We start from the raw sequence: 72089 nt of genomic DNA, 5'->3' as shown, positions 1-72089 counted from the left end.
GTGTATATCCTACCTTGAATAAATCAGACATAGCACCAAGTTTTGACTCGAAAATTGGTTTACATATTTCACCCTTTGCATTTTGTAGGGCTAAGTACCCTGTAGCCTCCACATGGCAGTGTACAGCTTCTGCATGAGGTTACAAAAAAAAAAAAAAAAAAAAAAAAAAACAAAAAAGCACTTTTCCATCTGGAAAATGAAGTGTTAATGAATCTCTCTGGGAATGCACCGCAAAAACATCCCTTCATGAGGGAAACTAAATTGCCCTTTAAAGGTTTTGTGCACACTTGAAATTGCTTTGTCTGGCCATGCTCCAGTAATGAGGGTTCGAGGGGTTCTTCTCCAAAATAAAGCACGCACCCGATGACCTGACAATTCTGTTCCAACTCCGGCTGGATTCCCCACTAGTTTTTGTGCTTCTGTGTCGCCCTGGACAAGCCAGGGGACACGAGTAACAACACCACCACACCCCACACTCCAGGTAGGCACACCTGCTAACCCAAAAATCCTTGTTGCCTTCCTCCAGAGGTTGATGATGCACACCAGGGGGTGGGCCAGGCGGTTGGCTCCGCCCACCAAGGAGCTCACAACTCTGGAGGCAGGAAGTAACCAGGCAGTCAGCTCAGGGACGAGCTTGAGTGAGGAGTCTAGTCAGGGAGGAGGAAGTGGAAGGAGTGAGGAGTAGCCCAGGCAGGGGCTAGAGTAAAACAACTAGAAGGGAAAGTGAAGGAAAGGAAAGTGGAAAAGGAGGAAAGCAAGAAGTGGAGACAGCGCAGAGAGTGTGCAAAGCCTGAGAGCCCAGCTGTGTGTAGGGCTAGAACAGCAAGGTCAGCGACGGCGGTGACTGTCCGGAGTGGGACAGTTCGGAAGTTCCTGGAAGGACCCCGTTGGCTGTGTGCCCGGTGGTCTGGAGCAGTGTTCCGAAGGACAGTCAGCACCAGGGCAGGGGCCTCTCGGACCCCGGCAAGGCTAGGAGTCGCCCAATTTGCCGAATCCGTCAGTGACGGGGACGCAGATCCCCCAACAGCAAAGTCCCGATTGACGGCAACAGCCCGACCATTAACGGGGAGACACCGCCACCGCCAAGGCACCAGTTTCTCCAGGGCTAGCGCCTGCGGGCAAAGTGTAGAGCTCCTCCGGCCCAGATTGCAGTCGGGGAGCGGGTAACCGGAGGGAATCCACCGATACCATCAAACCACAAAGGTGCAAGGAAGAGAGAAGTCACCGTCACCTACCGGGAGTGCAGGTGCAGCCGTCTGTGGGACCGTCCTACCAGCCGTTGGTTTACCGTACAAACTGTGTCCGTGTCAGGCTGAGTGAGTACCATAGTGCCGCAAGGCACAGCGCTGCCCCCGCGTCCCTGCGCCCTCCGGGCCCTACACTTTACATCTCTCCACCGGGCCCCGGGATCACCAACCCCTACCCACGGAGGGGCAACACAACACCTGGCTGCTCCCATCACCATCCCCGGGACCCCCACACTGAGCAGCGGTGGTGCAATCACCACAACCGTGGGTGGCGTCACGAACTATAACCCCAACAAACACCCCCCTTTTCACTCACGGGCGAGGAGTGCCGCTCGAGACACCCCGGGATCCGGCCCGCAGCTCGAGCCACCAGGAGCAACTGCCGGACCCGAGCAGAAGGGGTGAGCGCGGTGTGCTGACACCCTCCTCCCCGCCCGCGACACTTCCTCCTCCAGGTATGGAACCGCTGCAGTCAGTCACTGCTTGTCGTGATGGCCAACGCAAAGAGCTGTATACCGTACATTGTGCAATATTTAAATGGAGGCCATAAGAGTAATCAGGCTAAGCATCTGTAGTCTGGATGCATCTACTCAGTTCATAGAGTATAATAAAAAACAAGAGCACTAGGAGTACTGGTGCAAATAGTATAAATTTTATATTTATAAACAAGTAGAAAATAGAAAGACGTTTACAAGCAGAAGTTACGGGGAATAACAATCTGGATCCCATGGACCACAATGAAAAACTCAGTGGTAGGCAAGTATAATAGGGCTTAAGCTCAGGCCATTCACAGATAGTATGAATATAGCAGATCAGACAGAGCCCTATAAAATCACATATGAGCACCCCTGGTCAAGATTGAAATGTAGCAATAAATAATTTTGCCCATTCACGGTGGTAGTGCAGGGGAGCCAGGCACAAGGGACAATCACCAGGAGCCAGAGTCCAGTGGACCACAACCGTGATCTCTGTAGTTCATATATAGGTACCGTATTATTTACAAAGAGATGCCCGTGTGGATACACAAGAAAAATTGTTATTTGAATGTCAGATTAGGGACTGGTATGCAAAAAGGGTCTGAAACCCTTAGGCTATGTGCCCACGCTGTGGAAAATGCGCGGATTTTGCCGCGGATTTCTCGCGGATTTTCCAGAAATCTGCAGCACAGCTACTCCCCAGCCATTTCTATGGCATTTGGGAAATGCTGTGCCCACACTGCGGATTTTTCCGCAGCGGAAATCGTGCGGATTTTCGTGCGGAAAAATCTGCAGCATGTCAATTATTGTTGCGGATTTCTCCGCAGGGTCCCATATACTTACCTGCCTTGATAGAGACCCGAGTCACTTTCTCCGTCCGGTGTAGCGGCAGCGGCAGCAGCGCGGTGGATCCAGCCAGGTACAGGAAGGAAGAGGTGGGCGGGGCCTGCACGAGCTCCGGTCATGTGACAGCAGGAGCTAGTTCAGGCCCGCCCACCTCCAGCACAGTGAACCAGACGCTGCCTGACAGTGACCCGGCCGCCGGAAAGCGAGGTGCTGCATGATGGAGGTAAGTATGAGCACCCCGATAACTGCAGCACCACTTCTGCATTGAGGATGCAGTGCCGAAGCCATGGTACTGTATCCTCAATGCAGAATTCCCGCACCATATCCGCACGACATTCCGCTGTATATCCGCAGCATTGAAACAGAAAGTTCTGTTGCGGATTTCTGGGAGCACCTGCGGAATGTCTTGCGGATATATCCGCAGGACAATGTCCCCGTGGGCACATAGCCTTACATCAGTGGAAAAGGGCTATGTATAAACAATATCACAACAGTATCACAGCAAATAGTAGCAAGTCAAACATAGCCCATATCCACAATTGGACATAACGCTTACCTAATCAAAGGTGGTGCAGGGGGACCAGGCCAACCCAGAGGGGACCTCCGACAGCCGTTTCGCGGGATATACCAGCTTCTTCCGATACGGATACAGTTGTGATATTATTTATACATAGCCCTTTTCCACTGATATTATAAGGGTTTCAGACCCTTTTTGCATACCAGTCCCTAATCTGACATTCAAATAACCATTTTTCTTGTGTATCCACACGGGCATCTTTGTAAATACCCATATATGAACTACAGAGATCACGGTTGTGGTCCACGGGACTCAGGCTCCTGGTGACTGTCCCTTGTGCCTGGCTCCCCTGCACTACCACCGTGAATAGGCAAAATTATTTATTGCTACATTGCAATCTTGACCAGGGGTGCTCATATGTGATTTTATAGGGCTCTGTCTGATCTGCTATATTCATACTGTGACTGGCCTGAGCTTAAGCCCTATTATACTTATCTACCACTGAGTTTTTCATTGTGGTCCAAGGGATCCAGATTTTTATTCCCCGTAACTTCTGCTTGTAAACGTCCTTCTATTTTCTACTTGTTATTTATAAATATAAAATAAAATTTATACTATTTGCACCAGTACTCCTAGTGCTCGTTTTATTATATGCTTGTTGGAGTGTGCCGTCTCGGGGTCACACTGGGAGGCTCTAATCATGCCCTATCCGGAGTGACCCATATGAGACTCCAAGCTATGACCATGTGGCTCTTTGTTTGGACTCCGTTCATAGAGTGCCTACCACTGTCTTCAATCGTGATCCTCACAAAAAAACAGACATTTTAGGTGGAGACCCTACTTTTTATGACGTCGTACTTCATAGACTCTGTACAGCAGTGCATTCCATAAGAAAGAATTCTGACTGGCAAAAGGTAAATTTAAAAAGGAGAATTTCTGGATCTAAGACTGAACCCAAGACCAATGCTTAGGATGGACATTACGGTACCACACTGATTAGATTGATCCTAAATCTTAAAAAGGTTTTCTACTGCTTTTGAAGAGCTATGATATATGGCAAGGGGCTGAAAAATACTGTTTTGCTATATACTTATATTGGATGTATAGCTTCTATAAGAGCATCTCAGCGGGGAGCACATACCGTGTTTCCCCGAAAATAAGACCTACCCCAAAAATAAGTCCTAGCAGGAGTTTTCAGCAAGGCTCAAATATAAGACCTACCCTGAGAATAAACCTTAGTCGCGGTTCAATGATGAAGTGCCCAGGCAGCTAAAAAAATTAAAGAATTCTGCAGGACACTTCATTATAGAGAGCAGACATCCCCAAAAGAGAAAAAAAAAAAAAAAGGAGGACCCTGTGATCATACTCACCAGATGCCGACTGGGAGCAGTGGAGCGCATCAAGGACATGCGGCGGAACGCACATACACACAATCACACAGATTGCTCACCACATTCGGCGATATCGCTTTTCGACGGCATAAGGACCTGTGACACTGTGCAGTGGAGTGCCAGGACCTGCGGGTAGAACACATGGAGGACCCAGCAGTGGAATGCATCAGAGACAAGAGAGCAGAGAGTCCCCTCCTGGATGGAAGCAAGTGGCATCACCGGATGTGGTATGAATGTGTGCAAGAGACTATGTGCAAATTCATGTGTGGGTTTGTATGCGATCTGATATGTATCGGCCAGAAGGACGGGATAACCGTGCAGCATACCTGCAAAGAGGACCTGGGAGCCATGCAGTACGCCCAGGGTCTGGCAACTATGATGATAGATAGGGACTGTCTCAGATGGGTACACCTTGACGAGGTGAGACAGCTTTTTACCTTTTTGCAAAAATGTATATACTAAGTACCCTGTTATTAAGCACTTGCAATTTATTTATTTATAGTCAGTATTTTTCATGCAATTTTCTCCTTGGTTTTTTTCTAGTCTTAAGGCTGCAATTCACATGCTTAATGTTGCATGTTTACTGAACATTGTTTCAGCTCAGGTTTTTTGTGTTTTTAACTATGATGATAGATACATAGAGTATAATAAAATAATATTATAAATAATATCACAGTGTCTTATTCTCGGGGAAACAGGGTAGTACTGGAGTGTTATGCAGATTCTTCTTCCTCCTCTGTTAATGTCTGAAACTCCCTTTTCTGGCACAGAAATCAGACCATATGGAGAAGGGGGGGGGGGGGGGGGGGTCACTGGGTGCCTGATTGTGGGTGTAGATGTTTTGGAGTGAAGGAAAATAAGTCTTCCTCACAAACTGAGCTAACAGTTTCATTCAGCAGTAACAGCAGGGGCAGAGACTTTTGCTTTTGAAATGTAGATTGCAGCACTTCACTAGCAAAGGGTTTAGGTAATTCAATAACTGACATGGACAGCTGAAAAGCGCCAAAAATTGCATAACAAACACTGACAGGGCTGTATTGGCTATCTGGCAGTCGCCAGATGGGCTGTTATCTACCCTGGGCTGCTCTGACACTTTGTATCACCCAATATCTTCAGCAGCACAGGGTAGAGAATGGAGGGAGGGTGGGGATGCCAGGTGCTGGATCACAGGCCACTGAATTGCATGATAGAAACTTGCAGTAATAGCACAGCAAGCCTCTGGGGAGGAAGCAATGACAGACATCAAGTGATGCGGTCTGCATGATTAAAGATTATATTACTACTATAAAAAGTATGGATGCAATGAGTGGCACATAATAGCACAGATTGATGAATAAAAAAATGAAATGAGTTAAGGTTCTCTGTCATATTGTGGACTGTTGTGAATGTCATCCGAGTGACTGCTGGTGTGGAGCTCCCTCTGGTGGCCAGGAATGGTAAAGCTGAGTCTGAATCTGAGACTCAGACAGGTTTTGGAGTTAATTGGGAATTCAAGAAGTCCTATTACAGATCAGCCTAGTGTATTTACAAGAGCATTTTCTGCCTGGCGGCCCTGATGCTAGATGTTTTCCTGCTGCTTTGGAAGATTGAAGGGAAAGCTCCCAGCAGTTTCTTCCATTTATTCTGCGCCTGAATCTACTCCAGATAAGTTTGCTAGTTTCTGCTTAATTGCTGAAATTGCACTTAAGGGTGTTTCTGCTTATTCCATTTGGATTTCTTGTATGTGAGAATCTGTCTCTGCTTTTGTGAGCAGGGAAGTTCCTCCAGCAAGAAATGGAGCTTGCTCCCTGTTCATATTTAGATTATTTGCACTTTAGAATATTATTTGTTCTGTGATTTTGTTTCTTCCCATTATATCTGCAGTTCTGTTTAAAGTGCCTGGCACAAGAGTACCTGATATAGTGGGGGAGAGACAGTGTGGTCTCAGATCTTTTTTCTAATCAGGAGTATGGTATTTTTTTGCAGGGTTTTTTTGCTGGCCGCAATCAGATATCTTTCCTGTCCTGTTGTATCTAGTAAGTCGTGCCTCACCTTTGCTAATCTACATTTTCTGTGTATTGTGTTTTTTACATCACCGTCGTTTACATGTTGGGGGCTTGCTATTTCTTTGGCAACTGCGCCGAGGCAAGTTAAGATTCCTCATTTCTATCTTTGAGGTGTAGCAAGTTTCTCCGGCAGTGACGAGGTGTGTTAGGAACATCCCACTGCTACTTCTAGAGTTGTCCGATAGATAGGGAATTGCGGTCATCTTAATTTACAACTACTCTAGTGGTTTTGTTTTTTTCCTGATTAATGGGATTTTTTGTGATCGTCCACGGTTACCAGTTCATAACAGCGGACTGTACAATAAAGATCACGTAGACTTAGAAATCAAGAAATTGTCAAGAAATTGTCAGACAAGTTTATTGAAACGTTTGTGTGACAAGTACAAGTATATTAGATTAAATTATTGGACACATTATACAGTTCTTGTCCCTGCCGTAAATCACAGTTCCCAACCACTATGTACCTACATGAACTGAATAGCAGGTGTAAGAATATTTGTTCCTTCATCTGCCGAACTACAACTCAAAAGCATTTCTTCAATAATTTACCCATGACCATTATTTTACAGTTATAAATTATTAATAGAAGCTTGGTCAATAAAATGCTGAGTCACTTTGTAAATATTGCATGGATTCTTAGTTATATTCTGTACAATACTTCAGAGCTGCACTCACTATTCTACTGGTTTTCAGAGATTACATTAAGATATAACCCAGGATAAGTAAATCCTGTGTTAAAGGGAACCTGTCATCAGAAATTTAGCTTGAAACCTAAAAGTTTCCCCCTCTGCAGCTCGTGGGCTGTATTCTAGCAAGGTTCCTGTACTTTTTGTGGCCCCTTTTAAACCAAATTAAATACTTTATAAACTTGTACCTTTTGCTATGTTAATTTTGTAAATCGTCCATGGGGGCGGGCTCTCTGCTGACCGTTGCTGTTCCCCCAGCAGATTTACGCCGCCCCCCAACGCTGAATTTCATATCTCAGGACGCCGCCCCTGGGCGACCGTGGTCTTGCGCATGCACTGTGCGACTGTAGCGGGACTGTGCACTGTGTGCACGTGTGACCGCTGGTGACGTTTTGCGCAGGCACGAGGTTATGGGCGGCACTGTGAGAGTGTCATCAGCAAGTGCCGCCCATAACCTCGTGACCGCACTTTCCCCTCTTCCTCCAGCGTTCTGCGCAAGCGCTTGCTGGCTAGATGACCCGACGTCACCTCTTTCCCTGCTGCAGGGTAAGATGGGAAGGAGGTGACGTCGGGTCATTTGGCCGGCGAGCACTTGCGCAGAACGCTGGAGGCAGTGGGGGAAAGCGCGTCCACGAGATTATGGGCAGGCACTTGCGATGCAATCACAGCGCCGCCCATAATCTCGTGCTTGTAACACACGTCACCAGCGATCCTGGCGTGGGCGGCACCTCGGGCGCAGTGGGCGGCGTCCTGATGGATGAAATGGAGTGTGGGGGGGGGGGCGGCGTCAATGTGCTGGAGGAACACCAACGGTCAGCAGAGAGCCCGCCCCCATGGACGATTTACAAAATAGCAAAAAGGTACAAGTTTATAAAGTATTTAATTTGGTTTAAAAGGGGCCACAAAGTACAGGAACCTTGCTAGAATGCAGCCCAGGAGCTGCAGAGGGGGAAACTTTTAGGTTTCAAGCTAAATTTCTGATGACAGGTTCCCTTTAACCTCCAGAGCTGCACTCACTGTTCTACATGCCTCAGAGCTGAAATCTAAAAAATCACTCTGCTTTCACGGTGTGTTCTGCTGACTGGCACCACACCGTGGCCTCATGTAAAAGAAATGAGCTCTCAGCTCTACTAAGAAGTAAGAAGTGTGTCTGATGATTGCTGATTGTTTCTAATTACAACCAGAACTGTAAATGCAGCTCCAGGCTATGAAAGTGGAAAACAAAGCGATGTATTATGCAACTTTTAATGCAGATCTCACTGTACAGTTTATATATTCATTCTCTTAAAACATAACTTTTAATATCATAAATAGAATTAGAATTATTAGAATGGAGTCTAGAAAAAAAAAAAAAAAAAAAAAAAAAGTTTTCTTCTGTCGCTAAAATGGTTTTTTAATATAACAAAAAGGTTAAAGTTTCCCTAAATCTTTTTTTATCAAGGCATTTTTTTTTTTTAGATATAGGCGTTTAACAACTGCGGCTCTGCAGCCACGTGGAGTATTTAGAGGGACTGCACACTATTCTTGCGAGCGATCATTGCCTGATGTTCCTCACATCCTTTATGCCTGATGTAAAATGAGCATAGCCCTTTAAGTATACAGGTATTAATGCCTGCCACTTGTAAGGGAAATTGTTCTCACTGGTTATATTCTATTTTACTACCAGCCTAATTTAAGACCTTCACCCAAGCATTCGCCCACACGACAATCACTGGGTATAGCGCCTCTGTGAAGGTGGCATTGTAAGTATATAAATGTCTCATCATGGAGTCACCCAGCTCATAAAAAGAAAGCAGCCCAGCCGTATAATCCAGATGTATCCTCACTTTGTAGCACGAAGGTCGACACGCTAATGGAATTTCTTTCTGGTCATGTTTTACAGAATAGTGTTTATTGAAGCTGCGCAGACCCCACGACTTCTTATTATTGCCAATGAGAGAATACTTTCCTTTTCTGCTTATGCTGGCATAGGCCATCCCAACTCTCCATCCTCCCTCCTTACTGACTTCTACGTTCCAGTAAAGTCTTGTTTTAGAAAATCCACTTGTGCCTAAAACTCCAAAAATGGCAAATCTCTGGGGGTTTTCCAGACGACACTGATTTACGTTTGACCAGGTGGCGGTTGTCAGGTCATCCGAGATGTGCACGTCGTTCGCAGCAGTGTTGACATCCAACGTTATGCCAGATGCCTCCTGAACGCAATAACCTTTCTGTAGGTCTGACATTATGGTCACGATATCAGAGTTCACGGTGCCGATGAGCTCTTCAGACAGATCTTCAGACAGAACTTCATACAGATCTTCATACAGACTAGCTTCCGTCTCGTTTAGGTTTTGATCGCTAACCCCCATCAAATCATCTTTGTGTGCCTGTAGGTAAAGTAGAGGATCTAGCATCTGTTCAAGCTCTTGTATAGTGGCTAGTTTCTTGGACAGACTGTCCTTTTTAATATCTAGTTGGTTGATCAGATTGATGACCGGCATTGACACCTGCTCTTGTTTCTTACCGATCTCGTTCAGGACACTGCTCTCCACACAATCCTGCTTCATCCTTAGGTCTTTAAACTGGAGACTGACTTTGTCCACAATACTTGCTGCCTTTTCCGTTATGCACTTAAGAAGGGCCTGGAGATACTGGATTCGCTTTTCAATCTCCTCTTCTCGGATGGCATGTCCTTGAATAGTCTTCAGATTTTCTTTTTGCTGCCTATAGGCCACATACAGTAAGTGAATTTGATGTCCATGGTGCTTCTCCGCCAGCATGCAAGAAGCACATAAACACTCGGCATCCTCAGTACAGTAATATAAGAAGGTCTTGTTATGGCGAGAACATGTTCTCTTACTGAAGGAGATTGTTGGTTCGATTAAAATATGCTCTGGGGACGTGCTGTGTACGGCGACGTGATTGTCACATAGGGAAACTTCACATAAAAGACATCTTTTAGAAGCCACCATCGATGTTTCAATACAGTACATGCAAAGTATCTCACTCCCTTCCCGAGAGCGGAGATGATCCGCTATGTTATTCAGCGTAATGTTCCTCTGCAGCACGGGACGTTGCCCAAAGTTTGCTCTGCATTGAGGACACCTGTAATCAGCATTGAGCACATTAGCGATACACTCCCGGCAGAAGTTGTGTCCACAAATTAATGTTACAGGATCGGTGTACAGGTTCAGGCAGATGCAACAAATCATTTCGTTTCTCACATTGGTAGAAGCCATTGTTGTATGGTGATGGGAGGGCGCAGACTGAAAGCTTCCGTGGAGGAGGGTGCTCTATGGTTTTTTTGTCCGTGACTCTAGAAGTAGAATAAACAAAATTGTTCTATTATCAGATACGAAGACAGGTAAAAACACTGAAAAACAAGCAAGCTGGTTATCACAGTAGTGGTCTCCAATCTGCAGTTACTCAGCTGTTGCAATACTATCACCAGCATACTCTGGAGCCCAATAGACTGGTTGTTCCACTGTTGCAGCAGGTTGAAGAACAATCACAACTGATTATTCTGCTAACCCAGTGGTTCCCAAATTCCAATCCTGATGGTTCCCCCAACAGGTCATTTTCAGGATTTTCTTAGTATTGGACAGGTGATTCCTTGAATTATTCCATCACCTCTGTAATCCTAAGGAGAGCCAGAAAACAACCTGTTCGGTACCATGAGGATTGGAGTTTGGGAAACTGCTAAACCATAACGCTCATTATGGCATCAGACCTGGTGATTAAGTCTAACCCTTGTAGCAGGGTATTTGTCCTTTTCATCCGCTTCCAGTATGGTATATGGCAGTCAGGCATCTGTTCTATATTGACTGTGTATCCTGCTCTCTCCTTTCTGCATTTATCCTTGGCTGGTATTTTTTCCATACACTTTTCTACTTGGTACTTCTTTTTTGGACAGGATTATTTCTTTATGAATTGTGTTATCACTACCCTCTTATTTATATATCCCCTTTGGGCATTCTTATCTTTGTTTATGTGGGCAAGTGAACTATGATCCTTATAATTTCTGTTCATAAAGGAAGTTACATCGGAAATGATAATATGCACTGGTTTGTGAATTTTTGCTGTATTGATGGGAGAGTGCAATATTAATTCATTTATTGTCATTCTGAGGTTATTTAAACCACTGTTATTCACGTTTCCTGGGGCTGTGCAATAACTTTCTCTGGGATAGTGCAATACATTATGGGAGATTTTCTTGCGTGGAGCATGTTATTTAATTCCCCTCTTTTTTGATGCACATTTATAAGTGAATATCAGTGGTTCATCTGTGTTACACACATACGTAAAGTGAAGCAGTGATTGGATTGGTTGTTTTTTGGCAGACATCCCCTGTATTGTTCTATATATTCATAATGTTTTTTTTAAAAAATTTTTTTTAAAAATAATGTTCTCAATAAAATTAGGATTTTATTCTTGCTATTTACTCTGGTTATTTCATTGGTTTTTCTGGATTCTAGAGTTAGCACTACTGTGATTGGGCCAATAATTTGGTGTTCTTAACCCTTGTAGCAGTAGCATAGCTAGCGGGGGGGGGGGCCCTTTCGGAGCTACAATACAGCTAACTATATCAGTGACACTGCACCTTTAAATGTATCGGCTTGGCCGAGTCACGAGGTTTGGGTCCTATCCAGGGCTGTATTTTGCCTTCGTGCTGCCCTAGGCACTTTAAGTGGTCGCGCCCCTTAGTGACAATGTAACACTGAGTTTTCGCACACGACATCTGTTTAAGGCAGATCTACTCTGTAAAACACTTGAAAAAGTATCAATGAGAAACGAAGGGCACTAACCCCCCCCCCCAATGGAGATCACCACAGGCACATCAAAAGATAGCATGAGTATAAAATATTCCCACCACACCGTCCCCACTTATATACTGTGACTGTCACACTGCCCCCCCTTATAAATTATACCCACCACACCTTCCTCAATTATGAAATATGATCTGTACATTGACCTCACATGTTGCCCCCTCCTCACAATGTCCCATGCATGCTGCCCCCTCCTCACAATGTCCCATGCATGCTGCCCCCTCCTCACAATGTCCCATGCATGCTGCCCCATGCATGCTGCCCCCTCCTCACAATGTCCCATGCATGCTGCCCCTCTCCATGAGCTCCCAATGCTGCCCCCCCTCTCATTCTGAGTCCTTACACTCCCCCCATCGATTGTCATTGCACTATCCCTAAACCCTTGTCCTCTGTCTCTAGCATTGGCCCCTCTCTCCCATTCCCCCAGCAGCAGCCTCTCCCCCCCGCCTTCAGCAGCATCAACCTCTTCCCCAGCCCCCCCAGCAGCATCAACCTCTTCCCCAGCCCCCCCAGCAGCATCAACCTCTTCCCCAGCCCCCCAGCAGCATCAACCTCTTCCCCAGCCCCCCCAGCAGCATCAACCTCTTCCCCCAGCATCAGCCTCCCTCCTCCCAGCCTCCCCCAGCATCAGCCTCTCTCCTCCCAGCCTCCCCCAGCATCAGCCTCTCTCCTCCCAGCCTCCCCCAGCATCAGCCTCTCTCCTCCCAGCCTCCCCCAGCATCAGCCTCCCTCCTCCCAGCCTCTCCCAGCATCAGCCTCCCTCCTCCCAGCATCAGCCTCCCTCCTCCCAGCATCAGCCTCCCTCCTCCCAGCATCAGCCTCCCTCCTCCCAGCATCAGCCTCCCTCCTCCCAGCATCAGCCTCCCTCCTCCCAGCATCAGCCTCCCTCCTCCCAGCATCAGCCTCTCTGCTCCAGGGCCCGCTGTCATCTTCCTGGCTCACGTGAGTATCCTCTTCTGACACCGGCTTCCATCGCGGCGTCCTCTGCGGCGTCCTGCTGTGAGCTCTGCATGTGAAATCCACACAACATTGGACGCAGCACAGAGGAAGGAGCTGATAGGCGCCGGCAGTTCCGGCGCCTGCACTTCCGGGGTCGCAGGCGCGCCAATCAGCTCTCTGTGCCCGGCCGCCGCAGTTTGTCTGCATTCACGTCTTAATTGATGCGGATACAAATAAATGGAGGTGCGCCTCTCCCCCCTCGGAAAATGCAGCGGATTTAATGGTTATGTAAAAAAAAAAAAAAAAAATAAATAAATTTTTTTTTACTGCTAGAAGGTGCCGCCCCAGGCACGGGACCATGGGTGCCTAATGGTAAATACGGCCCTGGTCCCATCATACAGCAGCACACTGTGTGCAGAGGATTCCCTGCTGCCCTTCCAGGACCTGTGCCGGCTCCGCCTCCCTCTTCCTCTTCTGCACACTGAACTCTGGGCTGATGTTAAGACGCAGGGAAGATCTATGATTGTGTGCAGTGAGGAAGGGACGTAAGTTACCGTGGTGACAGGTGGCAGAGAGTTCATTACTGTGCAGTGTTTGGGCCCGATACCATATATGTAATGAGGGGATGTGTGTGTGTGTGTGTGTGTGTTACACTGCAATGTAGGGGCCTGATGCTATGCATATAATAAGGGGATGTGTGTGTGTGTGTGTGTGTGTGTGTGTGTGTGTGTGTGTGTGTGTGTGTGTGGGGGGGGGGGGGGCTATTGCATTGTGCAGTGTGGGAGCCTGCTAGCGTGTATGTAATGAGGTGATGTGTGTGTGGGAGGGGGTTATATATTATAAGGGCCTGATAACATGAGCTGTGGGCTCATCATACAGTGTATAGGGAGCTGTGGGCTCATCATACCGTGTATAGGGAGCTGTGGGCTCATCATACCGTGTATAGGGAGCTGTGGGCTCATCATACCGTGTATAGGGAGCTGTGGGCTCATCATACAGTGTATAGGGAGCTGTGGGCTCATCATACAGTGTATAGGGAGCTGTGGGCTCATCATACAGTGTATAGGGAGCTGTGGGCTCATCATACAGTGTATAGGGAGCTGTGGGCTCATCATACAGTGTATAGGGAGCTGTGGGCTCATCATACAGTGTATAGGGAGCTGTGGGCTCATCATACAGTGTATAGGGAGCTGTGGGCTCATCATACAGTGTATAGGGAGCTGTGGGCTCATCATACAGTGTATAGGGAGCTGTGGGCTCATCATACAGTGTATAGGGAGCTGTGGGCTCATCATACAGTGTATAGGGAGCTGTGGGCTCATCATACAGTGTATAGGGAGCTGTGGGCTCATCATACAGTGTATAGGGAGCTGTGGGCTCATCATACAGTGTATAGGGAGCAGTGGGCTCATCATACAGTGTATAGGGAGCAGTGGGCTCATCATACAGTGTATAGGGAGCAGTGGGCTCATCATACAGTGTATAGGGAGCAGTGGGCTCATCATACAGTGTATAGGGAGCTGTGGGCTCATCATACAGTGTATAGGGAGCTGTGGGCTCATCATACAGTGTATAGGGAGCTGTGGGCTCATCATACCGTGTATAGGGAGCTGTGGGCTCATCATACAGTGTATAGGGAGCTGTGGGCTCATCATACAGTGTATAGGGAGCTGTGGGCTCATCATACAGTGTATAGGGAGCTGTGGGCTCATCATACAGTGTATAGGGAGCTGTGGGCTCATCATACAGTGTATAGGGAGCTGTGGGCTCATCATACAGTGTATAGGGAGCTGTGGGCTCATCATACAGTGTATAGGGAGCTGTGGGCTCATCATACAGTGTATAGGGAGCTGTGGGCTCATCATACAGTGTATAGGGAGCTGTGGGCTCATCATACAGTGTATAGGGAGCTGTGGGCTCATCATACAGTGTATAGGGAGCTGTGGGCTCATCATACAGTGTATAGGGAGCTGTGGGCTCATCATACAGTGTATAGGGAGCTGTGGGCTCATCATACAGTGTATAGGGAGCTGTGGGCTCATCATACAGTGTATAGGGAGCTGTGGGCTCATCATACAGTGTATAGGGAGCAGTGGGCTCATCATACAGTGTATAGGGAGCAGTGGGCTCATCATACAGTGTATAGGGAGCAGTGGGCTCATCATACAGTGTATAGGGAGCAGTGGGCTCATCATACAGTGTATAGGGAGCTGTGGGCTCATCATACAGTGTATAGGGAGCTGTGGGCTCATCATACAGTGTATAGGGAGCTGTGGGCTCATCATACAGTGTATAGGGAGCTGTGGGCTCATCATACAGTGTATAGGGAGCTGTGGGCTCATCATACAGTGTATAGGGAGCTGTGGGCTCATCATACAGTGTATAGGGAGCTGTGGGCTCATCATACAGTGTATAGGGAGCTGTGGGCTCATCATACAGTGTATAGGGAGCTGTGGGCTCATCATACAGTGTATAGGGAGCAGTGGGCTCATCATACAGTGTATAGGGAGCAGTGGGCTCATCATACAGTGTATAGGGAGCAGTGGGCTCATCATACAGTGTATAGGGAGCAGTGGGCTCATCATACAGTGTATAGGGAGCTGTGGGCTCATCATACAGTGTATAGGGAGCTGTGGGCTCATCATACAGTGTATAGGGAGCTGTGGGCTCATCATACAGTGTATAGGGAGCTGTGGGCTCATCATACAGTGTATAGGGAGCTGTGGGCTCATCATACAGTGTATAGGGAGCTGTGGGCTCATCATACCGTGTATAGGGAGCTGTGGGCTCATCATACCGTGTATAGGGAGCTGTGGGCTCATCATACCGTGTATAGGGAGCTGTGGGCTCATCATACCGTGTATAGGGAGCTGTGGGCTCATCATACCGTGTATAGGGAGCTGTGGGCTCATCATACCGTGTATAGGGAGCTGTGGGCTCATCATACCGTGTATAGGGAGCTGTGGGCTCATCATACAGTGTATAGGGAGCTGTGGGCTCATCATACCGTGTATAGGGAGCTGTGGGCTCATCAGTGTATAGGGAGCTGTGGACCCATCATACTGTGTATAGGAGATCTATGGGCCCATTATACAGTGTATAGGGAAGTTGTGGGTCCATTATACTTTATAGGGAGCTGTATAGAGAACTGTGGGGACATCACACTTTGTATAGATAGCTATGGGGACCATCATGTGTACCTAGGAGAGTGACTCAGGAGACATTTTTCAATGTTAAGTAGTGGACACTTAAGCATTATTGTTATAGGGGCACTCAGGGTATTGTGACCATCACAGGCACACTGGGGGCATTATTACATTATAGGGGCAAAATGTGGACACTTTTCTAGGGCACTTTCCAAGGGCAATAATAATTTTGAGGGTGCAATTTTACCATCTAGAGGGCACAAATGAGGCATTACTATGTGGGGGTACAGTGGGGGCATTAGTATGTGAGTTGGTAAGAGGAGCACTGTTATTGTACTACACAGCAGGTGCAGTAATAGGGTCACATGGCAGCAGTGGCTCAGTATTGGGGTATCAGGAGGATGAGGGGTTTGTGCGGGTCGGGAATAGATGGGGGTCGGGGCTGGAAATGTGAGAAGTCAGATGAGTGTTGTAATTTCTGCAGATGAGCCCTGGCTGGAGAAGTCGTCATGTCTGGGCCAGAAAGAAAAGACGAGAAAAGTGAATGACTCCATCAAAAAGATCAGCTTTAAGTCACCACCTATAACTGTACTATAATCTCTCACATGTACTGCAGGACTGATATCTACCACTATATGGTCACCATATGGCGGTAATATCAGTGTTGGCCTTTGTGTATATTTATTTTCAGTAACAGCTCGGTCATCTGCTGAGGTTTCTCTATACCCATTATTAAAGGTGTGATACTATAGTTGTTACCAGGTTAGGGGGCCCATTCAGATCTTTCGCCCCCGAGCTGAACCACTAGCTACGCCACTGCCTGGTAGTCCACATCCAATTTTTTTTTTTTTTACCACTTGTATCTGACATACCAGGAAACGATTTTGACTTTAAGGGAACTAAATCACCAGGATTTTCATATATAACCTAAATAGCCAGTGCTATAGTAGCACTATCAGGCTGATTCTGTATGTAGCGCCCCCTGAAGCCATCAGGGAGCTACAAGATTCTGCATCCCCACCAGGATGTAGGGCCTACCCCTTGGGCCTGGAAGGCCAATGTCTCACAAAAAAATCCAGGTAATCCCAGTTTTCCCCAACAATCCCCCATATAATAGTACAGGGCTAGGGTCGGACCCATGGATGGCCGCCTAGAGGTGGAGCCAGTCCAGTCCACTAGTTGACAGGGGAGGGGCGGACTGAGGACAGAGTCAGATAGTCTGAGTGTTGAGTAGTTAAAAAGTTGACAGGAGGAGACGCACTGACACGGGGTTGACCGTAACCTCGTACCCATGAGGGTAGTTGCTGGGGGAGTACTCTCGGAACTACGCACCGACGGGGTACAGGACCCTAGGACAGGCAGAAGCTGTTAACACCTGCACCGCGAGGGGACCATCAAGGACCTCGCTGACCCTATAAATCCGTAACTCAGTAGCAAAGAGCCGGGGACAGGACCAGAGACTCCCACCCCACAGGGTTCACGCTACCGTCATACGGACAGAAGTGGAAAGAAACACCGGACGGGGACCCCCAGTTGCTTTAGGCCACGGGGACCCATTAACCAGAGACAGGTGCAGGGAAAGAAGGTACCAGATTACTACACTGGCACAAAGGGGACCTGAAGGTGAAACCAGCCGGCCTCAGGTGACCAGTTACCACCAGCAAAAGTGAGTAGAGACCAGTTGCACTGAACCTTTGTGTGGACTACCTTCTTCCGGCACCAATCATTACACCTACCCTCTGGGGCCCGGCCCTGCATGTGGTGGGCCTACCATCCAAGCTGCCATGAACACCAGCCCCAGTAGTGGACATTGTGCAGCGGCGGCTCCATCTACATAGCCGCAACACCGCAAGTGGTGTCACGTGTGAACACTACTCTATTCCCCTTTACAAAAAAGGGCCCAGGGCACTGAACCAGGCAACGGCCACCAGAGTGACATTCTCAAGATATACACTGCCCGGAACGGAGTACCCCATATCCCTGGGTGCGACATATACATACCTTTAGTGGTCAGATCGGATGTTTAGGTTATGAAATCCAAGAAAGTAAAGTTTATAAAATCATCAGCTTCTTGAGTGACAGCAGCTGAGGATCAGATAATATCAGGGATGGGGGGGGGGGGTATGCATAGTTATCCCCCCCCTCCTCCTATTAGAATCAGCATAAGTATTATACAATTGATTTACTTTGACTTGCAGGACCTGTGGTGAGGTCATGCCCATGTGACCAGAAGGGGCAGGGCCTCAACCAACAGAAAATGTTGCTTCCTGGTATCAGCTTTGATATATACAAAAATCTTTGTGATTGGTTCCCTTTATAGGGGGTTGTCTCTTTAAAAGGGGTTGTTTGCCCTCAGTTAAAATAAAAACCCCTCCCGTGCCAGCGCTGTTCCAGTGGTGTCAGCACTTGCTCTCCCAGGGCTCATGTGAGGTGGTGTCACGCGAATCCTGTGCCCACTCAGAGCTGGCTTCACTGTCCCCGCCTTCTGGAACATCCTATTCATGTTTGATACGTCCGGAGTGTCACATCGTTGGTGCTCCCAGCCCAGGAGCGCCAACGCTCTTCTCTGCTCACCTCCGCAGCCTTTGTCCAGTCCCGTGGTCCCCCTGTCCCTCCGTCAGCCCGCCCGCCATGTGTCAGAGATGCAGACGTTCCTCCTCCTCCACGCTTCCTGATCCTTCCCCTGGCTCCTGAAGCCCGCACAGTAGGGCTCTTGGGAGCGTGCTTGCGGCACAGCGGCGCCACTTTTTTTTTTTTAAAAAGGGCCAGCACGACCTAACTCAGAAGTGCTTCCCAACCAACGGTTTTGCACAGTGTATATTATCCATCTACAAAGTATCCTCCGCTATTGGGAAATGCCTATTCAATGTGTCCCCGGAGCTAGTCTGCTCGTCCTAGTAGTCAGGTTCCTGTGCTTTACCCCCTCTCTGTACTGTCCCGTGACCTTTTTTTGTTCCTGCTTGGCATGGTCTATGCACCAGTCTGTGTATATCCTGTGTCCTCCAGACCCTGCCTGCACTTTCCCTACTCCAATGGCCTCTGGAACCAGCCTGCACCAGTTTCTGTCTACTACTGTCTACTAGTTTACTCCAGCTCCCTGGTCTTCGTCTTCTGGAGCCAGCTGCCGTGGGATCAGGATCCGCTGGGGCTGCCTCCTGGCGGTTACTTACCAGCATTCTGTTTAATTCCACCCTCCTGTGGTTGTGGTGAAGTCTCGGTAGCCACTCGGGTCTGCTCCTCTAGGTCAGCAAACTGTATCACGGATCAGTGGACCCACTTCCTCCTCGGCTGGTTACCCAGCCGTGACACGGAGACTGGGAGAGGGAAGCTAGTGCCGAGTAGGTGCAGGCCTCGCGTGACATAACCTCGCATAAGCCCCATGAGAGTAAGTGTCAACACCACTGAAATTGCGCCGGCACCGGAGGCAAGTATAGGAGTTTTCATTTTAAATGGGGCAAACACTCAGGTACACTTTAAAAAGGGAATCTACCAGGTCCTCTATGGCCTCCAACCCAGAAGCATTCGTATCTACATGCCCAAATTTCCTTCCCAAACCAGCCCTGTTGAATGCTACACCCTGTGGGCATAACATTATTTCCACGACCTGCATCACCGCTAGCTCACGGACATATCGCGCACACACACAGCTAATTTCGGCCACGCCAGTGCACCTTTGAAGCTGGGTGGACTCTACCTGGCTTCATTAGCTGCTCTGCGCATAACCAGAAGTTCAAAAGCAGTGTATGTTCACAATCAAGGGCGTGATAACACAGAAAGAGGGTCGACTAGTCTGGGAAATAACGCCCCTCTGACTAGTCAAGGGCATAATTAGCATAGAGAGCGAATTTTACAAGTTTGTTTTTTTTAAACATTCATATTATTGAATAACAGTATACAGGGCTGGTTAAGCAGGGAATTTGGGCATACAGCTTTGAATGCTGCAGGGTAGCAGGGAATAGGACATGACAGGTTCCTTTTAATTGGATTGTCCACTACTAGAACAACCCTTTCTCAATCAATTTAAACTTCAATATTCTACCCCCCCCCCTCCCCCCCCACCCTCAAACACCGAAGATACTGTTCGGAAGCACATAGCTCAGCAAGCAGGAGCGCTCTGCTGGTGCAAGAGCATGCACAGGCTGCATAGTAAATTTAGGGGACTTTGGGAGAAATATTCTATAATATATTATATATATATATTTATATTTATTTATATTTATTTATATTTATTTATATTTATTTATATTTATTTATATATAATTATATATATATATATATATATATATATATATATATATATATCCCAATCACCGCCGGCTTCACTATCCCAGTCTTCAGACTAATAAGTAATTAAGAGGACGTCAAAGCTGCGCCTCACTTCTCAATTCTGCATGAGACAACGCCTTAATGGGAACCAGTCACCAGATTTGGCGACTATAGACTGCGGCCATCACCAGTGAGCTCTTACATACAGTATTCTGGAATACTGTATACAAGAGCCCAGGCCATACTGTAGAATGTAAAAAAAAAAAAAAATCACTTATAATACCTGGTGGGGGCAGTCCGGTCTGATGGGTGACGCTAGTCTCTGGTCCGGCACCTCCTCTCTGCGGCAATCGCCGTTCTCCTTCTACCCAGTCCACTGTGGATGACTTTTTCCCCAAGTCATCCACACAGGCGGTATTGCGGTCTTGCGCAGGCGCACTTTGATCTGCCCTGCGTTGCCCCTCCGTGGGTAGGGGTTGGTGATCCCGGGGCCCGGTAACGGGGTTAGATGCTTGGCCTGGTGGGCGCAGGGACGCGGGGGCAGCGCTGTGCCTTGCGGCACTGTGGTACTCACTCAGCCTGAGACGTTGACACAGTTTTACGATAAACCACACGGCTGGAAAGACTGTTCCCACGGACGGCTGCACTTGCTCTCCCAGTAGGTAACGGTGATGTCCCTTTGACCTGCACCTAGTGTTTCTGTGTTGGTAGCGATGGGTCCCCACCGGTAACCCGCTCCCCGGCTTCAAGCTGGACCGGAGGAGCTCTCCTTCGCCCGCAGACGCTGGCCCTGAGGAACTGGTGCCCTGGCGGTGGCGGTGTTCCTCCTTAATGGTTGGACTGTTGCCTTCAATCGGGACTTTGTTGTTGGGGGGATCTACGTCCCCTTCACTGACAGATTCGGCAAATTATGGCGACTCCTAGCCTTGCCGGGGTCCGAGAGGCCCCTGCCCTGGTGCTGACTGTCCTTTGCACACTGCTCCAGACCGCCGGGTCACCACCCGTCCGCGGTCCTTCCAGGAACTCCCGAACAGTCACTCCTCTGGACAGTCACCGCCGTTGCTGACCTTGCTGACCCTGTCCTGCACACAGCTGGACTCACTTCAGGCTTTCTTTCAGTCACCTTTCACCTTCCTTCACTTTCCCTTACTCCTCCTTTACCACTTCACTTCCCTAGCTTAACTTCTTGTTACTCCTTCCACTTCCTCCTCCTAAACTAAACTGCTTGGTTCTTCCCGTGAACTCCTCGGTGGGCGGAGCCAACCGCCTGGCCCACCCCCTGGTGTGAACATCAGCCGCTGGAGGAAGGCAACAAGGATTTTGTTTTAGCTTTGGTGTTCCTAACTGGGGTGTAGGGTGTGTTGGTGCATGACCTGTGACCCCTGGCTTGCCCAGGGCGTCACACATCCATTGGTCCAACCCTAGCATGGTACCAGTCTATGGCTATGTGCACACAGTGCGTTTTTTTTGACGCTGCGTTTGTGCGTTTTTGGCCGCTAAAAACGCACAAAAACGCACCTGCGTCGAAAAAACGCGGCAAAAACGCACGCGTTTTGCCGCGATTTGGTGCGTTTTTTTGCTGTGTTTTGCTGCGTTTTTGCTCACTGCGTCCTTATGCGTTTATCAGTGAACAAAAAAAAAAAAAAAAAGGTCTGATGTCATTTCCTTCTTCAATGTGTTCTTCATTCTCCACTAGTGTATGCAGAAGAGCAGACAGCTGCAGAACTACAAGGCTCAGCATCCTCCATCCAATAGTGTATGCAGGAGAGCAGACAGCAGCTGTCGAACTACAAGGCTCAGCATCCTCCTTCCAGGACTGTATGCAGGATTTCTTTGCCCCCCCCCAAACAAAAAAAATGACGTGGGCTTCGCCATATTTTTGTATGCTAGCCGGGTACAGCAGGCAGGTACGGGCTGCCCCCAACCCCCAGCTGCCTATTTGTACCCGGCTGGGAACCAAAAATATAGGGAAGCCCTTTTTTTTTTTTAAATTTCATAAATTTCATGAAATAATTTAAAAAAAAAAAAAAAAAATGACGTGAGCTTCGCCCAATTTTTGAGTCCAGCCGGGTACAACTAGGCAGCTGGGGATTGGAATCCACAATGCAGGGTGCCCAAGCTTTCTGGGCACCCCTGCTGTGAATTGCAGTCCCGCAGCCACCCCAGAAAATGGCGCTTTCATAGAAGCGCCATCTTCTGGCGCTGTATCCAACTCTCCCAGCTGCCCTGATGCCGGGTGGCTCGCCGGGTAATAATGAGGTTAGGGCTAGCTGTATAGCTGGCCCTAAGCCCGAAATTCATGGTGTCACGCCAATATTAGACATGGCCACCATGAATTTCTAGTAATGATAAAAAAAAAAAACAACACAGAAAAATATTTTTATTAGAAATAAAACACAACACAATTAGTGACTCCATCTTTATTGAAATAAAGAACCCCCCTCCGCAGTAATCCTGGGTCAGGGTCCCGCGCCATCCAATCCGGATCTAATATCATCTGATCGGTTTGCTGGAAGGCAAAGCGATCAGATAATGTGTCAGGATCAAGTGCCTGAATCCCATCACACATCAGCTGATTGTATAAAAGCCGTTTATACAATCAGCAGATGCATCGGTGCAAAAAAAAAATAAATAAATAAATACTCACTTATGTGCTGATTACCGGCAGGTCCTGCAGCGATGGGGCGGGAGTCTGATCCCGTCCGATCGCTGCAGCAGCTGCCGGTAATCAGGGATGAAGTCTCCTGACGCATCCGCTGATACCGGCCGGGCGCCCGCGTCACCGCGATACTTACGATCACCTGATGCGTCAGGTGACTGCATCAGGTGATCCATCGCCAGGTCCTGCATACATCGGAGCTTTCCCGGCCGTCTGCACACAGCCGGAGCGGGGGTGGCGATACCGTGAGAGGAGATGGGAGCGGGCATGGCACCGGGAGTCTGCAGACAGGTGAGTATAACTTTTTTTTTTTTCCTACTGTTAACTTTTGTTTTCGCAGCCGCTTCCACCTCCCGCCCAGACATGGCGCCGCACGGCAGCATACATGCACAGGACGGGAGATGGAAGCGACGGTGACGGTATCGGGAGGATTCACGCTTCTGTATATACTGACAGAAGGAATCCTCTTCCTGTACACGTCACTTTACTACCCACCTCCTGCGTTTTTGGTCTTAGAAACGCACCAAAACGCAGCTATTTGCGTTTCTCATTGCGTCTTTCAACATCCCATTGAACTCAATGGATGAAAAGCGCAGTGAAAAACGCGGGAATAATTGACATGCTGCGCTTTTGTGGTCACCACAAAAACGCAGCTGAAAAAAAACGCTGTGTGCAGACAGCAAAAATGAAAACTCAGACTTTGCTGGGGAAGCAAAGTCCTGCAGTTTTGAGGCCAAAACCGCACCCGAAAAACGCGCAAAAACGCCACGAAAAACGCACTGTGCGCACATAGCCTATGGGGAATTTGGGGAAAAACAGATTAACTGGAATGTCTGTTACTGGCACTGGTCTTCTGGGTCCTTGGGGGTAGGTCCTGCATCCTGGTGGGGATGCAGTGCCTTGTAGCTCCCTGTTGGCTTCAGGGGCACTACATTATACAGAGCGGCCTGGGCTCTTCTATACAGCATTCTAGAATGCTGTATATATGGGATCAATGGTGGTGGCCACAGCTTATAGGGGAAAACCTGGTGACAGGTTACCATTAAGTCAGTCACAACCATACAAGTACCGATATTTACTACAAAAGGATAGATATTTGCCACAAACGCTGATATATTGCCGACTCCAGTCACAACATTGTACTTGTTGACTACGGTAACCAAAATACAACAGATAAAATTCATAAACTGCCTGTTCTATTTTTTTTTCAGCCATTATGCCACAGGTACAAGTAACAAAGAGTTAAAAGAAAAAAATTACACTGCCTAAGGCTACTTTCACACATCCGGTTTGAGCAGTGCGGCTCAATCCGGCTGTGAAAACTATGCAACGGATGCGGCGAAAACACCGCATCCTTTGCATAAGTTTTTATATGCGGCCCGTCCGTTTTTTTTCCGGTTGCGGCATGCTACTGAGCATGCGCAGTGGAAAAAAACGCATGCGGCGAGCAGATGCGTTTTTTTTCCGCATCGCGCCGCATCCGGCCTCCATAGGTATGCATTGAAAAATGCGCCGCAGCGGCCGGATGCGGCGCGATGCAGTGTTTTTTGCCGGAGCAAAAAACGTTGCAGGGAACGTTCGATCCGGCCGCGGCATCGGCTAAATCTGCCGCATGCGGCAAAAACCGGACCGAACGCAAGCCCCTGCGGCACAATACGGCACTAATGTAAGTCTATGCAAAAAAACCCGCAACCGGCGTTACAAAAGCCGGTTGCGGTTTTTCTGCAAAACGCCGTATTGTGCTGCAGAGCAAAAATCCGGATGTGTGAAAGTAGTCTAAGCTCTCCACACCCTTTTGGAGGAAATCGAAACTTATGCTTTACAGGAGGTGGAGTTCTATCCTCGAGGAGCTATATGTGAAAGAGGTCGTACCCTACATTCCCATTTCTACACCTTCGGATATGGCGTCCGCTTCTATGAAAGAAGAGTTGACCTGTTCCGTCTGTCTGAACATCTATACCGATCCTGTAAGTCTGAAATGTGGACACAGCTTCTGCTGGGAGTGTATCGAGAATGTGCGTAAAGCACAACTTGGATCTTCAAGTCTTACATGTCCTGAATGCAGAGAGGAGGTTCAGGAATTACCATCGCTGCAGAAGAATGTGAGTCTGAGTAACATATCCAAGCATTTCCTCTCCGCTCAGCAGGAACGAAAGACAGCGGACATCTTTTGCACTTACTGCATTCATTCCAGTGTAGCAGCTGTTAAGTCATGCCTCCTGTGCGAAGCTTCATTGTGTGAGGACCACCTTAAGGTACACAGCAAGTCAGCGGACCACATCCTGATAGAACCCATCACATCAACGGTGAACCGAAAGTGCTCCACCCATGAGAAAGTGCTCATGTATTATTGTACTAAGGATGCCACCTGTTTGTTTCTCTTGTGGCCTGGCTGGAGAACACAAGGGACACCAAATTGAATCCCTGACAGAAGCCTCCAAAAAGAAGAAGGAAAGCCTGAAGCAACATCTTGGACACTTGACCTCAAAGAGACAGGAGATGAAGAGAAGTTTGGAGACGTTGAAAGACCTAAAAACAGATATGTCTGAAAAAGCAGCTTGCTTAAAGGATAAAATCACCACTGTGTTCAGAGATGTCAGAAGGCAGTTAGATTTAATAGAGAAGAAAGTAGTTTGTGAGATTTCCAGTCAAGAGGAACGAGCGTCACTCTCAGTCTCTGACTTGATTGGTCAGCTGGAGATTAAGAAGGACGAGTTGTCCAGAGATACATCATCTTGAGGAGCTGTGCCGTATGACTGATCCACTATCTCTTTTACAAGCAGGATCTTCAAGTTCGTCCACAGGAGAGATAAGTGACAAGAGCGAGAAAATGGACATCCTACAGGCTATAAAAGGTTTTGATGAAGGTCTGATCGCGGCCACCTTGTACAAGGGCTTAGCGGAAATTGTGACCAGTATAAAGAGGAGATCCTATATCCCGGTGGACCCGCACATTTTCCTGGATGTTGAGACAGCAGCAAACTCTTTAGATGTTTCTGTAGACTTAAGATTTGCATCTTGTGTAGTTCAGAACAATCTCCCGAGACACCAACAAGATTTCAGTCACCTCAAGTTTTATGTACTAAAGGTTTTTCTACAGGGCAACATTATTGGGAAGTAGAAACAGGAAAAACTGGAACCTATAGGTTAGGAGTGGCTTACGCCACTATAGAGAGACAAGGCCAAACATCTTTCATTGGAAATAACAAGAATTCCTGGAGTTTCCGTAGGTTTAAGAATAAGTATTCCATTCATTATGACAATAGAAGTGTAATTGTGTCGCCCTGGGCAAGCCAGGGGACACGGGTAACAACACCACCACACCCCACACTCCAGGTAGGAACACCTCAGTCAAAACACAAACCCTTGTTGCCTTCCTCCAGAGGTTGATGATGCACACCAGGGGGTGGGCCAGGCGGTTGGCTCCGCCCACCAAGGAGCTCACAACTCTGGAGGCGGGAAGTAACCAGGCAGTTAGAGTCCAGTGAGGGACATGAAAGAGTGAACAGCAGAAAGCTCAGGGAGGAGCAGGAGTGAGGAGTGAAGCCCAGGCAGGGCAAGTGTGAGGAGAGCAGTAAAAGTAAAGAGCAGAGTGAAAGTGACAGAGAAGCCTGAAGGTCCGTGACTGTGTGTCCGGACGGAACCAGCAAGGTTGGCAACGACAGTGAAGGTCTGAAGTGGGACTGTCTGGAGGTTACTGAAAGGACCCCGTTGGCTGTGTGCCCGGTGGTCTGGAGCGGATACAAAGGACAGTCAGCACCAGGACAGGGGCTTTTCGGACCCCAGCAGGGCTAGGAGTCGTCGGATCTGCTAAATCCGTTAGTGAAGGGGACGTAGATTCTCCCAGCAATAAAGTCCCGATTGACGGCAACAGCCCGACCAGTACCGAGGAGACGCCGCCACCGCCAAGGCACCAGTTTCCTCAGGGCCAGCGCCTGCGGGCAAAGTGTAGAGCTCCTCCGGCCCAGATTGCAGTCGGGGAGCGGGTAACCGGAGGGAATCCACCGATACCATCAGACAACATAGGTGCAAGGAAGAGAACCGTCACCGTCACTTACCGGGAGTGCAGGTGCAGCCGTCTGTGGGACCGTCCTACCAGCCGTTTGTTTACCGTACAAACTGTGTCCGTGTCAGGCTGAGTGAGTACCATAGTGCCGCAAGGCACAGCGCTGCCCCCGCGTCCCTGTGCCCTCCAGGCCCTACACTCCACATCTCATCACCGGGCCCCGGGATCACCAACCCCTACCCACGGAGGGGCAATACAACACCCGGCTGCTCCCATCACCATCCCCGGGATCCCCATCTGAAGCAGCGGTGGTGCAGTCACCACAACCGTGGGTGGCGTCACGAACTATAACCCCAACAAACAACCCCCTTTCACTCACGGGCGAGGAGTGTCGCTCGAGACACCCCGGGATCCGGCCCGCAGCTCGAGCCACCAGGAGCAACTGCCGGACCCGAGCAGAAGGGGTGAGCGCGGTGTGCTGACACCCTCCTCCCCGCCCGCGACATAATGATAACTCACATACCCTCCAGTCAGACAATAGCCATATATCTGGATTATGAGGCTGGACACTTGTCTTTTTATGACTTGAGTGACCCCATTATACACATACACACAGTAAAAACAACCTTCACCAAGCCAGTGTATCCTGCCTTTCTCATTTGTGAGGACTGCTGGCTAAGAATTCTCAATTAAGAGAAAGAAAAATATATCGTAGATGCACCCCAAATTTAGAGAAAAAAAAAAAGGTAAAAATAAAAATGGGGTCCGTCTTATAGTCCGGTGTTGTCTTACCAGAGGGGGGCATCAGTGGTGGTGAAGCAGGGGGTCACAGGAGGCAGAGGTCGTGCTGGCAGGTGCGACGGGTCAGTGGCAGCAGGCACGGAGGTGGCAGGCGCGGCGGCGTCCGTGACGGGCGAGTGGTGCAGCAGGCCGGTGCAGTGAGTGTCCCAGTGTCCGCGGTCCTGGTTCAAATTAGTGATGTGTCGGTCGTGAATGATCCGACGCAAAGATCCGGCTCCATGCTGTGACTGACAGGAGCCGGATCCTCAGTGAGAAACTAAACTTTCCAAATGGCTCTTTTCGCCACGGAAACCCCGCCCACCCGCTGCTAACTCCTGCCCACTCAATCTAATTGGTCCCTTGTAAGTGGGCGGGATTTAGCCACGGGTGGGCAGGGTTTCAGCAGCGTTACTATAATTTTAAATAGGTGTTCACTTGCGGTGAACACATTTAATGGGGAGCCAAGAACGATTCGAATGAGCCAGCTCTTTTTGGTGAGCGGAGACATGGGAACCGGACCACCAAAAAGAGACTGCCCATCACTAGTTCAAATGATGGCGCCTGGAGCGGCAGATGCGCAGATGGAGCCATCATCCAAGTGCTCCATCTGCGCACGCGCCCGCTCCCAGCGCCATCATTTGAAACTGGAACCGCGGACACACTGGGAAACCTCAGACCTGCCGCACAGCCACCTGCACGCACAGAGTGGCAGCCAGCAGGCCGCCCGCCCAGAGAGGCAGCTGGCACCGACAGGCACCTGGCTGCCGCCCACACAGAAGCCTCCCTGGTAAAGCTATATATATTTGGATTTTAAGACCCACCCCTCACTTTCCTCCCAAATTTTTGGGAGGAAAAGTGCGTCTTATAATCCAAAAAATAAGACAGACACACACAGACACACACAGACACACACAGACACACACAGACACACACAGACACACACAGACACACACAGACACACACAGACACACACAGACACACACAGACACACACAGACACACACAGACACACACAGACACACACAGACACACACAGACACACACAACTCTTCTACTGTGTATAGTGGAAGTCCTTGGGGAACGCACGCATTCCTCTGACTGGAAAAATACTCCAGTTCCCCATTGACTTCCATTATACTTTGTAGAAGAGTCGAGCCTGTCCGACCATCCAGCTGGTCTGCTCATTATGAGTACCGAGGACCCGAGCACTAGAGCTTGCTCATCACTGGATACAACCATAATCCAATAGTTTACTTTCGCTTAGGCTAAGTTCACATTTCCGCTAAAATCTATCAGTCACAATCCGCTGCTCTTGTAAACAGCGGAATCCGTTTAGCGGATTCCGCTGCTCCCATAGACTTGTATGAGCAGTGGATTGTGACTGATGATGCTGCGTTGCACCCTCCGCCCGACTGATCAGTCGTGGAACGACTGACCGCCGGGCGGGGGGAACGCAGCATGTAACGTTTTTTGAGCAGCGAGATCCGTCGGATTTCGCTGCGCATGCTCTCTGGCTCCCTGCACACGTCACCAGCTTTGGTTGGTTACCCGATATTTACCCTGGTTACGGTGCAAGGAGCCAGCGCTAAGCGGTGTAGGCCCGTAACCAAGGTAAATATCGGGTAACCAAGGTAAACATCGGGTGCTTTGCTGTTATACCCGATATTTAGGCTGGTTACGTGTGCAGGGAGGCCGACACTTCCCCGCTCGGCCCCACCCCCTCCCGCACTCCGCACATGTATGTACACACACACACACACACACACACACACACACGTCCCCAGCCATGCAGACAAGCACTGCCACTGACACCCTCGTCTGGCCCCGCCCCCTGCTCTGCTCCGCCCCCTCCCGCACTTTGCATGTGCACACACACACACATACATACATACATACATACATACATGCACATACACTCACTCACTCACACATACACTCACCTGTCCCCAGCCATGCAGACCGCAGCACTTCCACTGACATCCTCAGCGCCTGGCCCCGCCCCCCGCTCGGCTCTGCCCCCGAACTCCGCCCCCCGCACACAACGGAATCCGACAAAGAATTCTGTTCTTTGTCATCCGTTGTACAGCGTTGAACAGCGCATCAGTCACATGCGTCAAGGGACGCATGTGACTGATACAAATCAACGGAAATGTGAACTTAGCCTTATACTCCACAAGCAAATTATCCTTCACCTACATTTAGTACTGGCCACATGCTGTGGATCTGTGATAAAGTACAAGTCTGAGTAAAGCACTTAAAGGGAATCTGTCATCAGGTTTTTGCCACCTAATCTGAGAGCAGTATAACATGAGGGCAGATTTCCTTACTACAGCAATGTGTCACTTATGGGCTGCTTAGTGTAGTTTTGATAAAATCACTGATTAATCAGCAGTAGATCATAACAGGACTACTAGGAGTGCAGTCAGGTAGTCCAGCTCTGTATAACTGCTAGATCTGCAGCAGAGAAAACATTGATTTTATCAAAATGACAGCAAACCGCTCAATAAGAGATACATCCTTGGAATCACGGTCTCTGGCTCTACATTATGCTGCTCTCAGATGAGGTAGCAAAAACCTGGCGATTTCCCGTTTTTGTTTTTTCTCCCCTTCTTTCATGAGCCATAACTTTATTTTCCAATCAATATAGCCATGAGGACTTTTTTTTATTTTGAGGGAAGAGTTATAATTTTGAATGACATGATTCATTCTGCCCAAGATTGTACCAGAAAACAAGCAAAAAATATTCCAAGTGCTGTGAAATCGCAAACAAAAACAAACCCCTGCAATTGCACAATTTGCTATGTACTGTATTTTTAAAAACTCACCAGGCATTCGGATTTCCCAGTTCAGTACGAGTTGGTAGATACCAAACACATACACACGTGCATACACACATCTAAGAATTGCGCTTTTGTCGCCATTTTCCATTATTCCATTATTATTTTTTTAGGATCTGAGGCTCAGAGACTGCTTATTTTTTGCGTTTTGAGCTGGTATTTTTAATTGTACAATTTTTGGATAGATGCTATGTTTTGATTGTCTGTTATTGCATTTTAATGTCATGTTGTGGCGACCAAAACAATTAAAAGAAAAAAAAAAAAAATCTAATTTTGGCGTTTAAATTTTTTTATCCTCGGTACACAGTGTACCGATCAAATTAATTGATTTTGATAGATTGGGCATTTCTGAACGCGACGATACGAGAGACCGTATTTAAGGGTCATACAGGTACATCATCGGTCGTGAAAGGAACATTGTGATGTCCATTGTTCAACACCAAGTCAATCCTTAGCAGGACCAGCGTTCGCTGCAATAACGGATACTTGTCTTTTTGGGGATGTCTCTACTAGTTTTGCATATCAGAGACTGAAATGTTTGTTAATTCTTTGTACACTAGCTTTAAAGGGGTGGTTCACCCATATTTTTTATTGTCTAGAATGATCGATATTATATTGAGAAACAATGTTTCTCTCAAATACCTTGTGGTGTCAATAGTGCCTGTGAGAGGCGCTATTGCAGACCGCTGTTCCCGCTCCAGTGACGTCACCGTTAAGTGCCGCACACGTCACATCCGTGCAGCCGGCTACATTCTGAGCCCATCTGCTCCCTGCTCCTCCTCCCTCCTAGCACGTCTCTTGCTTGCAGCATTCTGCGAGGGGGGAGGGGGAGCAGGAGACGCGCCGTGCTAGGAGGGAGGGGGGGGGCAGCAGGAGACGCGCCGTGCTAGGAGGGAGGGGGGGCAGCAGGAGACGCGCCGTGCTAGGAGGGAGGGGGGGCAGCAGGAGATGCGCCGTGCTAGGAGGGAGGGGGGGGGCAGCAGGAGACGCGCCGTGCTAGGAGGGAGGGGGGGCAGCAGGAGATGCGCCGTGCTAGGAGGGAGGGGGGGGGCAGCAGGAGACGCGCCGTGCTGTGCTAGGAGGGAGGGGGGCAGCAGGAGACGCGCCGTGCTGTGCTAGGAGGGAGGGGGGCAGCAGGAGACGCGCCGTGCTGTGCTAGGAGGGAGGGGGGCAGCAGGAGACGCGCCGTGCTGTGCTAGGAGGGAGGAGAGAGGGGGGAGCAGGAGACGAGCCGTGCTAGGGGGAAGGAGGAGGGGGGGAGCAAATGGGCTGTGACAGCAGTGAAACACCGCTCACAGCTCAGAGTCTGGAAGACTGTAGCCGGCCGCACGGATGTGACGTGGCAGCATTGAACGGGTACGTCACTGGACGGGGAGCAGCGGTCTGCAATAGCGCCTCTCACAGGCACTATTGACAACACAAGGTATTTGAGAGAAACATTGTTTCTCAATATAATATCGATCTAGACAATAAAAAATATGAGTGAACCACCCCTTTAACTCCATGAGATTGGATGAGACGTCTGACCAATTTTCAAGTCTGATCACAGATTCTCACTGGGATTTCAGTGTGGACTGTGACTGGGCCATTCACACAAATGAATACGCTTTGATCCAAACCATTTATTGTAGCACTGGCAGGAAGTTTAGGGTTGAAGTTGTGCTGGAAGGTGAACCTATATCCCAGTCTCAAGTATTTTGCTGCCTCTAAACAGGTTTTCCCCACCAGGATTTCCCTGTATTTAGCTCTGTACATCTTCACAAACAACTCTGAACGGCTTCCCTGCCCCTGCTGAAGAAAAGCCTCCCCACAGCACGATTCTGCCACTACCATGTGCAATAGTAGGGACGAGGTTTTTAGAGTGACATGCAGGGTTAGTTTTCTGCCGCACATAGTGTTCTACATTGGTCTCATCTGAACAGACCACCTGCTTCTTCCACAAATATATATTATCACAATTTTCAGATTAAAAGGGATCAAGTGACCAGGATTTTTGTATATAACCTAAAGCCAGTGCTATACTGGCACTATCAGGCTGATTCTATACATACCTGTAGTGGTCAACTCGGATGTTTAAGTTTTGAAATTCAAGTAAGTAAAGTTTATAAAAATCAGCAGCTACTTGAGTGACAGCAGCTGAGGATCAGATAATAGCTGGGGGGAGGGTATGCATAGTCATCCCCTTCCCCTGTTATGCTAATTCTAATTATACCATCGATTTACTTTTTCACTAGCAGGACCTGTGTGAAGTCATACCCATGTGACCAGAAGGGGCACCCTACAGAGAAGCAGCTGGCTCCTCTCAGTGGCAGACCACGTGACCGCCATGGGACCCGTGAGCTGGTCCCCCTTCATATGAAGGGTTATGTGGGACCCATTATACTATATGGAAGGCAGTGTGGGGCCATTACAGTATTTGGAGAGCTATATACGAGGGGGGACAAAGATAAAAGCATGGGATGGGAAAGTTATATGCTGAGAGAAAGAGCATCTTTCCCTCGGCACTCAGCTTTCCCTTGCTCTGATATCATGGGAAAGCTGTGTGCTGAGGGAAAGCTGTATGGCAGAGCGTGAGGAAGGTGCGTGCTAAGGACAAGCTGGATATCAGAACATAGGAAATCTGGGTGCTGATAGAAAGATGGATTTCAGATCATGGGAAACATTAGTGCTGAGGGAAAGAGCCCTGTGTCAGCGACTGTCCTGTACCCAGAGTGTCGGCATCATTATTCCGTACCCAGAGTGTCTGTGCATGGTTGGGGGGTGCCTAGATCCAAACTGTGCATCGGGGCCCATCAAACGCTAGTCACACCACAGCTTTAGAGTACTAAAGAAAACAATGTTTCCCGCAATAGTGCCGCATAATGGTGTGTCACCAGTATAGAATAATACTGCAGTTGTGAATGGAGTTTCAAAACCTAAAAATGAAGGTCAAACTCAAGATTAAGACCTTCTGTTGAACGAGTTTTCAGTTTATGAAATCGAGAAACACTTGTGATCTGAATTTGTTAATGAGATTACCTCCTTGTCTGGGCAATGATATTTGTTTAAGTATCTGAAAACGTAATGGCGTTAAAATGATGGGGTAACTCCATCATTTTACATCTAATGGTATACTTGTGTGTATTCGATCACGTATTCGTTGGGTGGTTTCACCCACATACATGAGGCCACAAGGACACTTAGCGTATACGACAAATGACGAATCACATGTATAGAAATTCCTTGATGTAGTAAATTTTGCCAGTATGTGGATGCGTGACCTGGTCACCCTTCAGAATATTGGAGCACCGGCTGCGACCCAAATGTGGGAAAAGGGTCATGTCTCGATGTATTGTTAACTTATTCCTGTATTTTGCATGCTGATCTGATGAACCAGTATCATCTATGATTTTGACTTCAATGTGGCTATATTTGCTTTTTCCTATGCATTTCTTTTTATGTGAACTAAACAATCTTGTGCAATTATTTGCAGTTTTTCCATTGTCCCTTTGTATCATTTAATCTTAAAAGGGAACCTGTCAGGTCCAATATGCACACAGAACCAGGAGCAGTTTTGGGTGCATATTGCTAATCCCTGCCTAACTGTGCCTGTGTACACTAGCATACATAAAGGGATCTCTAGAAAAAGGATTTCTAAAGATCTTTAATGAGCGCGGGGACTAGTCCCCTGGGCGTTAGTTCCCCTGGCTAGTCGGCTCCATTAGCATGTAATTTATGCCCTAGTATGCCAATATGCTAATGAACGCGCAGTGTCAGGATAATCTCAATCCCCTCTGTCGCCATCGCGTCCGACAGGGGATTTCGGCTCAGTGCGCATGACCCCGGAGTTTGGGTCATGTGCACTATGAAGCTGGGTGTACACATCCTGGCTTCAAACTGAAGTAGTGCACATGACCCAAACTCCGGGGTCATGCACACTGAGCCGAAATCCAGCGAACGCGATGGTAGCGGAGAGGTGAGTGAGATAATCCTGTGACGCTGCGTTTTCAGTAGCATGTTGGTACTCCCCTGTGGGCTTGCTAACATGCTAATGCAGCCGACTGGCAAGGGGAACTAAAGCCCCCTCGCTCATTAGCATACGGTAAAAGATCTTTAGAAATACTGGAAATACTTTTCTAAAGATCCCTTTATCTATGCTAGTGTATACAGGGAGGGTTAGGCAGGGATTAGCAATATCCACCCACAACTGCTCGTGGTTCTGGGTGTATATTGGACCTGACAGGTTCACTAAGAATATTTGTCTGTCTTTTTTAGGCAGTGAACAAGGTCTATTCGCACACTTAACATTTGCGATCGGGTTACAACTGAAGGGACGGCGGGTGTGTGTGTGTGTATATATATATATATATATATATATATATACACACTTTCTTCCTCTTCTCCCTGGTCTGTCTGTGTACATTGCACTGCGGTTGGATGACATGTGAGTGCAGTGCGAGGTTTCACACGCGCCCATAGACTTGTATAGGGGCACGTGAGCCGAGATATTGCTGCTAAATGCAGCATGCTGCAATTCTTCTCATGCTGATAGGGTATGAGAAATCAATTGCAGATGGACACTGTCCCATAGTTTTGCACTGGCACGAATGCAGTCCAATGTTTTATCAGATTGCACTTGTCCATGCAAAATGCAAGAGGAACCGAGGCCTATCTCAAAGTAGAGTATGAGAACATTCGATGCCTTACAGCTAACTTTTTTTTTTATTATTATTACACAGCGGGTAAAATAGTCAAACACATCTATTTTCTAAATAAATATATATTTTTAAAAAGGTACTGTTGACTTGAATTTTTCACCAGATATCAGTAACAGCAAATCCAATCCACACAAGCAAAGAAATCAAAGCATAGATGTCCATACATCATACATTCAGTGGTGTAATTATAAGAAATGAGACAGGGAAAAAAAGTATTGAACACGCTAACTAAAATTTAATACTTCATAGAAGCGCCTTTGTTGGTGATGAAGCATCAAGAGTCCTCCTGTATTGAGAAACTAGTGGCATGCATTGCTCAAGTTTGACTTTGGGTCATTCTTAGGCTATGTCCGCACGTTGCGTCGGAGTACCTGCAGTTTATTCTGCACGTTTTTCTTCCCTTGGTTTTTGACCAAATGGCTTTTGACCATTTTTTAGCGCTAAAAACGCATGTGTTTTTACCTGCGTTTTCACCTGCGTTTCTGCAGATGCGTTTTTGAGATCAAGACACTGAGAAATAAAGTTGAATTAGTCAAAAAGAATGAAAAAAGAGAAAAAAAGTATAAAATTAAGTTTTAATAAAACTATATGGGAAATTATCAATTTTAATGTAATAATAGTGGTTATGCACATTTTAACAGAAAAATAGCTAAAGTTTATTATTTTTTTACATTTTAATTTTCGGTTATTGTGTGTGTGTAAAGGAACATTAGAACCCATTAATTTTTGGCCAGAAAAGCATGCGTTTTTGGAGCCAAAAACGCAGTTGAAAAGCAGGTAAAAAGCATGAAAAACGCAGGAATTGTGATTTTGGTTGCTTTTTGCCATTTCTCATTGACTCCAATGTTAAGGAAACGCTGCAGAAATGGCAAAAACAACTGACATGCTGCTTCTTTTTCAGCATGGTTTTTGACCACAAATATGCAAATTAAACGCTGCAGAAAAAAAAAGCAAAGTGCAGACAGGATGCTTTTCCCATAGACTTTGCTGGAAATCCAAATCGCATGCGTTTTTGCACAAAAACGCTGCTGCCAAAAACGCTGCAGAAACGCGGTAAAAAACGCAACGTGCGAACATAGCCTTACACACAACCACACTTCAAATCCTGAAGGTCTCATTAGCTCCTTCAATGAACTCTAAGCATTAATTCCTTCCATACATTTTCTATTGGATTCAGGTCTGGTGACTGATGGACCATTCTAGCAGCTTTAATTTTTGTCTCTCTGAACCCAATTGAGAGTTTCCTTGGCTTTGTGTTTGGGATCATTGTCTTGCTGAAAGGTCCACGCTCGTTTTATCTTCATCATCCTGGTAGATGGTACATTTTTCCATTCATCCCCTCTTCATTTATGTGAAGTTTGCCCATGCCGTATGCTGGAAAACAGCCCCACACCATGATGTTCCCAACTCCAAACTTCACAGTTAGCATGGTGTTTGGGGGGTGGGGGGGGGGGGAAATAGTGATATGCACGGCCTTTTGGCCTTCAAGCATGGCGTTTATTATGGAGTTACATTTTGGTCTCATCTGACCAGACTATATTCTCAGTATTTCAATGGCTTGTTTAAATCTTGTTGTGTTTTTTTGTTTTGTTTTTTTTTTTAATTACGAAATCAGATAACTTTTTAAAAGTACAGTTATATCAAACATAAACCAACCTACCTCCCCCCCTATCCTACCCCCTTGTCGATATATACAAAAACTATGCTAAGGGTCATGGAGGATAAGTGCATTACTTATCGTTTTCTTTGAAACAATTGTACCTGCCGATTCCAGGTCTTTCTGTAGCTATCCACATCCTTGGCTCTTTAACAACTATTCTGATATTTCTTTTCACTGCTGTCTGAATTCTTGTGGAAAGCACCTGGTCGTGGATCATTTATGGTGAAACCATGTTCTTTCCACTTCCGGATTATGGCCTCCAACCGTGCTCACTGGAGTCTTCAGTAGTTTAGAAATTCTTCTGTCGCCAATGCCATCAGTTTGTTTTGCAACAATAAGATTGAGAAGGTCTTGAGACAGCTCACTGGTTTTACCCATCATGAGAGGTTTCTTGTGTGACATCTTGGTAATGAGACCTTTTTATAGACCACCAATTGAGCCAGCTGATATTTTTCACTAAGTGGCAGGATTGCTTTCTAATTTACTAGAAGATTTAAACTGGTGTCAATTTTCCATGGGTTTTTACATCTTTCTTCATGTGTTCAATACTTTCCTGGTGTAATTTTTTATAATTATACTTAAATTTATGGACATCTATGGTTTTATTTCTTTGTCTGTGTGGATTGGATAAGGTTGTTAGAGACATTTGGCGAGAAAGTTGTCAATAGCACCTTTTAGAGATATGAAAAAGAAAAAACCCAAACAATAAAACACTGGCGCTCCTTCTAAAATGGTATAGCTGCTGGTAGAAAGACCAGTTATGTGTGCTAACCTGTCAAGGATTACATAAATAGAAATATAGAACATGTACCGAGTTGAAAGTGTAGAAATAGTAACAAGATATAATTAAAAATCAAATGAAAATAAAGACTGTCAATTAAATAGCAAAATATTACATAAATGTCAGCAGGCAAAATGCTATAAGATATTACAAAGCACAGTTCTTCATAGAACACCTGATTAATGAGCAAACTAGAATAGGTTACTGTGCTACCGTAAGACCAAATGTGCAATTCATGTAATTTTACAGGCTAAAAGAACTGATTAAAGCAAAATTACACACACACACACTGTAAAATATATATAATGTGTAAAATATATATAATGTGTAAAATATATATAATGTGTAAAATATATATAATATATATTACATACATACAATATATTTGGTTTTTAATTATATTTTGGTACTATTTCTACACTTTAAAGCACGGTAGATGACCTTTAGAAATCTATTTACGGTACTTTAGAAGATTGGTACAGGCAAAGGAGTCTCCTGCAGAAAGGCAGGGAAATAATGAATAATCATTTTTATTTGAAATTCATAAAAACTATTCACAAGTAAACCGCTAGACCTCAGCAGGACTTATGTAATTTGGTTATATGCATGTTCATGTGTGTAGAACTTAACCATGATCAAAAAGAGACTGTCACCAGGTTTTTGCCACCTGATCTAATAGCAGCATGATGAAGGAAAGAGACCCCGATTCCAGCAATGTGTCACTTACTAGGCTGTGTAGTGGTGCTTTTTGAAATCAATGCAGCAGGAGATCAGAGGACTACTTGGCATGTTGCTAGGTAGTCCAGCAGATGCATGAGCTCGTTATTACCCTGCTCTACACTCATAACTGCTATATCTGCAGCAGAAAACAAATAGATTGATTTTTTATTTGATTTTATAAAAATGACCGCAAATAGCTCAGTAAGTGACATCACTGGAACCAGGATCTCTCTGTCTATATTATGCTGCTCTCAGATGGGGAGCAGACACCTGGTGATAGCCTTAAAGAGACTATGTGCGCACTAGAAAAGTGATTTTTCTCAAGAAAATTTCTTGAGAAACTTCTGGGAGTTGAAGATTACCGCACCTGCTGTAAAAAAAAAAAACCAAAAAACCGCACCAAATCCACAGGAAAAACACATGCGTTTTTGCCGTGGATTTGCCGCAGGTTGGTCCCTGCGGGTTTTTTATGCTGTAACTGCAATAAATAATATAAATAATAGATAGATAATGGATAGAGTGAAAGATTATTAGATAGATGAGAAAGACCTATATAATATACCACCTCCCTGCATATTCTAAGCTGGCACTGTCTCAGTAAGTGAAGAACAGAAGGTTCCCCATTGTCTGGGAGAGCAGTGCAGTGACCTGAGCTCACATCAATAGCCCAGGTCACTGCAGGGGATGACGAGCGCTGCTGTCAGGAGGATAGATGAGATCATTACCTGCTGTGATGATCTCCTGCAGTCCTGCCATCAGTGCTGTCACTGACTTCTATGCCCGCCGCGTTGTCAGCAGTATCGCGAGAGCCCGTGATGTCACCGCTAGTGACAGTCTCGGGCTGCGGGCATAGACAGCAGTGACGTCAGGAGGGAGGAGATCGTCACAGCAGGGAATGATCTCATCTCCTGACAGCAGCGCCCATCATCCCCGCGGCTGCACGCACTGCTGTGTGTCAGTGTCTGCCTGCGCTGCAGGGTGACAAGCTGCTGATACTGCGGGCAGACACTGACACACTGCAGGGCAGGCAGCTGCGGGGCCAGAGCAGGACACAGACTGCACGGGCACCTGGAGGTCACACGGAAGTGCTTCTGTGCGGCGTCCAGGGAGGAGTGTGACGTCTGTGTTTACTCTGCTCCGCTTCCTCTTCCTGGCATAATGACATCACTCCCTGCAAAACCGCAGGCAGCGATGAACATTACCGCAGGTAAATCGCGGCTATACCGGGGGTATACCCCCAGTATTTCGTGATTACATCCCGGTATTTCACTCCATTCACTGTAATGTAAATCACAAAATACCGGGGGTATACCGCAGCTACCTGCGGAAAAGTAGTGACATGCACATTTTCTCAATAAATTTTCTCAAGAAAATCTTCAAAGAATTTTCTTGGGGGGGGAAAACAAAAAAAAAAAAAAACAAAAAAAAACACCGCAGTGTGCGCACAGCTATTTTTTTTCCCATAGGTTTTGCTGGAAAATGTCTGCAGAAAGATTTAAAAGATTTCTCAAGAAATTTCCGCAGAAAAACCGCAGGTAAAACGGCCTAGTGCGCCCATAGCCTAAGGCTAAACGCCAAATTGCATAGGTCCAGCTGAGGTCTACTGGTTTACCTGGGTATAGTATATGGAATCCAATGCAGGAATCCAGTGGGTCTCTGTGCCGCAATGCATTTCAGCTGAATGTGCTTCCTTGGACACACAGTCAGCTGAAATAGACGCTGGTAGGCCTCCCTCCAGCACAGACCTGATCGCTCTGCGCCTGTTACATCCCTGGCTGCCAGTAAAGATGGGAGGGAGGGAAAAAAAAAAAAAAAAAAAAATTCTATTATATGACATGATGTATACCGTTACCGGAGTCCCCGCACTGTCCTGTCTCCTCCAACCGGAGAGCACGCCAGCACACACCTTACCGGTCGCTCAGTGGTAGCTCCTTTGTCCCTGGTTCGTGCCACCGACTCCCAGCACTGAATAGGTGCGCATGCCCTAAAAAGGGGCCAGCGTGCCTTGACCTGGAGATGTCTCAGCTTATGGCTGAGAAGCACTGGGTATAGTGCGATAGCGCCAACATATTCCGCAGCGCTTTACAGTTCATGAGGATCATATACAAACAAGTAACAGTTCTAGAAAATACAATATTTAAAAGGGGGGGGGGGGGAAAAAAAAAAAAGAAAGACAACCCTGCTCATGAGAGCTTACAATCTACAATGAGATGGGATGGGGTGTCAAAGTGCAAAGTACAAGTGCTTACTTACAATGACAATCCAACCATCTTAAGAAAATGGGGGGAGGGGGGCTTATAAAGACTGTCCGTAGCCGTACCCATGACCCTGGGGCCAGCTGTGGCGGTACAGTGTTTAACCGAGCAGCACCTGGTAGCCATCGGCAGGCAAACCCAACCCCACCATCAGGCTCTGGTGAGTATCCAATCTGCGACTAGTCACCCCTCAGGTGAAAGGGAGGGGGGGGGGGGGGGGGGGGGGGGGGGGGGGAAATGGGGCTAGGTGAGTAGTTTTTAATTTCAGCCCTCAGCACTTGTAGGAGGCACCATACTGTGTTGTGTGGACTTGGGTGGGGAAAATCATACTCTGTGTGTGCCATAAGAGGGGTTTTGCAGTATGTGAGAAAATTAAGGGGCATAATTACTGTGCAACATGTTTCTCTCCCTGTCTTTAAGGCCCCCTTCACACGCACGTGTCTCCGGTACGTGTTAGGTCCGTTCCTGCACGTACTCCAATGTGAATCAATGTATGGAGTTACACGTGCGTTATTCTATACGGTGCACGTGTCCGTGTGCATGATACGTTTGTTTGTCCGTAAAACATGGAGGCATGTCAGTTTTCCTCACGGAACACGCACCCATTTAACTCAATGGTCCGTGAGCACACGTACGTGACACGGATGCATCTCCGTATGGTCCGTTTTGTGCTTATTTGAAGCGATGTCACTCAATCTTTTTTTCTGTGTATGTCAGTCAATCTCTCTCAGTCTGTCTCTCCCCCCCCTCTCATACTCACCATTCCCCGATCACGGGCGCGCCACTGCACAGCTGCTTAAAAAAAAGCTCCGGCGGCTTTTACTATTTTGAAAATGCCGGCCGCCCATTATTCAATCTCGTATTCACTGCTTTCCCCGCCCACCGGCGCCTATGATTGGTTGCAGTGAGACACGCCCACACGCTGAGTGACAGTTGTCTCACTGCAATTAATCACAGCCGCCAGTGGGCATGTCAATATCGAGCAGTTAAGAAAAAAAAAAAAAAAAAACAAAACACCCACGACGTTTGGTTCCTCACAATTTGTATACCAGCCAGGGTAAAGCCATACGGCTGAAGGCTGGTATTCTCAGGATGGGGAGCTCCACATTATGGGGAGCCCCCCAGCCTAACAATATCAGCCAGCAGCCGCCCAGAATTTTCGCATCCATTAGATGCGACAGTTCCGGGACTGTACCCGACTCATCCCGAATTGCCCTGGTGCGGTGGCAATCGGGGTAATAAAAGGAGTTAATGGCAGCAGCCCATAGCTGCCACTAAGTCCAAGATTAATCATGGCAGGCGTCTCCCTGAGACACCTTCCATGATTAACCTGTAAGTTAAAGTAAATAAACACAGTCAAAAAATCCTTTATTTGAAACAAAAAAAAAAACAAAAAAAAAAAAAAACACACACCCTTGTTCACCACTTTATTAAGCCCCAAAAACCCCTCCATGTCCGGTGTAATCCACAGAGGTCCTGCGACGCTCTCAGCACAGCTACGTGAAGCTGACAAGAGCTGCAGTAGAACACCGCCGCTCCTGCCAGCACCACACAGCAACTGAAGTGAGTCGCACGATCAGCTATGACGTCAGTCAGGTTACTCGCGGCCACCACTGGATCCTCCAACTGTGACAGCAAGTCGCCCGAGTAACTGAAGTGAGCTGCGCGATCAGCAATGAAGTCACAGGCGAGTTGCGGTCTCGGACTCCAGCTGGCCGTGGGTAGCCTGAGTGACAGCAGTGCTAAATCGGGCTGCTCACTTCAGTCACTCAGGGGATTAGCGGTCACCGGTGAGTCCTTCACGGGTGGCCGCTAATCAGTATGCGACACAGACAGAGCCGTAGTATGACAATAAAGTCAGGTGAAGTTCACCAGAGTTCATTCTCATCACGCGCCGCTGTCTGTCTGCTGTCAGCGGGCATGTAGCAACGTCATTGTGCATCACATGGAACATTTCACACGGACATTACACGTACGTATCACGCACACACGGCTAGCATACACCACCACACGGATGTCACACGTACCGGAGAAACGGACATAAAATACAGTTCACCGACGCAAAAAACGGAACGTAAGACACGCACGTGTTTTTCACATGCGTGTGAATGGGGCCTAAGGCTGTGCCCCCACCATCAGGCTTCCTGGTGTTCTGGATGCAGGATGCTTGCTCTCTTGTCCTGTGCGGGAGAACACGCTGTACGTGCCCATGATCAAGATTACTGGCCACGTGTTTTCGCTGTGTTCTCCTGCCTAGAACACTCATCTCCACAAGAATAAGTTAACATGCTGTGGCTCGGAAACCAGCACTGCAGGTCGGTTTACAAAGCACTAAAAAGAAGCATACTAGGCATGGGAATTCTATACATCCTATCCACTGTGCTGGTACTGTACGCCGCAACGTTTTGGATGCAGCAAAAAAGACCCGTTTCCAAAATACTGCCGACACTGATTGTAGGCACGTGCCATAAAAGATGGACTGTGCATATGTGTCGCCCAGGGTTATGGGGTACTCTGTCCCGGACGTTGTACAACTGGGGAATGTCACTTTGGTGGCCATTTCCCGGTCCTGTGCCCTGGGTTTTTTTTTTTTTTTAAAAGGGGAATATTTACAGGGGATTAGAATAATATTAACACGTGATGCCACTTGTGGTTTGTGGCTACGTAGATTGAGCTGCCGCTGCACAATGTCCACTACTGGGGCTGGTGTTAACGGCAACCTGGATGTTAGGCCCTCCGCAAGCAGGGCCGGGCACCAGAGGGTAGGACATGTGACAGGCATCAGAAGAAGATAGTCCACACAAGGGGGTTCAGTGCAACTGGTTCTGTACTCACTTTCTGGTGGTAACTGGTCACCCGAGGCTGGCTGGTTTCACCTTCAGGTCCCCTTAGTCCCAGTGCCAGTTTAGTAACCTGGTAGCTTCTTCCCCTGCACCTGTCTCTGGTTGGTGGGTCCCCGTGGCATAGAGCAGCTGGGGTCCCCGTCTGGTGGTCTTCCACTGCAGTCCGTATAACGGTAGCGTGAACCCTGTGGGCACCAGGTTACTGTTAACTCCTAGTCAGTGCGTCTGCTCACTTTCAGTCACTGCTCACACTCCACTGTCTCCCCTAGACTGACTACTGTCTTCCTGACTGTCCGTCTGCCCCTCCCACCTAGTCAACTAGTGGACTGGACTGGCTCCAGCTCTAGGCGGCCATCCATTGGTCCAACCCTAGCCTTGTACCATTCTATGGGGGATTGTTGGGGAAAACTGGGATTACCTGGTTTGTGTGTTACCGGCACTGGGCTTCTGGGTCCTTAGGGGGTAGGCCCTGCATCCTGGTGAGGGATGCAGTACCTTGTAGCTCCCTGATTGCTTCAGGGGCCCTACACATGCGCCATGAGCCCACCTACTCCAAACAACAATTTTTTGGGGAGGGAGAGGGGGCTAAATCGGCTATTTGTAGTTGGGCTCAATGATTTAGGTACGGCTTTGTCAGTGGTTAAAAGAGTTCTAATTGTTTCCAAATAACATGGCCGACAGTCCATGTACAAGATCTTTCTGCAGGTTTAGGCAATTCCCGAACCTTTCCTCTTGAGCTGCAGCGGGATAACCACTATACCTGTACCCTCTGCAATGGTGAGAATGGTGATCAATCACTGGCCAAAGCCACAAGCTAAGGCATCTGTGACGCCCTGGCCTATCAGGTCGTCACAGGGTATTGTGCAATCTGCCCTTCTGGACAGTATCCGCATCCTCCTTGGTTACGGATCCCTGTTATTTGGTGTTGCCAAGATCAGAGCCAGTCAAAACCCTAGGAACACTCTGCACCACACCCACCAGACACCATTGGGGGGGGCTGAAGGGAATAGGGCCGCCCACTTTGGGGTTGGTAAGGGGAAAGTGAAAAGTGTAGAGAGGAGAAGTGGAAAAGGAGTGGAAGGAGTAGGAGTGTGGACTGGTGACTCAGAGGGAGAGGTCACCATGTTGGAGCAGGGCTCCTTTGGACTACTAGGTGGCAGACGTTGGTCTGGGCCTGGTAGGAGCTGGAACCCCGGTCGCAGGGGATTGTGTCAAGGGGCACGGATTACCAAGGAGGGTAGCCGGCGGCCTTGAGCCATCTCCGGGCAGGACCCAGGGCACGACGGGGGTACGTGGACCCAAGGCCGGGAAGTAGCTTCAAGCGTCCTGGTAATTTACCCGACGGGGGTGAAGTCTTCAAGATTCATCCCTCACCCGCTCCAAAATCGGGGTACTAGCTCACCGATGGGATAGGACTTTCCCCAGACAGTCCATCAAATCCCAAGCGTGAACCCTGAGAGCAAGCTCACTCCATTAGCCATGCAGGGGAGCGGGACCTGACTAGTTCCACACTATAGGGTCCAAACAGAGAAGAAGGTGCCACGGAAAAGGTCACAGGCTAACAAACCACACCAAGGGCACGGATCTAAAACGTGCTCCCTCCTGGCTGCAGCGGTGCTCAGAATTCTGGTTTACAAGCTGTCAGTGTCAGTATTCTTGGACCGAGTACGCAGAAACCCTTTCCTCCCCAACAGCACCCCTTCGCTACCATCACCAGGCCCCGGGGCACAATCCCCTACCCATGGAGGGGTTAAACACCTTGCTGCCATATCGCCGCCACCAGGCACCCCAACAGCAGCTGTGGTACTCCATCTTACCATGCACCGTGGGTGGCGTCACGAACTTCCAAATCCCCTGTACATAGCCCCCTCTTCACTTCGAGTGTCCGCGCGACCCCCTCCTCCCGTCCCGGGTCTGGAGACCCCTCGAGCCACCGCGGCTCCGGATCAGAGCGGCTCGGCCGCTGACACGGGGGCGGTATGTGACACCCTGGACTAGCCAGGTAGTCACAGAGACCCCCGCACAACACATGTCCCCCAATAAGGTAGCACCAGGCAAACCATAAAACCTAGTCACCTCCCTCAGAGCTTGATGGACACACCAGGGGGGGGGGGCAGAGCCAGGCGGTTGGCCACGCCCACCGAGGAGTCCAGAGGGCCTGAGGCAGGAAACACAGATGAGAGTAGAGTGGAGTTTGAGCGTTGAGCAGTAGAGGAGGTCAGGCCTGTAGGACAGGCCTGTGACAGTGACAGGTGCCGGGGTTGGAGCCCTGGTGCCTTGGGCTAGGAGGCAGACGGTGGCCTAGCCTGCAGGAGTCGGGAAGACTGCTTGGTGGAACGGGACAGGGTAGTGGCCCGCCGGTACCGACCCGGGGAACCGACTCAGAAACCGGAGCACACAGAGGGGAGTAGGGGGGGGGGGGTGGTGTTTACTCAGACCCTGAAACGAGGTCCAGAACCAACTGGACGGAGTTAATAGACTGATTGGGAAAGAACCTAAAGTCCAGACCACAACCAAGTCCTAACTGAAGACAACAGCCCACCGAGGGGGATAGAAAGCCACCGCACAGACAGAGATCCCATGGGCCAGCGTCTGCGGTCAAACGGGCTCTCCAGACATACACACAGCCGGGGAGCAGACTCCCGTCGCTGAAGCGCAGGCAGTCTACACATACAATACACGGTGCAGGAGAAAGGCCAAGACCACCGAACCGGGTTGGGGACCAAACGCAGCCGGCTGTGGGCACCGACCACCATCAACTTTGTTTACCAGAGACTTGTGTGTCAATAACAGTGAGTACAACAGTGCCATCCGGCCACGCACCACCCAGCTACTCTCCCCAACGGGTCCGGGGGCCATCATCCCTGCCCATGGAGGGGGTTAACATCTTGCTGCATAACCATCTACCCCGGGTGCCCGGCAACTGCAGCAGTGGTGTCTACCTTCACCACAACCCGTGGGCGGCGTCACGAACTTAAACACGGCTCCGGCCGTACACCTACCTACCACCCCCCTAAGTAGCGCCAGCACCCTTTCAGAGCAAAGTAACCTCGGGTCAGAAGGCGCTTGAGCCACCCACCAACGAGCCCGGATCCGAGCGGCTCGGCTGCCGCCGAGCGCGGGGCGGTACAGGTACACATCTATAGGGACAGCATGAGTAACTGTTGACATGTATCACGATTGTGGAGAAGGCCCACAAGCTTTGTCTGCAGGACTATTCCGTTCTCTGCTTGCTACTGTTCTGAACTCAATTGCTAATAGGATTCCAAAAAGATCCTACATAGGAAGTTTATACAGGAGAACATGAAAGTTTTCTCCTTCTGCTTGTGTATTCAATTAAACATTTATAGTCTACTATAGCCAGGGGCAGAACCAGTTAATAATAATTCATAAAAGGTGAGGTCTGACATTTCAGACTCGCCCCGAATAGGAATAAGGTAAAACACGCTCCACTAGATTTCTGAGACGTTTTTAACTCGTCTTCAATATTTTCGAGAATGGAGTCTGCTGATCTGGCAGATAAGCTCATTTGCTCCGTTTGTCTCAGTATCTGCAAGGATCCGATAAGGCTGAGATGTGGACACAATTTCTGCCAGGATTGTATCGATGTGCAGGACACCCTGGAGGAATCTGGAGATTCTATCTGTCCGGAGTGCAGAGTGGAGTCTCCCGAACATCAGGTGTTCCCGACAGCACAGCCTGTGAGTGAAGAAGATCAGATCTTCTGTACGGATTGCACCTTTTCTCCTCTACAAGCTGTTATATCCTGTTTGACTTGTAACGCTTCTCTATGCGATAACCACTTGCGAGGCCACAGTAAGTCTGAGGAGCACGTCTTCACTAAACTCAACTTCACATGTTCCACTCCCAAGAAGTGTGTGAGACATTACGGCTCTGAAGAAGACACAGCTTTCATCTGCTCTGAGGAACATGAAGGACACCAGGATGAGCCATTAACTGAAGCCTCAGAAAAGTGGAAAGAAAACCTAAGAAACGTTCTTGAGAGACTGTCCGAAAACAAAAAGGCTGCAGAGGAAAGAGTCGAGGACCTTCAGAAACATCTAACAGAAACCCAAGAAAAAGCATCTGGACTAACCGGGAGTGTTGTTGCACTGTTTAGAGACACCAGAAGACAGCTAGATGCCCTGGAACACAAAATCCTAAAGGACATCTCCAACCAAGAGGAGCAGGTCAAAGAGTCAGTCTGTCATCTCATCCATGAGCTGGAGATCAAGATATTAAATCTGTCCAGAGATATAAAGGACATGGAGGAGCTGGGTTCCATGATGGAGCCTTTGCCAGTGTTTCATAGATGGGAGTCCGTCAAACATAACTTGGGGGATATTGAGAAGGTCCTTGATCAGGACAGAAGTGCTCTGGATGTAGGTGTGATTTCAGCGACACTACACACAGCCCTTTCAGCTATCGTTACCAGTACGAAAAAGGATTTCTATGTTGAGCAGACACCGGATGTTGTGCTGGACCTTAGCACGGCATCTCATGATCTACATATTACTGGGGACCTTAAAAGCGTGTATGCTTCAGAATCCAAGCAGAGCCACCCAAAACTACCACAGAGGTTTCAGTACAACCAGGTTTTAAGCACCAGGAGTTTCTCTTCTGGTCGACATTTTTTGGAATTGGAGACCTGTCCCACCGGGAATTGGAGGTTGGGAATAACCTATCCCAGTGTTGCCAGGAAAGGCTACCACTCGCTGATTGGACACAGTGACAAGTCGTGGGGTCTGTGCAGATACTTGAATCAATATTTTGTTATACACCACAGAAAGGTCATCCCTGTTCTCCACAAGCCATCATCTCAGAGGTTGGGGATATTCCTCAATTACGAGGCTGGACAAATAAGCTTTTATGAGTTGTGTGAGCCGATAAGACACCTGTATACCTACAGCACCACCTTTATTGAAAGCCTTCATCTTATACTTGGTGTGTATACAGGCTGGGTAAGGATTAGAAGCTAGGTATACCAATAGGACCCATTTAATCTGCTTGAAGTCATGTAAAAAAAAAAAATATATATATATATTTCAAAAGGTTTTTAAAATGTTTTTGTACAAAAAGGTGTATTGAGCAAGCAGAGCAATTTGAGACTGGTCATCCATCGCAACTAGACTGCACAATACTTGTCAAAATCATTTGCAGCCTTTCAAAGTAAGAGCTATAAGGAACATATTGTCTCTAATCCTGGTGGAAAAGTGCTCATGCACACCTAATTACATTTTGCTCGTCATCTGACTTTAATGGCCTATAGATAGATCACAAACCATGGAGATTTGATGGAAGAACACTCTGTAGGTAGATCGATCTTGTACAAGCCTTAGATAGGTCCACCAGGGTCTTCTCTGCCATTCTTAATTGTATCAAGCCATTAGGTTGCTGGTCTTCTTCGCCTTGTTCCTTCTATTGTTACGACAATTATGTCCTTCTGCTTTGTATAAATGTAGCCAAAGTAGGCAAGTTGTAGCTTTGTGAGCACCTGATTACCACAACCATTTACAGGCATCAGCATCCCAGAGAGTGAAGAATAGAAAGTAGTGATGAGTGATCACTACCATGCTCAGGTGCAAGATACTCAAGAGCAGTTGGATGCTCGAATATAATGTAAGACAAGCATATTTCCAGGAAAAATTTGCGAGATCCCATTGACTTTCATTGTACTCGTGAACTCGAGTCGTGGCCATCCAAGCATCCAACTGCTCTTAACGATTATAGAGCACCTGAGCATGGTAGTGCTCGCTCATCACCAATAGGAAATGGTTGTTTCTTGTCCTAGTTGGGACTGTAGGAGCGGCACGTGCAGAAGCAACAGGGTTAGAGCTTCTTTCATGACTTTTTTTTCCAATGAGTTGGACAACCCCTTTAAAATTTCAGGAAGTGGCAAAATAATTTTACGCAGGGATCGTCCAGTAGGCTGGATATGGTTCACGGTCCATACACAGACCCCAATGTCCAAACTGATCTGAACTCGCAGTGTCATGAGACCAGTGGTCAGTCCGGGCACAGTGGTCTGTAAATGGACCGTGAAATATAAAACATCTGAACTTGGCCCAAGACTGTTCCATATGATAAAAGATTATTTTAGTGTCAAGAGATATGGGGTACAGAGGTTGTATCACATTCTGATTCCAATTATTTTGCAGCGTTACACAAGGCCAGCATTGCTATAGGAGATAGGTTTAGAACTGCACATTCGGCTACTTGTACAGGAGTTGTCATTTTGGATCCATCTACACAGACCAATTGCAGTACACAATACAACTCATGGCAGATATGGGGCTATTTTTAAGAAAATTAAAAAGAAAGCAGTCATGTTTTCCTAAACTCAGACAAACTAACACTAGAAGTCCCAGAGAGGGGTCATTTAACATTTCTACCATTGGAACCTATGGAGCTTGAAATTCCTGGGACTTCTAGTGTTAAGAGAGCGCCCTTCTCTCTGGATCTCTAAATCTTCAGGGAGCCAGTGCAATGGACGCCTGTGTACAAACGATCTATAGCCATTTTGAAGTCCTGTTTTTCTAGAATAATAATGCTAAGAAAAATAAATAAATGACTACTGGTGGTGCTGGATGTGTCTGTTCATCTTCTTATTGCATTAAATAGGTTTTCACACTACTAATCAAACCCCTTCTCATATGATCTAGTGCTTCCCAATACCGGTAATATTTTTCCTAATATACTCCTCTATTACATAATACAGTGTGTCCACCCATGTCCTGTCCACCGCCATTAACTTGAGAACGGCGGCAGCTATAGGAATAGAAGTGGGGTCTAGGTATAGTAAAGTAGCGATGCACTACGCATTGAAACCACCTATAGCGCCACCTGGTGGAAAACAACAGTTAGCATTTTTATTTCAAAAACGGAACGAGAGAGGACCCCCCCCAAAACATTGAATGCTGGTCACACATGTGGCGCTCATTTAACTTTGATGCTCACAGTTGCCACCGTCAGCTGCAATGCACATCTGGACTCTGGACAGCATACTGTATCTTGCTGCACGTTGTGTAATATGGCAGGTGACACGTTTGCACAAGCATCTGTGATACGTCGTCGTAGGTCCTGCAATGTTGGTGGAGGGGTCGCATACACCTGCTGTTTGATGTGACCTCACAGAATGAAGTCCAATGGGGTCAGGTCAGGTGAGCGTGGAGGCCACTCCATGCAGCCACCATACCCAATGACTTGTAGGAAGGTCTCCATGAGGTATCGCTTCACGTCCGCAGCCTTGTGAGTTTTACACGTTCTAACCATAGCATTTCTGTATGCAAGGTGTCGATTCGTATTGAATTGATGATGCCCTACAACTTTGTAATTCACTATTTTTTTATCTATCTCGTTCCGTTTTCAAGATAAAAATGATAACTTGTTTTCCACCAGGTGGCGCTATAGGTGGTTTCATTGCGTAGCGCATGGCTACTTTACTATACCTAGACACCACTTCTATGCCTATAGCTGCCGCCATTCTCAAGTTAATGGCGGTGGACAGTATATGGGTGGACACCCTGTATACTCAATATTGCTATGTAGCAATGCACCAAGGCTACTTCCGATGTTCCTAACAGTTGAACCCCCAACAAGTTAACCTCTATTCTATAGATAGGGAAAAACGTGGGACTAGTGATGAGCGTGCACTACCATGTTCTCGTAACAATCCGGTCAGAAGCTCGGATGGGCACAACTCGTGTACAGTGTATAATAAAAGTCAATGGGAAAGATCTTCAAGAAAAATGCTTAAGTTCTCCATTGACTTCCATTATACTCTGGTACGGATCGTTCGACTGCTCATGACGAGTATGGAGCATGGTGGTGCTCGCTCATCACTACTCGTTACAAGTATTGAGCACCCAGATGTGGAAGCTCTCACTCATCACTACTCCAAATGTATAAATCGGTAGAGTCCACTGACCATGAGAACAAGGTCCCCATGGCCCAATCTTGTCTATGGGTAGCACGCAAGCATGGACACACACACACACACCTCTCTAAGCGCCAAGACTTCTGCAACCATACAATATATGAAATGTAAACTGCATTAATGATATGTAGAATATACTGTACTTAGAAAAATGGAGGTTCTTCACACAAAAACTGGCCAATTCTTGTGAGCCCATCAACCACAGCAAGGCGACTTTTCTTGATGGCACCATATCCAACCGGCTTGCCTCTACTGGACTAATAGTCTAGACATATATGAGCAGGTAGGATCCAGGAATTTCCGTTTGTTCTGTCATTGGAACAAAATGGATCTGTAGCATAACTGAAGCAGAAGGAACCCTTTGTTTATAAGGTGGGGGCGGGACTGTCTGGACCTAAAGCACCACTCCAGCGCGCGCGCACATATATTTTTTTCCCAACACTGGAGACAAACTTTACATGTAGCCCCCTGCTATAGTCTCACTTTCCAGGTTTTCATCCTTTCGAGAGGTCACTCAGGTCCTGCATCTTCTGACTGGTCAGAAGTTCCATCACACACTCCCAATACAAGTCTATGAGAGCCAGATTAAGGCTCGCATAGACTTGTATTGAGCTGTTACCTCCGGCTCTCTATAAAACACTTGGGCTGCCAGCAGGTCACAAATCACAGGAGACTGACTGGAAAAAGATGAAGACAGCAGCAGGTGAGTATAAGACAGGGGTCAGGAGACTTCAATTTAAAGCACCAGAGTGAAAAATATATACATACATACATACATACAAAAAGGGATATAGAAGATTTTTTTTTTTTCTCAATCTGTTCTAGAAACTGACAACATGCAACCCAAACAGCAATGGATGTGTTTTGGACATACTTTTATGTTCCTATAACCAGACTGAAATGTGACCATCCCAGCTATGAGAGCAATGTAATTTTCAAAAGGGACATATATATTATGATACACACATGAAAATTTATTTCAACTTGCAAGACGTGCACATGCGTACTTTTTATAAAATGAACACTAGATGGCGCTATACATCCAGAAATGACAGATGTGTGCATTGTATGACATGCCATTATGGTTTAAGCTCTTTCTTTGGCAAATTTACTTATAACTCGGCAGATATCCAAGATGGGACTGCATACATTATATCACAGGTCAAGTCTGATCATGTACTTATATTGTCAGATCAGGTATGAAAGAATCACTATAAATTTACAGTTTACAATTTGCTACTTACTAGAGTAATATAACTACTTCTACTATAATACTGCCCCCTATGTACAAGAATATAACTACTATAATACTGCCCCCTATGTACAAGAATATAACTACTATAAGGCTATGTTCACACTAGAAAAATGATTTTTCTTAAGAAATTTCTTAAGAGTGAAGGATTAGTGCACCTGCATTAAAAAAACGCACCAAAAACGCACCTGCGTTTTTGACGCGTTTTCGGTGCGTTTTTACCGCTGGCTGATTGCTCCCTGCGTTATTGTGCCAATTATCTATGGCAAATAACGCAGTTAGCTGCAGAAAAGAAGTGACATGCTCATTCTTTTTCTTAAGAAAATCTACTGAAAGAATTTTCTTAAGAAAAAAACGCAGTGTGTGCACAGCTAATTTTTTTTGCCATAGGTTTTGCTGGGGAATGTCTGCAGAAAGGTTACAAGAATTTCTCAAGAAAATTCTGCAGCAAAAACGGACCAAAAACGCAGGTAAAAAACACTGTGTGAACATAGCCTAATACTGCCCTCAATGTACAAGAATATAACTACTATAAGGCCTCAGTTCCACTTGCACATTGCTTCCCATGCAAGAGCATCAGAAGCGATATGCTAATGACCCTCTGATGCAATCGGACCACAGCTACAGAAAAGAGGTAGGGAGCACTTTCTGTCTCTGCGTGCATCGCACTGCCCTCTGATGACATCCGAGTGTACTGCAAAGTTTCACACGCTCCCATATACTTGTTTGGGTGCATGCAAGCCGAGACTCCCTGCCAAACGCAGCATGCTGTGATTCATTCCGCTATGGCATGAGAAATCAATCGCAGATGGACATTGCCCCATACTTTTGCACTGGTGCAAGTGCAGTCCGATGTTTTATCAGATTGCACGCGTCCATGCAAAATGCAAGTAGAACCGAGGCCTAATACTGCCCCCCCTATGTACAGGGATAACACCACTGCAATACTGCCCCCCCTATGTACAGGGATAACACCACTGCAATACTGCCCCCCCCTATGTACAGGGATAACACCACTGCAATACTGCCCCCCCCTATGTACAGGGATAACACCACTGCAATACTGCCCCCCCCTATGTACAGGGATAACACCACTGCAATACTGCCCCCCCCTATGTACAGGGATAACACCACTGCAATACTGCCCCCCCCTATGTACAGGGATAACACCACTGCAATACTGCCCCCCCCTATGTACAGGGATAACACCACTGCAATACTGCCCCCCCCTATGTACAGGGATAACACCACTGCAATACTGCCCCCCCCTATGTACAGGGATAACACCACTGCAATACTGCCCCCCCCTATGTACAGGGATAACACCACTGCAATACTGCCCCCCTCTATGTACAGGGATAACACCACTGCAATACTGCCCCCCTCTATGTACAGGGATAACACCACTGCAATACTGCCCCCCTATGTACAGGGATATAACCACTGCAATACTGCCCCCCTATGTACAGGGATATAACCACTGCAATACTGCCCCCCTATGTACAGGGATATAACCACTGCAATACTGCCCCCCTATGTACAGGGATATAACCACTGCAATACTGCCCCCCTATGTACAGGGATATAACCACTGCAATACTGCCCCCCTATGTACAGGGATATAACCACTGCAATACTGCCCCCCTATGTACAAGGATATAACCACTACAATACTGCTCCTATATACAAGAATATAACCGCTTTTGGATGCACAATACAGGGCGATATGATATGAGGACGGTAATGACACTGATGTGGGGGTCGCCGTGTCCCCACACACAGACAATAGTCCTCTCATGATCACAATGGGAGGTTTCAGAGATCTTGAGACTGGAGAACTCGAGATTCTCACATCGCTGGCATCTGGCAGACATGAATAGCCCAGAGCCCCGTCCCACACACTGGACCATTGTGCGGCCACAACATGGCCATCAGTGGCCGCTCTGCATAATACAGGCAGACATAGTGAGCACTGCAGTAATACGAATACACAGCTGCAGCCGATTGTAACAAACCCTCCGCTGTGAGAGGTATTACCATTAAACAGTTTACATGGATATTAATATGAAGGTTTCCATTCACTGACAGCAAGCAGAGAGCTCACAAGTGTATTAGAAGGTTGCAGTGTGCACAAATACCGGTATATATACTGCAAACTCATTACCTCAGGTATTTCCTCACAGAAGCGGGAAAACAATGGTGGACACAAGCAGTAGAAGTACAACATGGCAGCCAGAAGCTTCTTACCGTGCTCCTCTCTAGGAATTGTCCTGACCACACAGGCTGCAGACAATCACTACCAGGTGCTAGGCCTCAGGTGGCCAAGTCAGCCTTCATCTGCGTGAGAGCAGGTGTATGTAGAATTAACCAATCAGATCACAACTTCTTTGCACCTTGATCATAGCAACCAATCAGCTCACAGCTTTCATGTTTGTGTCTTGGCCATCATGACCAATCAGCTCACATATCTCATGGTATGTGCAGCAATGGCAACCAATCTGCTGTCATGATCAAGAAATTGGCCTTAGTAAACAATCAGTTGGCTGCTTTCATTGTTCTAAACTCTGGCTGTAGCAACCAATCAGCTCACACCTTCATGCAATGTGTTAGCCAGCCACATTGATTGAGGCAACCAATCAGCTCACACCTTCATGCAATGTGTTAGGCTACTTTCACACATCCGGTTTGAGCCCTGCGGTTCAATCCGGCTGTGAAAACTATGCAACGGATGCGGTGAAAACACCGCATCCTTTGCATACGTTTTTACATGCGGCCGGTCCGGTTTTTTCCGGTTGCGGCATGCTACTGAGCATGCGCAGTGGAAAATACCGCATGCGGCGACCGGATGCGTTTTTTTCCGCATCGCGCCGCATCCGGCCTCCATAGGGATGCATTGAAAAATGCGCCGCAGCGGCCGGATGCGGCGCGATGCGGTGTTTTTTGCCGGAGCAAAAAACGTTGCAGGGTACGTTCGATCCGGCCGCCGCATCGGCTAAATCTGCCGCATGCGGCAAAAACCGGACCGAACGCAAGCCCCTGCGGCACAATGCGGCACTAATGTAAGTCAATGCAAAAAAAAACCGCAATCGGCGTTACAAAAGCCGGTTGCGGTTTTTATGCACAACGCCGTATTGTGCCGCAGAGCAAAAATCCGGATGTGTGAAAGTACCCCTAGGCTACTTTCACACATCAGTTTTCTGTATTCAGGCACAGTCCTTTTTTTCCTGATCCAACGGATCCTGAAAAAAAAGTGAAAACCGTATCCACCAGATCCGTTTTTTTAACGGATCCGTTATGCCGGATCCGTTAAAAAACGGATCCGGTGGATACGGTTTGCATCCGTTTTTGCATCCTTTCCGTCCGTTTTTTGGCTGGATCCGTTTTGTTAATTACATTGGAGCATGCTCAGTTTAGAAAAACGGATCCGGCGGCCGCATCCGTTTTTTACCGCATTACGCCGGATCCGGCGTCCATAGGCTTCTATTGTAAAACACGACGTATCGCGCCGGATCCGGCGCGATGCGTTTTTTTTGCCGGACAAAAAAACGTTGCAAGCTACGTTGCCTCCGGCCGCCGCTTTAACTAATTTTGCCGCATCCGGAAAAAAACGGATGCAACGCAAAGCCATCCGGTACAATCCGGTAACAATGCAAGTCTATGGGGAAAAAACGGATGCGGTACCGGATCCGTTTTACCCGTTTTTTTCCGGATTGAACCTGATGGCAAAAAACTGATGTGTGAAAGTAGCCTTAGCCAGCCACATTGATTGAGGCAACCAATCAGCTTGCAGCTTTCATGTTCTAGACTCTGGCTAAATAAATGAGACCTCGTATGTCATTGGTTGCCATGAGCAACTGTTTCACTTTGTCAGAAATGAGACCTCGTATGTCATTGGTTGCCATGAGCAACGGTTTCACTTTGTCAGAAATGAGACCTCGCATGTCATTGGTTGCCATGAGCAACTGTTTCACTTTGTCAGAAATGAGACCTCGTATGTCATTGGTTGCCATGAGCAACTGTTTCACTTTGTCAGAAATGAGACCTCGTATGTCATTGGTTGCCATGAGCAACTGTTTCACTTTGTCAGAAATGAGACCTCGTATGTCATTGGTTGCCATGAGCAACTGTTTCACTTTGTCAGAAATGAGACCTCGCATGTCATTGGTTGCCATGAGCAACTGTTTCACTTTGTCAGAAATGAGACCTCGTATGTCATTGGTTGCCATGAGCAACTGTTTCACTTTGTCAGAAATGAGACCTCGTATGTCATTGGTTGCCATGAGCAACTGTTTCACTTTGTCAGAAATGAGACCTCGTATGTCATTGGTTGCCATGAGCAACTGTTTCACTTTGTCAGGACCACTGTTTTATCATTATTAATGGCTCTCTAAGGCTACTTTCACACATCAGTTTTTTGCCATCAGGTTCAATCCGGAAAAAAACGGGTAAAACGGATCCGGTACCGCATCCGTTTTTTCCCCATAGACTTGCATTGTTACCGGATTGTACCGGATGGCTTTGCGTTGCATCCGTTTTTTTCCGGATGCGGCAAAATTAGTGAAAGCGGCGGCCGGAGGCAACGTAGCTTGCAACGTTTTTTTGTCCGGCAAAAAAACCGCATCGCGCCGGATCCGGCGCGATACGGCGTGTTTTACAATAGAAGCCTATGGACGCCGGATCCGGCGTAATGCGGTAAAAAACGGATGCGGCCGCCGGATCCGTTTTTCTAAACTGAGCATGCTCCAATGTAATTAACAAAACGGATCCAGCCAAAAAACGGACGGAAAGGATGCAAAAACGGATGCAAACCGTATCCACCGGATCCGTTTTTTAACGGATCCGGCATAACGGATCCGTTAAAAAAACGGATCCGGTGGATAAGGTTTTCACTTTTTTTTCAGGATCCGTTGGATCAGGAAAAAAAAGGACTGTGCCTGAATACAGAAAACTGATGTGTGAAAGTAGCCTAATAAATAAACCTGCTGTTTTATTGCCATTATAGGTGGCAGAGTCTGAGTCTTGTGGCTATATGGTGCAATAGTCTGTAACATGTTTCCCTCTAAGGCTACTTTCACACATCAGTTTTCTGTATTCAGGTACAGTCCTTTTTTTTTCCGTATCCAACAATTCCGGTTTTGTTGTGCAAACCGGACCCACCGGATCCGGTTTTAAGCGGATCCGTTGGGGACGGATCCGGAATAAAACGGATCCGGTGGGTCCGGTTTGCATCCGTTTTGCATCCGTTATGTCCGTTTTTTTACGGATCCGTTTTTTAAACACTAAACAAACAATTAACGCGTTCCGTATTCTGATTGGCTATTGGGAAAATATAGTATATATACAGTATTTTGAAGCATATATTACAGAATGAAGACAGAGACAAGCAGAAAGCATGGATGTTATTCTTGCAAATATCACAAAGATCACTGCAGATTTTATATTTGAGGCAAATCGCTTGGCTATCATCGTCAGAGAAAAGGAGCGACAGCGACTGAGGCGTCAGCGACATCGACGCTTTTGGATCCATCCCCTGACTGCCCAGAGACTGACACGTGGGGTGTTTTCAACCCTATACCTGGAGCTCCGTGGAAACCATGAAAAATTCACAAGCTATGTCCGGATGGCAGTGAATAATTTTGACGTCCTCCTTGGCCTTGTTGCGGACAACATACGTAAAACGGACACCTTCTGCCGTTACTCTATAACACCCGAGGAGCGTTTGCTGGTTACGCTTAGGTAAGTTATTTTTTTAAATTGTATCCTCCTGTAAATTGACTTTTAACTGTAATGTGTTTGCTATTATTTTTTATAATTATTGTCTTTCCTTTACAGATTCCTTGCAACTGGAGAGTCGCTTTCGTCCCTCCACTACCAGTTTCGACTAGGAATTTCCACCATCTCGGGAATCATTAGAGACACTTGCCAAGCCTTGTGGGATTGCCTCCATGAGGATTTCATCCCCCAGCCCACCAGGGACAGATGGCTTGCAATTGCCGAACAATACTACAACATTTGTCAGTTTCCAAATTGCCTTGGCTCAGTGGACGGCAAACATATAAGAATTGTGAAACCTGCTGCTTCGGGGTCTGAATACTACAATTATAAAAAGTATTTCTCAAATTGTCCTAATGGCAATAGCGGACTACAAATTTATCTCAGTGGACATTGGCGCATATGGGAGATCCAATGACTCTCAGGTCTTTAAAATGTCCCCAATGGGGCGGCGAATCTATGGGAATACTTTTGATTTCCCTCCTGCAAGACCTCTTCCTGGCACATGTGAGCCCCCAATGCCCTTTGTTTTTGTGGCCGACGAAGCCTTTCAACTCTCCCAACATCTATTAAAGCCATATGCAAGCCATGGATTGACGCAAACACAAAAAATATATAATTACCGATTATCCAGAGCCAGAAGAATGGTGGAATGCTCCTTTGGGATACTAACCAGCAAATGGCGAGTGTTGTTAACAGCGATTAATTTAAACATTGAAACTGTTGATGAAATAGTGAAAGCATGTGTGGTACTGCACAATTTTGTTTTAACAAAGGAACCTTTGTCCTTGGATGACCAGAGTTTGGAATCCACCTCTTTGACTGACTACACCAGTCCTGGATTTAGGAGTAGTGTTGCCTGTTCAACAATACGTGACAAATATGCTGACTATTTTGTGTCCCCAGAAGGTAGAGTAGATTGGCAAGATCAAATGGTATAAGATTTTTCTTTAGTTTTATAACAAATAAAAATAGTTAAAAATAAATTTAAAAATATCTTGTTAACCTTGTTAATTTTAGTCTTTGAATCTCTTTACAAATTTGTAATTTTTACACCGGCAAATTACAACATGTTATGTTTTTGTATTACCTTATTATTAACTTAACTTGCAAAATAATATTCCCCCCCAAAAAAAACAAGAACAAATAAATACTTTTCAACAAAAATCTTTTATTTTTTATTACATACATAAATAAATTATAAATTTGTATATCTTGGGCTTGGGGTGGAGATAGTACTGGAGGGGCTGACAGATGGGAACACACGCACAGTTGGAGTATTGAGGGTGGAAAGTGGTGTTGGTGGTGGTGGTGGGGAAGTAACAGAAGGTGAAGGTGTGGTTGAGAAACCAAGAGGGAAACCAGGAGATGGGATGGGATTTGGTAAGGATTGAGGGGTGGAGTGGAGGGATTGGGAGACAGAAGAGGTGGCGGGTGAATTAGAGGCTTGAGTTGGGGTCATGATGGGTGTGGAAGGCGAGAGGTGGTAGTGGGTAGGAAGTGTAGGGGCAGATGTGGTTGGGAGCTGGTACTGGGCAGCAGGCTGGTACTGGGCAGCAGGCTGGTACTGGGCAGCAGGCTGGTACTGGGCAGCAGGGGGAGTAGGGACAATGGCTGGAGGGGGGGCAGGTGCTGGAGGAGGGGTGGGTGGAGGTGGTTGGGAGGAAACCTGCGCCAGAGCCTGCCGTGTGGCTTGCATTACATGCATCTGCTGGTCAGGAGATAGCTTTTCCATGCGCTCGAGTACGGCTTGAAAAAAACAATGATTGGGTGATTTACTTGCATCTAAATGCAGCCTGTCCAGACGCGTGCACAATTCGTGTGTATTTTTATCCATATTGGCCTTTATGAAGCTAAAACCAGAACTATTTTGTTCTGCTAATAATTTAATGGCGTTCTGGAAGGCTGCATTTAGATGCAAGAACTCGGGCGCATAGTTCCTTTCCTGACCCCTATGACGCTGACGCCCAGAACCCAAAGGTGTTCTACTGAGGGCAGCAGTGTCAGAGGGGTGGGGTAGGGGAAAAGCTATCTCGTCACCAGCAGCTTCAGGTAATGAAGTCTCACCGGAAGCTCCAGCGCAGGTGGATGGGACAGATGTAGATGAAAGGGAAGGTTCAGATGGGTGGGGTCTGTGCCTGTGTTCCCCAGTGGCGGACTGTTCAGGGATCGCTCCTGTCGGGTTCGATGCAGGCTCCTGAGTGCTGCAGACGGTGCTGGTAAAAAGAGGAAAAACAAAACAATAATTAATTTAATTGCTATACAGTGCCACTGAATAAAAAAAAAAAGGCAAAAAAAACCAGACATAAAATATTATACTTTGTACATATTGTGGGGAATATTTACCTTCTGCACACCATAGTTGTCCGGAGGAACGACAAGGCTCTAAAGTAACGGTACTTCGATCTGCGTCCTCCGGATCCACTCGGGGCCTGCATCTCTTGATTCAACTCCTTTTTGAAGCGATCCCTGATAGACCGCCACCGCTTCTGAAGTTTGTCACCTGAAAGTGGAAAGCACAAAGTGGTTAGTATACAACACATTACATCCTGCAGCATAACCTACTGAACTGTGAATACTTACGCGCTTTCTTCTGGCCACGAGAATTGAGCTCCCCCCAACCTTCTATCGCTGCGTGGCATACCTCGTCCCAGAGTCGACGGGTTACGATAGAATCAGCGTGGCGGCGGTCAGCCATGTTCCACAGCGGCTCCCTCTCTCTAACTTCATCGATGAGGAGGTCAATGTTGATAAATCCGGCCTCCTCACCGTCAGAATCTGGAGCACGCTGTGATGCCTGTTCAAAGAAAGAAAAAAGAAATTAAAAAAAAAAAAAATTAGACATAAATTCACACAGACATGAATAAAAAAAAAAAAAAAATCTTACACTATGACCACCGCCACCTCGACGACGACCCTGGGACGGTCTTGGGGGAGCTCTATCGTGAGCCCTAGAAGTTGAAGCCTTTAGTGAAGAAAAAAAAAAAAACATTATTTACTTATGTGTTTGGTGTGCTGTGGTAAACAATTCCTGTATGAAACTTACACTATGACCGCCCGCTCCGTGTATTTCTCCACCCCTTCCGTCCTCTTCTGGCAGCATCTCCTGTGATGTTTCGGCCACCTGTGTAAATGTCGTTTATTTAAAAAATTTTTTTTTTTTTTTAAAAAAAAACACCCAAAAAAAAATATATACCTCAGTTTGTGAACCGGAGGGCGGGCTACCAGAAGACGACATATCTTTTTTTATTACAGGCCTCGCACACCAACTGGCTGGACCAAACTCTGACCGCAACACTGCACCTGTAAAAAAAGAAAAAAAAATGTCTAAGTACATGTACGCAGCTCACAACAGTGATCTGTGGACAGTACTGTGGACATTACCTCAGGAACACTCTCCTCCAAAGAAATTCACACTGGCACAGAACCGAACGTACCCAGCAACTGGCTGGCCCAAACTCTGACCGCAACACTGCACCTGTAAAAAAAGGAAAAAAAATGTCTAAGTACATGTACGCAGCTCACAACAGTGATCTGTGGACAGTACTGTGGACATTACCTCAGGAACACTCTCCTCCAAAGAAATTCACACTGGCACAGAACCGAACGTACCCAGCAACTGGCTGGCCCAAACTCTGACCGCAACACTGCACCTGTAAAAAAAGGAAAAAAAATGTCTAAGTACATGTACGCAGCTCACAACAGTGATCTGTGGACAGTACTGTGGACATTACCTCAGGAACACTCTCCTCCAAAGAAATTCACACTGGCACAGAACCGAACGTACCCAGCAACTGGCTGGCCCAAACTCTGACCGCAACACTGCACCTGTAAAAAAAGAAAAAAAAATGTCTAAGTACATGTACGCAGCTCACAACAGTGATCTGTGGACAGTACTGTGGACATTACCTCAGGAACACTCTCCTCCAAAGAAATTCACACTGGCACAGAACCGAACGTACCCAGCAACTGGCTGGCCCAAACTCTGACCGCAACACTGCACCTGTAAAAAAAGGAAAAAAAATGTCTAAGTACATGTACGCAGCTCACAACAGTGATCTGTGGACAGTACTGTGGACATTACCTCAGGAACACTCTCCTCCAAAGAAATTCACACTGGCACAGAACCGAACGTACCCAGCAACTGGCTGGCCCAAACTCTGACCGCAACACTGCACCTGTAAAAAAAGAAAAAAAAATGTCTAAGTACATGTACGCAGCTCACAACAGTGATCTGTGGACAGTACTGTGGACATTACCTCAGGAACACTCTCCTCCAAAGAAATTCACACTGGCACAGAACCGAACGTACCCAGCAACTGGCTGGCCCAAACTCTGACCGCAACACTGCACCTGTAAAAAAAGGAAAAAAAATGTCTAAGTACATGTACGCAGCTCACAACAGTGATCTGTGGACAGTACTGTGGACATTACCTCAGGAACACTCTCCTCCAAAGAAATTCACACTGGCACAGAACCGAACGTACCCAGCAACTGGCTGGCCCAAACTCTGACCGCAACACTGCACCTGTAAAAAAAGGAAAAAAAATGTCTAAGTACATGTACGCAGCTCACAACAGTGATCTGTGGACAGTACTGTGGACATTACCTCTTCCCTGGAGCACTGGACTGGAGGACAGCAGAACTTGAAGTCAGGAACGAACGGCAGGAGGTGTGTAGAATGTGCTGGATCCTTTTATAAGTTTTGTGATGATGAAAAAAAAAAATTTGCGCATGCTCTGTTTACCAAACCGGATGCGGTCACCGCATCCGGTTTAAACCGCATTGCGCCGGATCCGGCATGCATAGACAATCATTGTATACAATGCCGCATTGTACCGGATCCGGCAGAATGCGTTTTTTTTAAGGGGCAAAAAAACGTTACATGATACGTTCTATCCGGCCGCCGCATTTAATTATTTTGCCGCATCCGGAAAAAACCGGATGCACCGCAAAGCCATCAGGTACAATCCGGTTACAATGCAAGTCTATGGGGATAAACCGGATGCGATACCGGATCCGTTTTATCCTTTTTTTTCCGGATTGTACCTGATGGCAAAAAACTGATGTGTGAAAGTAGCCTTAGCCATCACGAAGCATGGGACTTTTCCCGTCACTAGGACGACCACTGGAGGCGGGCACCACGTGGGGTAGAAGTAGGCGCAACCATCTCACTTACAGCAGACCTTCCCTGGCACAGCTTGGGATAACACGTAGCACTGACAACTGGAGTTAGTGTTTCTCTCTCTTCGTGGACCCGTGGCTTGGAGCAGGAGGCTCGGCCCGGGTTCTGGATAGCAACCTAGGGACACTTCTCTAAAAGACTTTCACGGGCATTGGCGATGATCGCCAACGGATCCGGGATCGGCTGGAGCCCATTGTGGCAGAGATCGGTACTCTGGGGCAGCGCCTGAACTACTTGTGAGTAAAAGACCTGGAACTGCAGCGCCTGCCTCTCCTTTACTGGCGCCGGCGCCCAGTTCTGCAGCGCCAATGGGGACTGTCACCACTCTCGTCCTTACTCCGTAATCCTCCCCGGGGTAATCCTGCTCCGCCTGTGGGGAGCGACACCATCCCGGCTGCAACCCTCACCATCAGCCCTGGAGAGCAGCACCCGTAGCGGCGGTACATCCCTGGCCGCGTACCACAGGTGATAATAAAAAGACTTTCCTAACCTCCAAATACCACCTCCATCCTTCCTGCCTCCTGTCCACCGCATTTCCTCCCCTCCTGTACCCCTCGGGGTAACGGAACTGGGCCAGGCCACCCCGTGACATTGCAGAGGGTCTGCACCACCGACCCGGCAATGAGTAGGTTAAAACACCTGCCCCATGGGGCGCTACAATTATGACCCAGGTTAAATGAAACCCCCTTTAAAGCGAACTGGCACTTTTAAGAATCATCATCAGAATTCATCAAGGTAAGGACCAGCCATGATCAGACATTCACTGGAGTAAAATGCGCCAATTCTCTATGGAATAAATTATGGAGAATGTGTCAGGTCACCCAGCTCTGCCCATGGTTCATAAAGGCAGTGGAACCAGTGGAACAAAAATGTGCAGTATTTTTATGACTCTTTTCTGGAATAAACTGCTGAATTTTTATCATAGTCTATAAATTCCTCCTATAGTGAATCTAAAAGACTTGTAAAGTCCTTGGCAATGTGGTGACTACGATAGTCCGTGGCTGCCAGATCACAGCCTTTCAAACTCCCTCCTACGTACCACCATCTCTGATGGCCCTCTGATTAGTAGGTTCGGTGACATTGTATCATTATGACATGACGCAAGCATGAAATTGCTAGGGCGAGGAAGGCCGACTAGGAAGAGGATGCACTACCAACGAATCTGCTGGACCATGGTCCTGCTGATCTTTTGGATCAACTCCAGTCCTGCTTAAAAAAACTGATCGAATCATGGACTTTCTTTTGGGACTGGGTTGAATAGGCAGAAGAGTTCTGAAGAGCTAGAGCCAGGGGCTCATAGAAATGATGGTGCCCCATAGCAGAATTTCTAATTGCCACCCTGTCCCCCCCCCCAAAAAAAAAGTGATAATATTCAGCTGGGTCACAGACGCATACTTCACAACTTTACAGCCCTTATTACAAAGTAATTTTCCTCCTATAGAAACCCCTAGATTCCCATTTTATTGCAGCCATAATATATGTGTAAGACCTGTTAACATTTATATATATATAGGTTAAAAGACTGTTTGATGGACTTCCTTGTGTTATGCTGCCACCTGCTGTCAAAACAGAGAACAGCGGGCAAAAAGTCCTACTGCTCGAGTGACTGGTTGAGTCTGGAACAGGAGGAGGAGGAGTCTACTTGTGGCTGTGTTTTGCAGAGTGGAATTTGCTGGAGTGGGCTGTAAGATAGAAGGCCTCAGTCTGCCCTGTTTTCCGAGGTCCAAGTACCTTAGAGTGTTGCGTGGTGTCCCCCCCCAAGACACAGATCCAAAGAGGCTGGATGTGGAGCGAGGAGCCAGACAGCACGTGCAAATTACCGATCCAAAGAGGCTGGATGTGGAGAGCGAGGAGCCAGGCAGCACGTGCGAGTTACAGATCCGGGACAAAGACTGAACTTTAGAGGTGTCTGCTGGCGGAATACGGGCCCCAACGGTGACGAGGTACCCCACGCTGAAACCTGCAGTTAAGTGTGCACACTACTTTTAGTTAGGGACAGATAGGAAAAGACTCTGCACTGTGTTATACGAGTAAGGTAACAAGGACTCTGCGTTTTTTTGTTTAATAAGGATTTCTGTGTTTTGCTTTTGGGAGTACAATCTGAGGCTTCCTACCCTTGACAAGTTATTCAAAGTAGTTGTATGTATATTGCATTATCTCTACTGCTGTGCTCCCTTCCCTCACTTTTCCTCCACCTGTGTTGTGCAATACATTATTAAATTTGCATTGATTAACCCCCGTGGTTCCGTGCAGTCCTTGCGTATCCCGTTACCTGCAGGTTATTACATTTGGCGTAGTCGGCAGGATACGCAGGCTGGTACGGAACCATGGACGGACAGGGGGGTGTCGCTGATGGAGGTGTTCTAATACAACCTGATGGGGGAATACCAGCAAGGCAACTGTCCCTGGGGGCTATGCTGACCCATATACCAAAATTTACTGGCAGCAATGTACCTCTCCATGACTGGGTGCAGAGAGTGGGGGGCATGTTGAGAGTAGCAGGAGTGACTGCAGAAAATCAAGGGGAGATATTGTTGATTGCCCTTGAAGGCCATGCTCAAGAGACCATTTTATTGCGCCCTGAGAGTGAACGAAAGACGTTAGAGCAGGTGGTGAAGATTCTTGAGAGAGTGTATGGCGGGAAACCAGAAGCAGGAGATTTACAGGCGCAACTGTTCTACAGGCTGCAGGGTGAAGAAGAAGGTCTGCCACAGTATGCAAATGCACTCCAGAGAATAATGAGACAAATGCTTACAGCAGAGCCAGAGCTAGCACAAACCCCCGGTTATGCTGACCGTACCCTACGAGATCAATTCCTCCGTGGGTTACATAACCCCAAGATCAAAGGTGCCCTCCGTGAACGGCTCAGGGTAGAAAAAAAACTAACTTTCCAGGAGATATTGGAAGAAGCAGTCTCCCGCACACAAACTGAAAATTGCGACCCGCAGAACGCCTGGGGTGAAGTTTGTATGCATAAGGTAGTCCCGGGTGAGAAAAACCGAGAACCGAGCCAGCTTGAGGCTAAAGTGGATCAGTTACAAGAGACTGTTACTGCTCTACAAGAGTTGCTGAAGAATATGCAAGCCCCGGCGTCAGAAGTAGGAACTACAGCACCGCGGCCAAATACCCGCACGCATACCTATCAAGAAGAGAGGGGACAGATCGAGCAGAGACGACCGAGACCCGCTGGAGACTACCAGTGTTGGAACTGTGGAAATCGGAACCATTTATTCCGACACTGTCCGGAGAGGAAGACGTCTCAAGAAAGACCGCCGTTAAACTAGTGCCTCCCTCCATGGATGGGCACATGGCGGGGAGACCAACTGAGCTTAGAGAAAACCAACGCCCTGAAGATATAGCAGCCAGCACGCCGACGATCATGGCCGAATTTGAAGGGAAAGAAGTAAGATGCCTGATGGATACTGGGTCCCAAGTGACCACCATGCCAGAACAGTTCTTCTACCAACATTTTGGACAAACTGTATCCATTGACAGAGGGGCACATATCAAACTGAGGGCTGCAAACAATCTTCCCATTCCGGTTGTAGGGGTCGTGTGGATGAACATACGTGCCTGTGGCCAGAACTTAGGCAAAAAAGGGATTGTGTTAACGGAGGGCCGGTACGACAGAGAGGTGCCAGCTATCGTGGGCATGAACATCTTGAAAGAATTAGACCAGTTGCTCTTCGACACGGGGGGCTGTGATTACTGGAAGACGACAGTTGCTAACCGGCCTGCCCAGAAGGTCTTCCAACACCTTATCCGTGCCCGAGGACTGTGGAAGAATGGTGGGAGCCGCTACCCGGTGGGGAGGGTTCGAGTCCCAAGACAGACAACAATTACTCTACCTCCAAATCGTGAGACAGTCCTCACCTTGCCAGTCGGGGCCCACCATACACTCGAGGGGATGGAGGTGTTGGTGGAGCCTTATCGTGGTGAAGAGAACGGAGACGAACCGTTGGTGGCTCGCACTTTAGCAACAGTAAGAAATGGAAGGGTCCCTTTCCGTTGCGTAAACACCGGTGAACAGGCCTACACCTTGACCTCGGGAGTTGTTCTGGCCCATGTCTACCTGGCGCCTGAAGAGGTGGCGGCCGCAGAATCGATTGAATTGCAGCCCATGGCAGGGGAAGCCTGGACTTGGACTCTTTCTATGGAAAGAAAAGAGAAACCCACTGATCAATGGAACAGTCGCGTCATCTTAGGGCAGATGGGAGTGGACCTGAGCCCCTTCGCTTCGGAGCAAGCCCAAGCCATAGAGGACTTTATTTGGGAGAATCAAGCCACGTTCTCCCGTCACGCAGAAGATTTCGGCTGTACTGACAAGATTCAGCACGAAATACCCACGGGAGATGCCCCACCGATCAGGGAAAGGTACAGGCAAATACCCCCAAAGTACTACCAAGAGGTAAAAGAGCTTTTGGCGCAGATGCTGAAGAGCGGGGTGGTAAGAGAAAGTCAGAGTCCATGGGCTGCCCCAATCGTGCTGGTCAAGAAAAAGGATGGGTCTACCCGCTTCTGTGTTGACTACCGCAAGCTTAATGGATGCACGGTTCGTGATTCCTACCCTCTGCCCCGGATAGAGGAGTCCCTGTCGGCGTTGGGAAAGGCACGTTACTTCTCCTCCCTCGATCTGGCCAGCGGATATTGGCAGGTCCCTGTGGCAGAGAAAGACAAGGCCAAGACCGCATTTATTGTACCCATGGGACTCTTCGAGTTCAATCGCATGCCGTTTGGACTAAATAATGCCCCAGGAACTTTTCAGCGCCTCATGGAAAGTTGCCTTGGAGACATGAACTTCGAGGCCACATTGATTTACCTGGACGACATAGTAGTGTATTCTGCAACCTTTGAGAAACATCTAGAAAACCTGGGCCAAGTGTTTCAGCGGTTACGGGCCCATGGGCTTAAACTAAAACCAAAAAAATGCCGGATCTTTCAGGAAGAGATTGAATATCTCGGACACAAGGTGTCGGAAGCCGGCGTACAGCCCTCCGATGGGAAAGTGAGAGCAGTGCTACAATGGCCCACACCCAGCACAGTGCGGGAGGTTCGAGCTTTCCTGGGGCTAGCCGGATATTACCGTCGCTTTATCAAAGATTTCGCGAAGGAGGCAGAACCTTTGCACGAATTGCTCCGAGGTACTGCGAAAGGACCAAAAGCACAGAAAATTTGCTGGGGACCAAGATAAGCAAAAGCCTTACACCGATTGAAAGAGGCCTTGGTTAGCGCCCCTGTGCTTGCCTATGCAGACTATAACCTCCCCTTTCGGTTGTATACAGACGCGAGCCTCTACGGCCTGGGTGCAGTACTGGCCCAGGTACAGAATGGTACTGAACGGGTGATTGCATATGGAAGTCGGACGTTGCGAGAAGCCGAGCGCAATCCCGAGAATTACAGTTCCTTTCGGCTGGAGTTACTGGCACTAGTATGGGCGATAACCGAAAGGTTCTCGGAATATCTCACGGGAGCTAAAATTGAAGTCTATACGGATAATAACCCCCTGGCTCACATCTCCACCGCCAAACTGGGAGCAATGGAACAGAGGTGGCTGGCACGACTCTCCAGATACAATTATCATGTGCAATACCGCTCTAAGCATGAAAATCAGAATGCGGATGCCCTTTCTCGTGTTACCACCGAAGCCCCAGTGGGGGAGAGAGATGAACAGTTGGAGGAAGATGAAATTCCGGACTTCAGTAAATTCACCGCTCAAGTGGTAGAGGCTCGTATGCTTGAAATTACGTCGGGCACGACATCACGCCTGCTTGGCCAAACCAGAGAGGAATGGGTGAAAATTCAGTCATCTGACCCAGAACTGCTTCAAGTGAAAGAGTGGGTGATCCAGCAGCGCAAGCCTAGAAAGGAAATACGGGCCACGCTGTCGCACGTGGCCCTCCAGATTCTCAGCCAGTGGGATAAGCTGTCGGTGCAAGAAGGGATGCTGTATCGGAAGGTGCACCTAGCTACAGAGTTGGAAGTACGGTGGCAAGTAGTGATACCCCAGAAGATGGCAGTACCACTGGCCAGAGAGGCGCATGAGAAGGGAGCCCATTTCGGACCGGACAAGACTTACCAGTGGTTGCAAAGAATAGTATACTGTCCTCAGATGCTTCGGGCGGTAGAGAAGGCCTGTAAACTCTGCCGTTCCTGCGAGTTAAGTAAGGCTCCCCCACAGCAAGCACCAGTACAGACTATTGTAACCAAAGAGCCGTTGGAAGTACTCATGATCGATTATCTGAAGATTGGCCACTCCCACCGGGGCTATCAGTTCTGCCTTGTGATGACAGATCACTTCTCCAAATTTGCGGTGGTGACGCCCACCAGAGATCAGACAGCTGAATCAGCGGCTCGAGCCATCAGTGATGACTTTATCCGGGTGTACGGCTGCCCCAAAAGAATACATTCCGACCAAGGGGCTTGCTTTCAAGGCGGTGTCATGAGAGAGCTGCAAAGGATTTACGGAATGCAGAAGTCAAGGACTACGCCTTATCATCCACAGGGCAACGGAGCCTGCGAGAGATTTAACCGGACCCTCCTACAAATGCTACGCACGTTGGAGGATGATCGTAAGAATCACTGGCCCGGCTATCTCGCAGAACTCGTGTGGGCGTACAATAATCGTGTCAACTCCACCACTGGGTACACCCCATACGTACTACTGTTTGGAAGAGCCGGAAGAGGCATAGAAGAGCTCAACCTGGCTCCCCCCGAGATCAGTGAAGGTCAGAGCGTAGGTTCCTGGGTTGACTGTCACCGTCGGCGGCTGGAGACTATCCATCGAATTGTCACCAAGCGGTTGCAAGAAAAGACACACCCGCAGCGGAAACCTGTGTGTGAAGCCCCGTTCTTGCCAGGAGACCGAGTACTAGTTGCAGAGAAACACCCGAGACACAAGTTGAGTGAGCGCTGGAAAACAGAGCCGTACATTGTGATCAGAAGAATCTCGCCCCACGGATCAGTATACGAAGTGAGAGGCGAGCAAAGAGGCGGCACCCTCATCCTGCATCGTAATATGCTGAGGCCCTGCTATTCAGAAGACAGGACCAGACAAAGTACCTCGGAGACGGTGCCCGTGCCTGTTCCTGTTACCTTCGAAGAGGGCTCTGACGATGAAGAATGGTGGCGGGCCCCGACCAACCCAGCAGACTGGGAGAGATCCACACCCCCATCCTTTCAAGACACAGGTGCCACCCCTGCAGAGCAGGAGTCACTAATCTCCAGAGATGGGGACGGGAATACTGTACTCCCTGATACGGTGCCGACGTCTGGTGAGTTAGCCGTGGTGCCACGCCGGACTGAGCGGGCTAATGCTGGTATTCCCCCTGATCGGTACTTGGCAGATGAATTTGTGTGTTCTGTCACTGAATCCTGTTTTACGACATTGGCTCCCAAGCAACAGGTTGTGAAGCAGGGCAGGAGTTGCCACCGTGTGCCCCTTTGCAGAGTGCCTCAAGAGTGTATCGGCCGGGACGGCCGAGGTTAAAGAGGGGGGTAAATGTAAGACCTGTTAACATTTATATATATATAGGTTAAAAGACTGTTTGATGGACTTCCTTGTGTTATGCTGCCACCTGCTGTCAAAACAGAGAACAGCGGGCAAAAAGTCCTACTGCTCGAGTGACTGGTTGAGTCTGGAACAGGAGGAGGAGGAGTCTACTTGTGGCTGTGTTTTGCAGAGTGGAATTTGCTGGAGTGGGCTGTAAGATAGAAGGCCTCAGTCTGCCCTGTTTTCCGAGGTCCAAGTACCTTAGAGTGTTGCGTGGTGTCCCCCCCCAAGACACAGATCCAAAGAGGCTGGATGTGGAGCGAGGAGCCAGACAGCACGTGCAAATTACCGATCCAAAGAGGCTGGATGTGGAGAGCGAGGAGCCAGGCAGCACGTGCGAGTTACAGATCCGGGACAAAGACTGAACTTTAGAGGTGTCTGCTGGCGGAATACGGGCCCCAACGGTGACGAGGTACCCCACGCTGAAACCTGCAGTTAAGTGTGCACACTACTTTTAGTTAGGGACAGATAGGAAAAGACTCTGCACTGTGTTATACGAGTAAGGTAACAAGGACTCTGCGTTTTTTTGTTTAATAAGGATTTCTGTGTTTTGCTTTTGGGAGTACAATCTGAGGCTTCCTACCCTTGACAAGTTATTCAAAGTAGTTGTATGTATATTGCATTATCTCTACTGCTGTGCTCCCTTCCCTCACTTTTCCTCCACCTGTGTTGTGCAATACATTATTAAATTTGCATTGATTAACCCCCGTGGTTCCGTGCAGTCCTTGCGTATCCCGTTACCTGCAGGTTATTACATATGATGGCAACAAAACTTCCCCATAAAGACTGTA

At 47.7% G+C, this 72089-nt stretch overlaps 4 protein-coding genes across 4 annotated transcripts; 2 read left to right on the top strand and 2 right to left on the bottom strand.

The window, feature by feature from the left end:
- Positions 1 to 8559: 8559 nt before the first annotated feature.
- Positions 8560 to 10489, bottom strand: LOC142310413 (nuclear factor 7, brain-like). The gene has a single exon (XM_075347935.1). It carries the CDS (start codon positions 10427 to 10429, stop codon positions 8876 to 8878), a length of 1554 nt encoding a protein of 517 aa, XP_075204050.1. The 5' UTR covers positions 10430 to 10489; the 3' UTR covers positions 8560 to 8875.
- Positions 10490 to 24925: 14436 nt separating this feature from the next.
- Positions 24926 to 27725, top strand: LOC142312823 (E3 ubiquitin/ISG15 ligase TRIM25-like). The gene is given in 5 exon segments (XM_075351809.1): positions 24926 to 25397; positions 25399 to 25746; positions 25748 to 26061; positions 26064 to 26297; positions 27538 to 27725. Coding segments are annotated over 5 exon segments (1554 nt in total). The 5' UTR covers positions 24926 to 24927.
- Positions 27726 to 47101: 19376 nt separating this feature from the next.
- Positions 47102 to 48583, top strand: LOC142312822 (E3 ubiquitin-protein ligase TRIM39-like). Its single transcript, XM_075351808.1, has one exon. It carries the CDS (start codon positions 47102 to 47104, stop codon positions 48581 to 48583), a length of 1482 nt encoding a protein of 493 aa, XP_075207923.1.
- An 11179-nt stretch (positions 48584 to 59762) lies between these two features.
- On the bottom strand, positions 59763 to 61285 carry LOC142312821 (uncharacterized). Its single transcript, XM_075351807.1, has 3 exons — positions 61148 to 61285; positions 60911 to 61067; positions 59763 to 60780 (listed from the first exon to the last, which is right to left on the bottom strand). The coding sequence occupies exons 1-3, from the start codon at positions 61260 to 61262 to the stop codon at positions 59763 to 59765; spliced, it is 1290 nt and encodes a 429-aa protein (XP_075207922.1). The 5' UTR covers positions 61263 to 61285.
- Between the last annotated feature and the right edge of the window lie 10804 nt (positions 61286 to 72089).

The sequence above is a fragment of the Anomaloglossus baeobatrachus genome, chromosome 5 (assembly GCF_048569485.1).
Source record: "Anomaloglossus baeobatrachus isolate aAnoBae1 chromosome 5, aAnoBae1.hap1, whole genome shotgun sequence".
Lineage (NCBI taxonomy): Eukaryota > Metazoa > Chordata > Amphibia > Anura > Aromobatidae > Anomaloglossus > Anomaloglossus baeobatrachus.
The sequence above is the reverse complement of the archived record's forward strand: the minus strand, read 5'-3'. Positions and strand labels throughout refer to the sequence as shown.

Excerpts from the sequence above, each read along its gene's own strand:
- LOC142310413 (XM_075347935.1), bottom strand. The coding sequence starts at position 10,429 with ATGGCTTCTACCAATGTGAGAAACGAAATGATTTGTTGCATCTGCCTG.
- LOC142312822 (XM_075351808.1), top strand. The coding sequence starts at position 47,102 with ATGGAGTCTGCTGATCTGGCAGATAAGCTCATTTGCTCCGTTTGTCTC.
- LOC142312821 (XM_075351807.1), bottom strand. The coding sequence starts at position 61,262 with ATGGCTGACCGCCGCCACGCTGATTCTATCGTAACCCGTCGACTCTGG. Across the intron at positions 61,068-61,147 it reads TCGTGGCCAGAAGAAAGCGC|GTGACAAACTTCAGAAGCGG; the intron begins GTAAGTATTCAC and ends TTCCACTTTCAG. Across the intron at positions 60,781-60,910 it reads ACAACTATGGTGTGCAGAAG|CACCGTCTGCAGCACTCAGG; the intron begins GTAAATATTCCC and ends TCTTTTTACCAG.